This window comes from Panicum virgatum, chromosome 5K (assembly GCF_016808335.1).
Source record: "Panicum virgatum strain AP13 chromosome 5K, P.virgatum_v5, whole genome shotgun sequence".
Taxonomy (NCBI): Eukaryota; Viridiplantae; Streptophyta; class Magnoliopsida; order Poales; family Poaceae; genus Panicum; species Panicum virgatum.
Window position 1 is genome coordinate 57,461,585 of NC_053140.1, and position 68,669 is coordinate 57,530,253.

At 46.5% G+C, this 68,669-nt stretch overlaps 7 protein-coding genes and 1 pseudogene across 13 annotated transcripts; 6 read left to right on the forward strand and 2 right to left on the reverse strand.

Moving 5' to 3' along the window:
- Window positions 1-2,627: 2,627 nt before the first annotated feature.
- On the forward strand, window positions 2,628-6,868 carry LOC120708946 (uncharacterized protein Mb2253c-like). Its single transcript, XM_039994400.1, has 8 exons — window positions 2,628-2,734; window positions 3,273-3,351; window positions 3,987-4,121; window positions 5,077-5,169; window positions 5,256-5,399; window positions 5,977-6,084; window positions 6,364-6,415; window positions 6,495-6,868. Exons 2-8 carry the CDS (start codon window positions 3,289-3,291, stop codon window positions 6,527-6,529), a joined length of 630 nt encoding a protein of 209 aa, XP_039850334.1. The 5' UTR covers window positions 2,628-2,734; window positions 3,273-3,288; the 3' UTR covers window positions 6,530-6,868.
- Window positions 6,869-22,740: 15,872 nt separating this feature from the next.
- LOC120708948 (external alternative NAD(P)H-ubiquinone oxidoreductase B1, mitochondrial-like) lies at window positions 22,741-23,917 on the forward strand. Its single transcript, XM_039994401.1, has 2 exons — window positions 22,741-23,183; window positions 23,338-23,917. Exons 1-2 carry the CDS (start codon window positions 22,917-22,919, stop codon window positions 23,542-23,544), a joined length of 474 nt encoding a protein of 157 aa, XP_039850335.1. The 5' UTR covers window positions 22,741-22,916; the 3' UTR covers window positions 23,545-23,917.
- Window positions 23,918-24,058: 141 nt separating this feature from the next.
- On the reverse strand, window positions 24,059-27,246 carry LOC120710285 (protein FAR1-RELATED SEQUENCE 5-like). Its single transcript, XM_039995921.1, has 6 exons — window positions 27,024-27,246; window positions 26,771-26,873; window positions 25,046-26,687; window positions 24,494-24,583; window positions 24,350-24,414; window positions 24,059-24,274 (listed from the first exon to the last, which is right to left on the reverse strand). The coding sequence occupies exons 1-6, from the start codon at window positions 27,215-27,217 to the stop codon at window positions 24,059-24,061; spliced, it is 2,310 nt and encodes a 769-aa protein (XP_039851855.1). The 5' UTR covers window positions 27,218-27,246.
- Window positions 27,247-27,706: 460 nt separating this feature from the next.
- On the forward strand, window positions 27,707-32,729 carry LOC120708939 (protein ACCELERATED CELL DEATH 6-like). The gene is made up of 3 exons (XM_039994388.1): window positions 27,707-28,514; window positions 31,179-31,768; window positions 31,956-32,729. Exons 1-3 carry the CDS (start codon window positions 27,746-27,748, stop codon window positions 32,640-32,642), a joined length of 2,046 nt encoding a protein of 681 aa, XP_039850322.1. The 5' UTR covers window positions 27,707-27,745; the 3' UTR covers window positions 32,643-32,729.
- Window positions 32,730-57,273: 24,544 nt separating this feature from the next.
- LOC120708943 (2-alkenal reductase (NADP(+)-dependent)) lies at window positions 57,274-60,018 on the forward strand. Its single transcript, XM_039994390.1, has 5 exons — window positions 57,274-57,689; window positions 57,837-58,014; window positions 58,514-58,680; window positions 58,792-58,874; window positions 59,374-60,018. The coding sequence occupies exons 1-5, from the start codon at window positions 57,432-57,434 to the stop codon at window positions 59,750-59,752; spliced, it is 1,065 nt and encodes a 354-aa protein (XP_039850324.1). The 5' UTR covers window positions 57,274-57,431; the 3' UTR covers window positions 59,753-60,018.
- A 407-nt stretch (window positions 60,019-60,425) lies between these two features.
- LOC120708944 (probably inactive leucine-rich repeat receptor-like protein kinase At5g48380) lies at window positions 60,426-63,932 on the forward strand. Of its 5 annotated transcripts, XM_039994396.1 has the most exons (6): window positions 60,451-60,749; window positions 60,908-61,332; window positions 61,428-62,850; window positions 62,937-63,000; window positions 63,095-63,468; window positions 63,598-63,932. In XM_039994396.1, the coding sequence occupies exons 3-6, from the start codon at window positions 62,808-62,810 to the stop codon at window positions 63,825-63,827; spliced, it is 711 nt and encodes a 236-aa protein (XP_039850330.1). In that variant the 5' UTR covers window positions 60,451-60,749; window positions 60,908-61,332; window positions 61,428-62,807; the 3' UTR covers window positions 63,828-63,932. The 5 variants fall into 5 exon arrangements, with proteins under 5 accessions (XP_039850326.1, XP_039850330.1, XP_039850328.1 ...); XM_039994394.1 differs by having other exon boundaries at window positions 60,457-60,749; window positions 61,415-62,850; window positions 63,095-63,932; XM_039994393.1 differs by having other exon boundaries at window positions 60,457-60,749; window positions 63,095-63,932.
- A 1,632-nt stretch (window positions 63,933-65,564) lies between these two features.
- Window positions 65,565-67,054, forward strand: LOC120708945 (probable inactive receptor kinase At1g27190). Of its 3 annotated transcripts, none has more exons than XM_039994399.1 (2): window positions 65,565-65,873; window positions 65,955-67,054. In XM_039994399.1, exon 2 carries the CDS (start codon window positions 66,021-66,023, stop codon window positions 66,831-66,833), a length of 813 nt encoding a protein of 270 aa, XP_039850333.1. In that variant the 5' UTR covers window positions 65,565-65,873; window positions 65,955-66,020; the 3' UTR covers window positions 66,834-67,054. The 3 variants fall into 3 exon arrangements, with proteins under 3 accessions (XP_039850333.1, XP_039850331.1, XP_039850332.1); XM_039994397.1 differs by having other exon boundaries at window positions 65,566-65,873; window positions 65,938-67,054; XM_039994398.1 differs by having other exon boundaries at window positions 65,566-65,873; window positions 65,949-67,054.
- A 42-nt stretch (window positions 67,055-67,096) lies between these two features.
- The window catches only part of LOC120708942, a 3,697-nt pseudogene continuing 2,124 nt past the window's right edge, over window positions 67,097-68,669 (reverse strand).

The following is a 68,669-nucleotide window of genomic DNA, read 5'->3' on the forward strand; positions in this document are numbered from 1 at the left end:
ACACCGCGGTCCTCAGGCGCGAGTCCTCGCAGAGGGGAACGACACCCTGGGAAAGGATCAGGTGCTCTGGGATCAAGGCTTCCCCCGTCACCGCCCGCACCAGGACCTCCAGGGCTTCCTGGGTCAGGTCGCTCCCCTCTCCGCGGTGGGTCCTGCTGCAGTCGTTGAGGCCGGTGAAGCTCCAAGCAGGGCGCGGCCGCTGCTTCAGGGGGGCGATCCGGCGCTTCAAGAAATCTTCGAGCACGTGCAGCGAGGTAAGGCCGCTCTCCGCCAGCGACCTGATCTTACCCAGCATGGAGTCGAAATCCGGCTGCAGGGATGGCTTGGCCCTCTAGGATCCACGGTCGGAGGCGGGTCCCTCGGTCGGCAAGGCGAGGCGCTCGTTAGCTTCGGTGGTGGCGATCACCCAATCCCTGCGCCACTCCTCCCACTTCCCGCCAGTAAGGCCAGAAATGTAAGGCGTTGGCAGGTCGCTCCTTGTCTGAAAGTAATACGCCCCCACCTCATCTTTCGCCCTCCCGGACTTCACCAGTATGAAGAAGTGGCGGAAGAGGATGACGCAGGGCCGCACTCTGACGAACATCTCGCACAAATGGACGAAGATGGACGCCAGGAGGAGGGAGTGGGCGTGAGGTGTTGAAGTTGGAGGCCGAAGTCTTCCAGCAGCAGCAGCAGGAATGAAGAGATCGGCAGCCCCACGCCGGTGGAAATGTGCAAGGTGAACAGCACAAATTCCCCGACGCCGAGGTTGCCGAGGGGAACCGAGCCTGCTCGGATCCTCCAGCCAGTCTCCAGGGGGCTCCACCCTAGCAAGCGGCGCACCGTGCTCAGCTCCTCGGTCTAGAATCGACGGGGCTGGCTGAGGGACGCCATCACGCTGTGGAGGTGTAGAGCAATCTGCGCAGCCGAGCAAGGTGCGAGGGGGCTCGAAGGCAAGGGGCGCAAAGGTTGGAAGGAAGAAGGCAGATGCGGAAAAGTAAACGCGGTATGCGGTTCGTCCCTTTATAAAGCCTGACCCAACCGGCGCGCCCCGGAACCGTCGCTGCAACCCAAGCGACGCACACACCTGGAGTTAACAGCCCAATCCATGACAAGGGGGCCAAGGCCACTTGTCAGGGAGGGTGAGTAACCACAAAGGTGTGAAAGGGTGGGATCTGAACCGTCGTCCGCGCGCGAAGCGAGGCGGAAGCTGAGCTGACGTGCACGCATTAAGCACTGGCATGATCGAGCTCTTCGGGAACTGCGCCGGTGGTAAATATCCCGTTTACTCCGGCCGCAACAATGCCGAGCATCGCGCGCGTGACTAGGTGAACCACTGTGCGTGGGACCCAAAAGTCAGTAAGCCGTTGCGACGTGATGAGGTAGCAAATAACCCAAAGGGTGGTCAAAGCCGGTCAAGACCCAACAATAAGAGACTTCAAGTTAAGCAGAGCCAAATCGTTGTAGTGGCCCCACCTGCGGGTTCGTTCCTCTCCCGAGGTGGGCCCGGGGGTCACTGTCGGTACCCTGTAATAGGGATACCCACTTCTACTGCAACAAGGCAGGACTCGCATAGTCATCTGTGATTAACGCCATAATGGGCGGAGCTGCCGGGCCCCACAGGTCAGGCTCCTACCTCACCGGGCCAATGGCCCCGGACCTGCTCCCCGCTCCGGGACGGGTCCGGTGACGCCACGTGTCCCAAGAGGAGGGGGAGCTCCGAACCGACGGCCGGGGGCCCGGACCCCCCCATAGGGGTCCGGGACCTCCCCGCGCCTGTCCAGACCTCCCATGCGCGTAGAGCCAGCATACCGCCAGGGGGGGTCCGGAGGCTCCACGTGTCCCGGAGGTGCGGGCGCGGGCGCGAGTCTTCCACTGGAAGACTCGCCCACTCACCACATTTAATGCGGATGGTTGAGGCGTGCTCTGCACCCGCGGCACGCGGGGCAGCCTTTTTCAGGCCTCACTGTGGACCGCGTATTACTAAGGTACATAGTGCAGCCGCCTACGCCGCACCCGCGCAGAGCTCGTCTGCCGCATTAATTGGATACGATGGCATGACACTTTTCCATCATGCCGCCTACGCCGCAAGCTACACAGCCCGTTCAGCTACGTGGCAGGCGACGCCGCTAGCTACGCCTGGCGCCGTCTCGACAGGACAGCACCTGGGCATGCTGAACGAGGGATTCCAGGAGCAGCCATGAAGATCCAGGGCGAGATCCTATCCACCTGTAACACCATAATATATGAACAGTTCGTTACTTTATACTACATCGATGGGCCCACCTGTCGGGGACCCAACGACTATGTACGCGCCCCCTTGAGATATAAAAGGGATGCACTCGCTGTACACGAGAGGGACTCTAGGCGATCCAGAGCCCACACAATACTCGCTGGACTCAGCTCCAACTCTTCACACCCAAGCAATACAACATATAGTGGACGTAGGGTATTACGCTCCGGCGGCCCGAACCACTCTAAATCGTTATGTTCTTCGTATTTTTGGGCAAGATCGAACTAGAACTAGCTAACCCACGAGTATTCATCCTCTGGGTTTTAGACGGGTGTCTTCCGCCACCCGGCTGTGGTTTGCCACACCACGACACCGTCTATATTAAACCCTCCCCTGCACCCGGTCCTTCCTCGGTCACCCACTTCCGTTGTTCCGTTTCGTCCCTCAAAAACCGCCGAAGCCTGCTGCCGCCGGAGAACGCCGCTCCAACTCCAACCCGGCACCGCGGACCGGGGCTGTCTGGTAAGGATCCCACCTTGCTCGGATTGATTCCCCGTTCTCAATCGAACCCAAACCTTCCTCTCCCGTCCGCTGATTCACGTATTGCGTCGTGGTGCCCTACGAACCCAGCCCCCCTCTTCACCCTAGGCTCTCTTTCTTCTCCGGCACAGGGGATCGATCGGTCTTAGTTGAAGCCGCACCAGTTGCTAGTGTGGAATAAGAAGTTATTATGTGTATGTTTTCCATACCTTTTGCGGGTTCACCTGTTCCTGCATTGCCTGTAGAGTGTAGACTATAGTAGATGAAACGGATTTGTGCAGATGAACTTGTCAAGGCGCTCTTTTGGCTGGGTTAGAATTCCTCTCTTTTGGTTGGGTTTAAGTTCAGCCTAGTTTTTTTTCCCTAGATGAAGCCGAGTTCGTTTCTTTCAAGGTGTAGATTGATTGTGGTAATCCACCACGCAATGCATCTATCTCGTACTGTATCTATCTACGAAGCTAAGTTTCAACTTGCAGCATTTGTGGCTACTTTCTTGATTCGAGCTTCATCTTTTGGCAAGGATCTCCTTCGCTGTGATGGACCTGCCTGGTCGTCTTGTACGTCGCCGCCTGGACGCTGTGGCGCCTGGACTCCAGCCGGTACTCTCTCCTCTCTTTTTTTGTTATGCTTCTTCTGTTAAGACTTGTGATGTGTTAGTGTTGCCCTTTGTTTGCTTGCTCCTGCTAGTGCTAGCCTGCTATTGGTAGAAAATAGATGCTTGCTTGCTCCTCCTTCTCCTCCTCATTAAGTAAAAAAATTAAATTATGTTGTTTTTTCCTTCATATTATTTTGTGAATTTATGCTATATTGTTGCTTTCACCATGTTGTTAAACTTTGCTTTGACATTTAAAGTCAAAATGGTAGTATTCTTGCTTCAAAGTTTTATTGCTTTAATATCCATGCACTGCAGCAAAGTCTGTCTTTTGCTTATTCAATCCCTACTTTTTTTCACTTAGGAGATAGCTAGTTCTAATTCAAATAAATTGACTCCAAATCATGTACTTTTTTTTTATATTGGCATAACATCTCAGACTGGATCACAATGTGTTGATCTGAACCATGTAAGTATTGTTGCAAGCACTCAAAATATCAGCAATAAAAATCAAAGCATCAAACATCATCCTCAAATTAATATATAATATGATACATATTCCTCAGATGCCGTCTAAAGACAGTGGATATGAGGATATTTCACATAGCGTGCAGCATAACTAAGCATATATTTACAATTCAGCCTGGCCGTCTCGTCCGCCCCCGCCAGGACGACACACCCGTGCCTGGTCGTCCCATCCGTCGCCGCCTGGACGCTGCGGGCCAGGCCTCTGTGACTCCACGTGGTCGCCCCTCGGGCGCGCCTGGACTCGAGCTGGTACTCTCTCCTCTCTTTTCTTGTTATGCTTCTGTTAGGACTTGGGGTGTGTTAGTGTTGCCCTTTGTTTGCTTGCTCCTGCTAGTGCTAGCCTGCTATTGGTAGAAAATACATGCTGGCTTACTGCTCCTCCTCTTAATTAAGTAAAATAAAATTCTGTTGTTTTTTTCTTTCATATTTTGTGTGAACTTATGCTATATTGCTGTTTTCACCATGCTTCATAGATGCTGTTTTTTCCTTGTTCACTTTAGCATTTAAAGTCAAAATGGTAGTATTCTTGCTTCAAAATTTTATTGCTTTAATATCCATGTACTGAAGCAAAGTTTGTGTCTTTTGCTTATTCAATCCTTATATTTTTTTCACTTAGGAGATAGCTAGGTCTAGTTCAAATAAATTGGCTCCATATGATGTAGGTTTTTATAATGGTATAACATCTCACACTGGATCACAATGTGTTGATCTGAACCATGTAAGTATTGTTGCAAGCACTCAAAATATCAGTAATAAAAATCAAAGCATCAAACATCGTCCCCAGATTAATGTATAATATGATGCTTATTCCTCAGTTGCTATCTAAAGACAGTGGATATGAGTAAAACAAGATTAGATTTATCTAGCATATATCCCATTGCGATGATATTTCTCATCGCGTGCGACATAGCTAAGCATACATTTCAATTTTCAGCCTAGTAATTCAGCATATGGTTGATGTGAAGATACATATTTAAAAATAAAATAATGCATGGAATTTAATGCGTATGAAGGATCTAGCTAAAAGAGCTTATGGTAGTGATAGAAATCAATTACTCCTCAAGATTCAAGAGCTAATTTATCTTGGCTGTATGTTTCTATATGCACAATCCATATGCACTTCTCTTGTTGCTTTCCCATCGTTCATGTTATTTATTTTCATGCTTAAGTTGATACTGTGTTTTGCACTTATCTTGTTCTTCAGATGATGTGTATTCTTTATTTTGATGGTGCTTCACAAGGCAACCCAGGACAAGCAGGTGCTGGAGCTGTGCTTATGACTGAAGATGGTAGAGTGGTATAGTCCAATACTTAGCGCACTTGAAAATTTGTCGTTTGCAGCTGCTCCATGTCACTGATTCTATGTCCCTCATAACCTTGAAGATATCTCGACTTCGTGAGGGTCTTGGTGCCGTTACTAATAATATTGCTGAGTATAAAGGCCTCATCTTAGGACTGAAATACGCGATTAGGTATGGAATCAAGAGAATCAAAGTACATGGGGACTCTCAACTTGTCTGCAATCAGGTATGACCTTTTTTAATTTTCTGTAATCAAAGCCTCCTCCTTTTTCTTGGTTGTGTAGCATCTCTGCATTGTCATGTTAAGTAACATATCACTGCCCTAGTAACATGTCACTGTGATTAGGAAACTTGCAAGGGGAATTGGGGAAAAACACAAGAGCTAGCGGCACAGATGTATTTTTCTTTGCATATTTTCTACTGAAAGATAATTTAGTGTGCATCTCATTTCACTCAACAGAAATACAGTAATGAGGTGATCCTAATAACTTTGATAGTGTTGTCTTAAATGTTCTCTGTGCAATGTTACATTCTGAAAGTATGGAACATGTGTGCCAGTGCCCTTGATTTAGATTGTCACATGAGTTGTGCATTTATTGAAACTCATTGTGAGATCACTGAAAGCATAAGCTTGAGTAAGAGGAGAAATGTTGTATGCATTACAGCTATGGTATAAGAGAATGTTTTTGTTGCTTGAGTGTGAGGAGAAATTTTCCTCTAAATCAGTTATTAGACCAGAGAATTATGATGCTACAAGAGAATGTTTCTGTTGGTTCTTATAGCCTTTTATATCCTATAAATAGGTGAACGGTGTCTGGAACACGAAGAAGCAGTACCTGAAGGAACTGCGCAATGAAGTGATACGGCTAAAAGAGAACTTTCACTCTTTTGAGATCAGTCATGTCCGGCGGGTATGCGATGGATCTATTGTTTCTATAATCTTGCACACTCTTTGGCTTCACTTTCTCATCTTCAACATCCGATCCTTCGTAGATATTTGCTGCAACTCAGACATTCTTCAAACCGCAAGTTTATTGAAAGCGCTGAACACGTTTTTTATATCCTTTAATTAATCAAGCTACCACAATTTAGTTGCATTCATCTGACTGAAAGAAAGTAATAAAAAATGGAAGCATTAGTTGCCACAAGGTACTCTGCTGATTTTGCCCTTTTTCTGTTCCTGAATGAAGGAATCGAATGCCGAGGCAGATCGCCAGGCGAACATCGGGATCGCACTTGCAAGTATGCTACAACCAAATCCTTCTACTCTGGTTTACCATTTCTGTTTTCATAAAAATTCACAAGGTACTCTATGTTGCAGGTGGCACCATGTCCGAGGAGCGTGGTGACTTCTGAAACATCCAGTTACCATCGTATGTAAGCTATGTAAGCTAACTACTAGCCTGCTCTACAGCAGTTGCTTGGTGACGGCTTGCCTATCTCCAAACTCCAATTACCGTAGCACTACCTGGAACTTTGTCACCGTTATTAGCTTGCTTTGGAACTCTGGTTTCTGTATCCTCTGCTAAAGTTGATGCATGCTGGGTTAGTGGGCCCATTTTGACAAGGCTGGTTTTGTATCTACTCGTGGGCCTCGTTCTGATGGATCATGTAAGATAAGATACACTTAATGGTCCCTAATTTGAAGCAACCGTAACTGTGCTTTGGGAGCTTCCTTACGACCGTTTTCTGAAAGATCTTTGCTTCAGTTTGAGGTTGCTCGATAAGTTGATCTGGAAATGGTTTTTTTCATCACTCGTAGCCTTTGGTTGGCTAATTCGATTTTCGAAGATCTCCTTCCCATAACATTTTGGAAACTCGATGCCCTGAATCTTTGCCATTACCTGTTTGGTTCGAAACAGAGCGTCGGCGTGAACGTATGCCTAGCCTGGAGACAGTCGGCTGATCTATGGCAGGTTTGATTACACAGAGAAGAAGAGCGTGCAGTGACTCTGAGAATGATCCTGTACAAATGGCTGCATGAGCTAGCTAGCAGCTATAATAGTTAGGGGAAATCAGTACCAACCAACCACACACTCACACTGACACTAACACACTACTGGTCGTAGATGCAACGTAACTACAAGCGGTGGTGGCCGTCGTCGAAGTTCTGGGAGTAGCTGTGCAGGTCGTAGCCGAAGCTCACTGATGCAGCTCGCCTCGGGGGGTTCTAATCGACGGTCAACGTTTTTTCATTAAGTCACGGTCAAGATACGCCTTCTATATACTATACGGCCTCGCTTCGTCTTCGCTCCGCGCTTCGTCTTCCCCGCCGACCGCGCTTCGTCTCCCCCGCCGACCCACCCCGCCCGGCTGCGGCGGCGCGCGCGCCGCCTCCGCCACCGCCGGACCCGACCGCCGCCGCCGCTAATCGAAGGTTCGTCCTCCTCTTCACCCGTTCGCCCCCGCCCCCACCACCTCCCGCCGACTCCGGCGGCCGCGGCCGCCTCCGCCGCCGCCCTCCACCGCGGCCCGCCCCTAAAGCGGCCGGATTTGAAGCCCCCGCCGCCAACCCTCCCCGCCGGCCATCTTCCCCTGCCCGGCCGGCGGCGCCCTCGCCGCCCGGCCTCACCGCCGCCGGGCCTGCCGCCGCCCCCGAGCCCCCCCTTTACAGCCGGAGGTGATGAAGAAGCAGTCCTCCGCCGCCCCGACAACCCCGGACCCCAAACGCGCCGCCGGCGCTTCGCCGCCGCCGGAGGTGACGACCTGACTCTTCGCGAAATGAGGGTCGACCGCTAATTAGAAAATACCCTCGCCTTGGCCGCGTCGCGCGTCTCCTGTCTCCTCCATGTGCACCTCAGCCTTGTCAGCAGCTGCTTCACCGCCACCGACCGGCCGCTGCCGCCGCCGCTACTGGCGCGGACGACCCTCCTCCGGCTGCTGCCGCCGGTGTTCTGACCCGACGCCATCGATCCTCTCGGTTGTGTGCTCACAATGCAAGTGACAGACTGACAGGAGTACTCTTGATAGCTACTTGTAGCAGCTTGCTTGTGATGAAGTGAAGACGTTTGTGGCAGGCAAACTAAACCTCCCACGGTGCCACTATATATATACAGCTCGCTCGCCGGCCGGGTACAAAGGATATACGTACGTTGTGTTCCGACACGTGTCGTCGTCGCCGGCCACGCCCAGATCCACCACCCACGTACGTCCCAGTTTCGTTTCAGGAGCACTTTTCCGAAGTCACCGTACGGACGTCAAAAAGTAACCGTCGACCAGGCGACCAACCGTAGAAGTAGTTTTTTTTTTTTTGCTTTATTAGTGGCAGCCGATCGAGCTGGCCATGGATGGCCTCAGGCCTCCTGTCCCGTCCTACAAGAAGTGCCAGATCTTGTCGATCCGTTAGTGGCTGTTGAAGATCATGAAACCAATAGATCGGTCGGCCGCGCCGGGCATGGCGTGCATCAGTTCCATGCATTCATGTGTGGGGATCGAGCTAGCAGCAGATGGCCGCCATGGATGTGTGTTGATGATTAGGTTGCACACGGGCGGCCGTGTCCAACGACGATCACGTGCACAATGCGTTTCACTTCCCCTCTGCCTCTGCCTAATTAATAATCGAGACCTGTTGGGTGAGTTTGGCGAGTTGCGATCGATCGATGTGCATAGGATTCACCCGCCTGCGACATGGCACTTGGCATTGCTGAAAATCACGGGAACGATGCCCATGAGGGCCATGGAGGATCGATTGTGGTCGCTGTGGTGATCAATGATCAGTGGCGGAGCCAGGATTTCAATATAGGGGGCCAATCCACAAATTATATAACGCGATAAAAATATATATACATACATACACTAACTTTCATATATAGCATATATAGATAATAATAAATCAATATAAGTTGCACAATAAAATCACTACTAATTAAATCCAACGGATATGGAAAAATAATATAGCATATACGTGATAGTATTTTTGAAGGAGTAGAGACTAACTTGATTATATTGAGATAGTTAATTTTTGCTGCTAATGCTTTCCCAATATATATAACAGAAACTTATAACGGCGCCGCCTCTCGTCTCACAACTCGCGCCAACTCCACTTATCCTAGCCTGTTGTGCTTGTCTACGCACGGTAGTTTTTTTAGGGGAACATTTCAGGTGCAACCAGAGTATCTGGTGCAATCATACAAACATTAAATCTAGTGCGTCCATATCAGATCAAACCATTTGGGTGGAGGCCCCTAAATTATGGTGATGATGGGCCATGAGGAGCCCATCACAAGGATTTGGCTCCCGCAACCCATTTTAAGGAAGGTTGGATCTGATCCAACGCTCCATATTCAATGGTTGCATAGTGGCACCAACGATGTTGATTGCACCTGATATATCGCACCTAGTAACAATGAGGAAATTATATCCAAAATACATACTGTAATATAAATACCATATGCCGCTTAAGTGCCGAAATCTTGGATGCACCCATCGTCGGAACAATGCAATAATACGTTCTTCCCAGATTATGTTGAGTATGCCTGACGGTGTGGTTATTCTTTCCTTTGGATTTGGTTTTCTCATATGCTCGAGAGCATAAACTTTAGAAATGCATATCTTTGTACTGTGTGCTTTTGCTTTGTGTGGAGCCTAGAGGCAAGTGGAGTACTAAGCATTTAGCACCGTACCCCTACAATGCTTATATAGCAAGTTTGCTCGTTTCAGCAAACAGCAGATACTTGGTTATTTTTTAATATGCATTATAAAAAGTTTTCCAATATTTAGTATAAAGTTTTCCAATATTATTAAAAACTTTATATTACAGATTGAAAAATTTATACTACATATCGCGAAAAATTATACTACGGATTGGAAAATTTTATACTACATATTTGAAAAAAAACTTTGTAATAAATATTAAGAAAATTTAGATTACGGGTTGAAAATTTTATGCTACATACCGAAAAAAGATTATACTACAGATTGAAAAACTTTATACTACATATTTCAAAAAAACTTTATATTAAATATTAAAAATCTTTATATTACATATTGGAAAACTTTATACTACAGATTTAAAAACAAAACAAAAAAATAAAAAATAAAAAAAGTAAAAACGAATAAACAAAAACGAAAAAAATTTAAAAAAAGAAAAAAGAAAACAGTTAAAAAAAAATAAATCTAAGAAACTTATTGATCTCATATATAAAGCATTTGTACCTTCCTAAACTGCAAATCCAAGAACTTTATAAGAAAAAAACCGAGAAATTTAACATCCAAAGATCCGAGAAATCTTAAGAAACTAAAGAACTATGAAATCATATTTATAAACACGGTATATTATAGCTGAGTTTTCAAATATGATCTAAGATTTTCTCCTCAAAAAGTGTACACACGTATATAATCGAGAGAAAACAAAACGGAAGAAAAAAAATATTTTACTAGCCATGCGGAAGACTTGAGTTGTTCGTCGACCTGGAGAGGAAAAAGCTGGAAGCTCCAACGTCCGTCGTCGCAGAGAGGGAAAAGCTGGGACCGGCTCGCCCGCTCCAATGCCACGCGTCCACGTACGTCTCAGTCGTGCGGAGGTAAATGCTCGGACAGCGTCACGTGGGCTCGCCCGCTCGTATGCCACGCGTCCACGCGTTGATACTTACGCGGCGCGCGCGCGCAAAATAGGAATTTGGTCTCTCTTGTTGTATTTGTACCATAATTGTTGGTTTTGGCCTAGGACTGTACTTCTTCTTTATCAATAAAAAGGGCAGGTCCTGCCACTTTTCTTTAAAAAAAAAGAGATTTTTCTATGTTTACGGATGACTTATACGACTTTGACCTTCCAAACAACAACACAAGCACAAACTTCTTTTCTCCACTCCCATCAATCCAGCCCTCGTCCCCCCTCCCCACCCTCGGACATGTCAGTATTCGCAGGGGGCTCTCGACTCTCAGTAGTTACAGGAGCAAAAGAGCAAGTAGAAGGTGATGAAAAAAAAAGATACCGAGATGTCATACTAACAAACAGTCCATGGATGCCGCCTTATGTGTAGGTAGGTCGATGTACATTACAGAAACTGATTGTTAGATTTGTGTGATGAACATCCATCCCATCAAGCACAGTATTTATAGCCTGCTTGATGAGGTCTTACCGGCGGTCGTTTGCTGCAAAATGTAAACATGGTTATCTGTGTGTGATTCTAGTTACAGGAAAGTGCATATTCAATGTTCATATGATGTTTGTATGTGTTGCTATTCTAGTTACAGGAAAGTGCATATTCAATGTTCATGTGATGTTTGTATGTGTTGCTATTCAACTTTGCTTGCTGTGGTGACCTGCGATGAATCTTTGTTGTGCGGTGCCGAAATTTTCTGTTCACCTGGAAGGTGAGGATATGGTAACAGCAACTATCACGACAGATGGAAAATGGTCTCCTAATTTTTTTTTGAGACCCAGTAGCCAGTATAGACACATACACGAGTCTACCACAAGGTGCCTCGTTGTCAACGGACATTTTTCACTACAAGGAATGGTCTCCTAAAAACCTAAATAATTTGGATACGACCTTCTCAGCATTTATATTACAAGCTGCAAAAAACATGTTGGCACTATAAAACTTTTAGAATAATAAATAATATTAGCGCTAAATTGGGTATTCCAGCCTGAATGTGGAATATCTCAATTTCTACCAAATTTTGATCCCTTCATGAAAGTTAATCATCCTGAAGCTTCACGTACGAAGGTGTCCTGTTGACGAGGTCTAACATGGGTATGTCAAGTCCTTGGGTCAAGGACATGACAGTTTGGCTAAACCCCGACCGACTCTCGCTCTGAGTCAGCTGGAGGCTAAGAAACTACACCCTTCAAGTGTGCTATAGCACGCACCCTCTGGCAGAAAAGAGATGGCTCAGCAGCCCACAGATGGCCCTCTCTGAAGGAAGTCCCCAATATCAGAAGGGCGAGCCAAAAAAGGCAGAGCCCTCGTTCAGGCTGAGTTCACCGGTGCACTTGTATCCCCACTTCTATTTCAAACTCCACTTTGTGAACCGTACTGTCTACAGTGCAAAACAGTGCCAAACAGTGTATACAAGCCCATCTACAAGTTCATTGGTGAACTTAGCCTCAGGACACCCTCACACTCGGGCTTTGAGGGCATGGCCACAACGCGGAGATTCCTAGAGCCTCGACCAAGCCTGGCATGCCAAAGAAGCTAGGAGAAGGCTCACCTAGGGAAGGCTCCGTTGCGACAGACAACAATACCTGGTGGTTTAGCCAGGATGCAACAGAGTGAGGAATGTGGAGTACTCTATCCTGTTTATGATGAGTGAATTGTCAACCGTGCGGTGTGATCGTGTGCTTGGTCTTTGGTTGCAGGTACACGGGCGTCGAGTGTCGACGGAGAGCTGCCGTGGAGGTGCTGTGGCCGATGGACCGTGCGGTGGACGGCGGTGAAGGGCAGTCGGGACCGGAGCTCTGGCCGGGCGGCAGTTGTGGCGTCCACTCCTGGATCGAGGGTGCAAGCGGCGACGGAAGGCGGGTTTCTTGGTTTACGCCACAAAACCAAGCAGGCGAACGGCGGTTGAAGACGCCAAGTCGTGGAGGCACGGGCGTCGGTCTCGGGACTGGCAGAGGAACGGGCATCGACGGCGTCTAGGGCCTCGCTGCGGGCGAGGAGGTGACGGGCGTCGGACGGCGTCTAGGGCCATCAGAAGGCCGAGGCGGGAACGGCGTCTAGGTTCACGGCGTGGAGGCGGGAATCTTCTCGCGCGTGGAGTTTTGGCGGTATTCTCAAAACCGGCCACCTACCCGGGTTTCGCGGACCCCCCCAAAACCGCGAACCGGATCTTCATCTACATGGCGGCATCGCGGAGAAGACTTCGACTCAAAGAAAGAACCACGACCGTCGGATGAGTCCAATGTATCTTTTCCGGTTTTGCCCCAAAGTGCTTGCTAGTGTCTAATTAAGTCTAGGGGTAGTTTGGTCTAGAGTTAGTGGGTTAAATACCCCCTCCATCTCTCTCTTTCTTCCTGCGCCAGCCAGAACAGCACCACACCACCACCCCTTCCTGGCGCCCTCTCCCTGTCTCTCTCCTCCATCTCCCCTCTCTCTCTAGGGATGAATTTTTAGCCATGGATTCTTGAGGTGTTGTACTGAGATTGTGTGGGAAAGGAGTCCCTTCCCTCCTTGTGCCCTCGGGGCTTTTAATCTCGTCTCAAATTTCTCACTTAGATCATGACAACAACAGGAGATACGTTTGTGTGCTATTTAATCTAATCTTTATCCTAGATTAAAATATAAACATAATATGAACATGTGACTGTAACAAATTTTGTAGGTTTTGATCTAAGGATTCCAAAACATTTTAGTTTGCATTTTTATGATTTTTCCACGATTTTATATGGAATTTACAAGTTTGCTGTTTTTGAAAACAAAAGAAAAAGGAAACGAACTTTTGCATCTAGGCCCCTGGATTTCTATTTCTTCTCACGGGAGGCCCTTGGCGGAGGGAACAGAACAGGGGAGGGTCTCCGGCGCCGTTTTCCGGTGAGGAGAGGCACCGGAGGTGGGGGCTAGGTTGGGGAAAAGGAGGAGGGAGTCGAGGCGCACCTCTAGGAGGTCTCGGGTCGCGAGAAGATGGCCCGAGGCGGCCTGTCCGCGGTGAGGGGCGGCCGGCGGCGGACTGTGCAGGCAGAGGCGGCGCTCCGGCGAGGGAACAGGGGCGCGGAGGGGTCAGCGAGCACTGTTGGAGGGCGTGGAAGCTGTTGGGCGGGTCGGTTCTTGAGGATGGAGGCCGGAGGAGTGAGCTCCACGGGAGCAGGGCGACGACGGCCATGGGTGCCGCGGCGGCAGCTCGCCGGTAGCTTGGGGCGGCAGTGAGAGGGCTCAGGAGCTTCTCTGGGGCGAGAGGGTTCCGTTCCTGGGGTCAATTGGAGCCGGGGAAGGGCGGAGGTGGGAGCTCGACGGCGCAGGGACGGCCGGCAGCCATGGCGGGCGGCCGTCGGCCGGCAATGACGCGCGAGCAGAGCTCGATTCGGGGAGGGGACGAGGGGGAAGCGGAGAAGAGCGATTTGGCTCGTGACTGGATGAGGACGGCTTGAACGGAGACGGTGGTTGAACGGCGCGGCGACGCGTGTAGCACTGACGTCGAGAACGGCGACGGCGTCCACGGCGTGTCGAGCGGAAGGACGACCGGGGCGCGTGGCGAGCGTGGAAGGCGCCAGGGATGCCGGTATGGGGGCAAAACCGGGGACGGGGAAGGCGGTTTTGGCCGGGGGCGCGACGCGTCGGCGGCCAGTGGCCGCGCCGGCGGCGAACGGCGTCTTCACGGCGAGGAACAGAGAGGAAGATGGAGTGAGGGCAAATTCGTAAATAGAGCGAAGTTCAAAACTCCAGTTTGTAATTTCAGTTTTTCTCCTTCTACATGGCCTCAAATGTAAAACTTTTGAATACCAAAGTTGTTCAAAATTTCTAGATCTACAACTTTCGTTTCAGGCAAAAGTTCATTTGAGGCTTCGTTGGAAAGATAAAATTTGAAACTTGAGTACATTTGAAAACATCGTATACGCTTCGGAAATCACATTTTTCTCCCATTTTTGTGTAGCAACTCGAAAAACTTTGAACACGAAAGTTGTTCGTATTTTGAAAACCTACAACTTTGGTTTTGGACAAAAATTCATTTGAGCTATATTTTAGAAATTATTTTCAAAGCAGATTAGTTTGAAATTTGACAGATAAATTAAATCTTTGAACACTACAGTTCAAAGGACCTGTCATTTTATGTTCAAACTTTTATCTTCTCTCGACTTTGATTTAACATGATTTTAGAGAGACACCTATTCGCTTTCATATGTAGACTTACATTAGTTTAAAAAAATTATTTACGGTTTCTGACCTATGCATCTATACACATACACATGCATGCACACATAAATGTATTCGATTCCATTTTCTTGGTTGATTATGCATGATATCATATTTAATATTTCTTACTTAGCATTTTAAAATTCTGGGATGTCACACATAGGAGACTTGGACATTTGAGCTTTCACTTATTGTCGAGACTTAGGTCCCTTGGCCTGATCCGAGGATTGCCCAAATTGAAGTTTGAAAAGGACCTTGTTTGCCACCCGTGTCGCCGCGGGAAGATGATTGCCACCTTCCATCCGCCTGTTAATCAAGTGATGACCACTCACCCTGGAGAGTTGTTACATATGGACACTATTGGTCCTTCTAGGGTGATGTCTGTTGGTGGGAAGTTGTACGTTCTTGTGATCGTGGATGACTTTTCTCGCTATTCTTGGGTCTTTTTCATGAGAACCAAGGATGAGGCTTTCGAGTTTGTTCGAGACTTGATCTTGAGGTTGAAAAACGAGCTACCCCAGGCCATGAGAGCGATTCGCAGTGACAATGGCACAGAATTCAAAAATGCTCATTTTGACACCTTTTGCAGTGATCAAGGTCTTGAACACCAGTATTCTTCCCCTTACACTCCACAGCAGAATGGGGTTGTAGAGCGGAAGAATCGGACGTTGGTTGATATCGCTAGGACGATGCTCGATGAGCATAGGACTCCTAGAAAGTACTGGGCTAAGGCGATTAACACCGCTTGTTATGTGTCCAATCGTATTTTTTTGTGTGCTTTCATGCACAAGACTTCTTATGAGTTGTGATTTGGACGCCAGCCCCGTGTTGACCATCTCAGAGTTTTTGGTTGCCGGTGTTTTGTGCTGAAGGAAGGGAATCTTGATAAGTTTGAGTCTCGCTTGTCTGACGGCATTTTTCTCGGTTATGCTTCTCATTCCAGAGCTTACCGTGTGCTGATTATTGATACTAACATTATCAGAGAGACTTGTGAAGTCACTTTAGATGAGACTGCACCGTGCAATGCTTCTGTCTTTGAAGTTACAGGAGATGATGAGCTCGGCACCTCCTTCTTTGAAGATGAGGAGGAAGAAGCTATGGAGGGTGACGCTGAGGCTACCACGCATGCTGTGGACCCAGCCATCTCCGCCACGAGCTCGGACGATGATGACGGCCCCGACCCGACTACATCTACTTCCCGAGGGCCGATTGAGTAGGTGACTCAGCCTTCACCAGCTGCACCTGAGGAGACATCAGCTTTGGTTGAGGAGGAGGCGACTTCGACAAGGGAAGCACCACGACACATTCAGTGTCGTCATCCACCTCAACAGATGCTAGGTGACCTCAACGAGTGAGTCACACGGTCCAAGGTAACAAGTATCGCTGGCTTTGCTAATTCAGCGTTTGTTGCCTCTTTTGAGCCCAAAGATATTGGACACGCTCTTTCTGATTCTAATTGGGACAATGCCGTGCATGAGGAACTCGAAAATTTTGAAAGAAACCAAGTTTGGGTTTTAGTCGAGCCTCCACCTGCTTGTAATCCCATCGGAACGAAGTGGGTTTTCAAAAACAAGCAGGGTGAGGATGGGTTGGTTGTTCGAAACAAGGCTCGTCTTGTTGTCCAGGGTTTTTGCCAAAAAGAAGGGATCGATTTTGAGGAAACTTTTGCCCCAGTTGCTCGTTTGGAAGCGATTCGGATTTTTCTTGCATTTGCTGCTTCTAAGGATTTTAAAGTTTTCCAAATGGACGTTAAATCTGCCTTCTTAAATGGTTTTATCGAAGAAGAGGTTTATGTGAAACAACCCCCTGGTTTCAAAAATCCCAAGTTTCCAACCCGTGTTTATAAACTTCAGAAATCACTTTATGGTTGAAACATGCACCTAGAGCTTGGTATGATAGACTGAAAATATTTTTGCTAGCTCAGGGTTTTAAAATGGGATGAGGACTTGGATGGCGAGGCGGTGGACCAGAAGGAGTATAGGAGCATGATAGGCTCCCTCCTGTACCTGACGGCGACGCTACCGGACATTCAGTTCGGCGTCGGCCTCTGTGCGCGGTATCAGGCTTCGCCGCGCACCTCCCACAGGCAGGTGGTGAAACGCATCTTCAGGTATCTGAAATTCACCCCTGAGTTTGGTCTTTGGTACTCTGCGGATTCTTCTCTGGTTTTGGTGGGTTTTTCTTATGCCGATTTCGGTGGGTGTCGGTTGGATCGCAAGTTGACATCCGGCACTTGTTAATTTCTCGGTACATCTTTGGTGTCTTGGTCCTCTCGCAAGCAGGCTAGCGTAGCGCTTTCTTCCACAGAAGCCGAATACGTTGCCGCTGCTAGCTGCTGCTCTCAGATTCTTTGGATGAAACAAACTTTGCAGGATTATGGTTTGAGTTTCGGTAGGGTTCCCATCTTTGTAGACAACATGTCTGTCATTAGCATTGCAAAGAACCATGTCCTACACTCCAGAACCAAACACATAGATATCATGTTCCACTTCCTGCGAGATAACCATGAGAGAGGCCACATAGACTTGATCCATGTCCCTTCAGAGAGGCAAACCGCAGATATCATCACCAAACCACTTGAGCAGGACACCTTTGCTCGCTTGCGAGGGGAGCTTGGGGTTTGTTACCCCTTTTGATAGCTGACTTTTCTTTGGTTAGTTTTGTAGGTTTTGTTTGCTCTTCTCTTTGTTTTCTAGGTTTGGTGGTTGGTTTCTGCATATGCATTGTACATTTCTGCATTTTGCATTGCCTCACTCGCACTATCATTCTTGTATACATTGCTATGATCTCCTAGTGCTTGCTAGTGTGAGTTTATAAATGTGATCATGAATAGCTTGCTCCACTGTGTATATGACATCATCTGAGTTAGGCTATTTTGATTTGAAAATTTGAAAACATGGTCACCCTGTCTTGGCTACTAGCATGTTAGGGCGTGTTGATATGCTTTGTTATCTCATTCATGCTAGTGTAGCCTTTCGTTCAGCAATTCATACTTGACAGGATCTAAAAATTGATGAAATTGCTTGAATTGTGATGAAATGGAATGGAAAGATCCAGGTGGGATTGCTTGTCGCACTGATCGAGCTTTCGGGATGGCTCACTTTACACTTGTGAGAACCCGAGCAAGGCTGTGCATGACTGAAACGAGTGTCTTAAGCTTCTGATTGCCCTTGGCATAGGCTTGGCCTCGTTGCTAAGTAAAGCATGACAAGCATTCAACCCCTGACATTAAGAATTGCTTGATTTGATTTGATTGCAAAATGAATGTTTACAACATGTTTTGGCTGAAATTGGATCACATGTATGAGTTTGATTAGCACTGATTTCCATTCCCTACTTGTTAGTGCTAGATCATGGGTGATGCTTTTATTTCTCCTAAACTGAACTTGCCTAGCTCTAGACTGATTTGATATACCCTGTTGAGCTAGATGCAGGTCTTGTTTATGGATGCACACGTGCTTGTGACTAGATGTTGCTCATATTGTTGTATCCCTGAATGCTTTCACTTACACCTCCTGCATTGCATTCATTGCATAGCATATGTTCAGGGGGAGTCTCAGCTTCAGGGGGAGCTTTCGGTCTTTTTAGCCTTGATGTGTGCATGTGCCAACAAGGGGGAGAATTTTTGGGAGAAGTGATCGAACAAGGGGGAGACTTGTTTGATTTTTGAAGATTTTTGAAAAATATGTTGTGCACAGGGTTTTGAGAGTGCATACATGTGGTGAGAGTTGCACTGGTAAGGGGGAAATGCATTTCAGTGGGAGTTTCTGCTTTGTTTAGCTCCTGGCTTTCCCTCCGCTTCTGGCATGACTGTGTCGAGCCCCGCCTCTGTCTTTGAGGAGTCATGCCTGTGTTTGATCGATTGCGTCGAGTCGTTGCCCTTGTCTGAGGGAATCGATCTTTGCTTGGTCAAGTGACTTTTTCTTGCTTCTTTCGAGCTTCTGTCACTTGTTCAAGTTCTCTCTTGCTTCTTTGTTCTTCTCTGTTTTGTTTCTCTCTTGGTTCGTTTGTGGTGTGTTGACAATGCACTCATCAAGGAGGAGATTGAGGAATGTGGAGTACTCTATCCTGCTTATGATGAGTGAATTATCAACCGTGCGGTGTGATCGTGCGCTTGGTCTTTGGTTGCAGGTACACGGGCGTCGAGTGTCGATGGAGAGCAGCCGTGGAGATGCTGTGGCCGATGGACCGTGCGGTGGACGGCGGTGAAGGGCAGCCGGGACCGGAGCTCTGGCCGGGCGGCAGCTGTGGCGTTCACTCCTGGATCGAGGGCGCAAGCGGCGACGGAAGGCGGGTTTCTTGGTTTACTCCACAAAACCAAGCAGGCGGACGGCGGTTGAAGACGCCAAGTCATGGAGGCACGGGCGTCGGTCTCGGGACTGGCGGAGGAACGGGCGTCGACGGCGTCTAGGGCCTCGCTGCGGGCGAGGAGGTGACGGGCGTCGGACGGCGTCTAGGGCCGTCAGAAGGCCGAGGCGGGAACGGCGTCTAGGGCCATGGCGTGGAGGCGGGAATCTTCCTGCGCGTGGAGTTTTGGCGGTTTTCTCAAAACCGGCCACCTACCCGAGTTTCTCGGACCCCCCAAAACCGCGAACCGGATCTTCATCTACATGGCGGCATCGCGGAGAAGACTTCGACTCGAAGAAAGAACCACGACCGTCGGATGAGTCCAATGTATCTTTTCTGGTTTTGCCCCTAAGTGCTTTCTAGTGTCTAATTAAGTCTAGGGGTAGTTTGGTCTAGAGTTAGTGGGTTAAATACCGCCTCCATCTCTCTCTTCTTCCTGCGCCAGCCAGAACAGCACCACGCCACCACCCCTTCCTGGCGCCCTCTCCCTGTCTCTCTGCTCCATCTCCCCTCTCTCTATAGGGATGAATTTTTAGCCATGGATTCTTGAGGTGTTGTACTGAGATTGTGTGGGAAAGGAGGCCCTTCCCTCCTTGTGCCCTCGGGGCTTTTAATCTCGTCTCAAATTTCTCTCGTTTAGTGCCTTGTTTGATTGAAATTCGATTTTTCGTTGTTGATTCTTGTGCACGAGATGAGGAATTGGTTCTTGATGATTTCGTGAATCCTTGGAGTGTTCCTAATCCTTCTAGCCTAGTGCTAAAACCCTCGGATTCACGAGCTCCTTTGAATTGTCGTTTTTGAGTTCTAGAGAAAACTCCGTTCTTGCTTGGAAGTTCTTCTATTCCTCCCAAACCATGGAGTGATTCGTCGATTCCTTTGGTGGGTTTGTTCACAAGGTCCTTTGTGATCGTGCCTGCAAAATTTGAGCCTCTTTGGACTTGTTTTGATCCATCAATCGTCCATTTCTCCAAAGGTTGCGGGCTGAGAAACTCCAGTTCTGCTCGGGCTGAGTTTTTCTCTAGCACCGGTTGAACCGACGCTTGAGTTCAAGATCGTCGGATCAACCAGTGAGTAGAAGTGTTGGATTTTAGGGTTTTCTGCGGTTTGACAGTTGTACCTGTGCTTTAGCTACCCACGAGCATCGGTTTAACTAGTGCATGTTCACCAGCGACCTCGCGCGTGTGCTTTTCTTCGTTTAACCGGTGTATTGAATTGTCTCAGCGCCGGTTCATCCGGTGCTCTGCAGGGTTCGTTTTGTTGTCTCTCTGGACAACTGCACCGATGCCTGAGGTTGATTTTGTAGGATCATCCGGTGTAGCTACACCGGTTGAACCGACGCTGTTCAAACCTCTGCGTCGTATCAACCGGTGCTGTCTTTTTCTCTGCTGCCGGTTCTGTCTCACCGGTTTAACCGACGCACTCGAGTTTCTATACGTCGGTTCAACCGGTGACGCATACCGTGCTGTTTCTTGCACTTCTTGTTCATGTTTGCTTCCGCATTCGATCTCGTTTGTCCCTAGGGTTATTTTGTGTTAGTGTAGCTTCTCTATAGCTGCTCTGCACTTCACATAGGACTTTAGGGTTGGGTGCTCACTTGGGATCTTAAAGCCGAAGCTTAAGTTTTCAAGAATTTTAATCGGCTCCAATTCATCTCTCTCTAGTCGCCCTTTCGGTCCCTCGCAGAGACGTCAAGGAGTGGTTGCGGTTTTGTCAAGCCCGAGGCAAGAAGCCCTAGGTAGAGAACCATTCTCCTTTTACCTCATGCCTTCCTCGGTATATAAGGGCCGGGGGAGGGGCATGGGCTCCTGTAGAAGGAACTGAACCCCATCCGAAAACAAGAACTTAGGATAGGGGACTCAACCCTGAGAAAACCCTAGATGAAGCATGGCGCTACCCCCTACATCTCTCTCTCTATATTCCTTCATTATAAGAACTCTAGATTGAGCATTTCTAATACAAAGAACACCTTTTGTTGGACGTAGGGCTTAGAGGCCCAAACCAGGATAAATCTTCCATGTCTCTTAAGTGTTTTGAGTGCTTAAGCCAACGAAGGTCTACACATCGACCCACGTCAAACAACACGATGCTTGTCATGGTTAAAAACCCACGACGCCATCAAACGAAGCAGATACAACTTCCGAGGGTTATGTAATTAAATATAAGGGGATTGCGTTATCTGAGGCCGAATCCCCAACAGTAACCTTATCTTGGTGCCGGTTTAAGTGCTTCTTTGTGTCTTCGGTTAAGTCAATCTGAAATCTTCGGATATGATCTCATCATATATACATATCACAAGCTGCAAAAACATGTTGGCACTATAAAACTTGTAGAATAATAACGAATATTAGCACTACATTGGGTATTCCAGCCTCAATGTGGAATAACTCTATTTCTGGCAAATTTTGGTTGGCAATACGAGGTTTATTTGTCTAGGTATATACGAAGAGCATAGAAGAATTGGACAAGCAACAGCAAGTTAAGAACAAAAGGAACCTGCATGCATGTGAATATGTGATGATGATACTTTATGTGTCTCCGATGGATTCCAAATCACCGTAGTACTAGTTTAAAGTTTTAGGATATGTTTGGATTGAGGCTAATATTGAGGCCTAACCGCCTAAGTTTGGCCTTGGCCAACTTAGTTCAAAAGTGAACTATATGTTGGCCAAGGCCAAACTTTGGCCTCAACTTTGGTCCCAAACCAATCAAAGCCTAAAGATGCTAAAATGGAGTGTCTTAGGCTCCAGCTTACATTTCCAAAAGAAAGTCAATCTGCGTAGGAAGGGCTCACAAGCTAGGAATATGATGGGGGCTAGTAACAAAGAACAAAAGGCTCTTCATGCAATGATCTGTCCTTTGCATGTGTCCTCCCATGGATTGGCAACATGATTTAATTATCGTGTATATAAGAACCAACACAGCCCAAAAGAAGTTCGATAGATCTGAGTAAGGAGAAGACACAAGATTTGGACAAAATAAAGAAGCTAGGAATATGAGATGGATTCCCAACCTAATAATGAAGTATTTTCTTTTTGCGACCGTACTTTATGACTGTCTTTAACAAATTGACTAGTAACAATGAGGAAATTATATCCAAAATGCATACTGTAATATAAATACCATATGCCGCTTAAGTGCCGAAATCTTGGATGCACCCATCGTCGGAACAATGCAATAATACGTTCTTCCCAGATTATGTTGAGTATGCCTGACGGTGTGGTTATTCTTTTCTTTGGATTTGGTTTTCTCATATGCTCGAGAGCATAAACTTTAGAAATGCGTATCTTTGTACTGTGTGCTTTTGCTTTGTGTGGAGCCTAGAGGCAAGTGGAGTACTAAGCATTTAGCACCGTACCCCTACAATGCTTATATAGCAAGTTTGCTCGTTTCAGCAAACAGCAGAAACGGAAAAAAATGGGGTGCGCCCCTCGCGCACGGACGCTCCCGTGCGCACCCAGCCCCGATGCCGTTCCTTTAGGATCTGATGGATGGCGCAGTGAACGGCTCGGCTTCCTCGCAGGGATCGACTTCCGCGTGACCTCGGCTCGTTGAATCGAATAGCCGCCCAGCTCCGCTTCATTGCTCCCGGCTTCTCCAATCGAGCCATGACGCTCCAATCATCGGCAACGGCGGCTGCGGCGACGGCGGGAGGCTTTGCGGCGGTGCGGCGAGCGAAGAGCTGGTGGAGCGGGAGAAGAGCGGTCTCGACGCTGCCCACTCCGCGGCGGACTCCGGCCGCTTCCATCCGCCGCGACCCTGCTCCCGCCGGTGCCTCCGCCCCAGCGCGCCGGAGCCCTCTCTGCCGGCCGTCGCACGCGCGAGGCCCTCGCTGCCAGCCGTCGAGCACCCAAAAATTATTGTTTGCCTTCTCTGTTAGTTCAAAGTGACAACTGCGTACATATTTATTGAGCTGTATTAATTGATTTTCAGGAAGTGTCTGCAATATTCAGAGTAGCAGGCATAAACTAGCACTTGTTTAGAGTGTTCTTAGTTCTTACATATTTATTTGGTCATTAATAATTTCAGGAAGATGTTGCTGCCATATTCAGAGTAGCAGACAAGGATAACTCTGGCACTTTAACTGTGAAGAAAATAAAAGATGTTCCTGGAGACATCTGTGAGAGATACCCACAAGTGGAGTTGTATCTTAAATCCAACCAAATGAAGGGCTTCCATGATCTACTCAAGGACTCGGATGGCAACTCCAAGGAGTTGAAAGAACTGGACATTTAGGCCACATTTTTCTGTTGCATTTTCTGAATATATCCGTGCTGTAATAGTACTCACTCTCCTAACTGATAGAACTCTGAAGTGATTTCACCAAAGGAACTCCACAATGCACACAAAAGGATTACAAGCTCCATATTACAAGCTCTGAAATAAGCTATCTGAAATAAGCAATCAGATAACAGGTTCCATATTACAAGCTCCAAATTATAAGCTCTGAAATGGTGGGCAAAATCAGGAATCTATGTATCAGTGACAGTTCTGAAATCTGACACTTTTCTTATATAGCAGCTCACCTTTTCCATAATTTATTTTAGAGATTTCAGTGGTTGTAATATGGAGCTGCCCACTGCCATAATTTAATTTCTTGTCTTTCATTTATGATGCTGTTTTAGACTTTACTATTCTCTGAATTTTCTGATTGTGAATAGTAACATCTACTCATCAAATTTGAAGATTTAATTGAGGTGCTTAGGGTCTGAGTTTACAAAACAATATGGTTCATTTCATGAGAACATGTCTACATAGATTCATCAAAATGTAACTTCCTAACAGCAGCTTGCGTTGTAGCATCTTGATCAACTCCCATTAAGAGACTTGTGTACCCTCCTGGCATGTATGGAGGAGCCATTGCAGAAGGATTAGCAAATAAATTGAACGGGGGCATTGCGACATTAGTATATCCACCTTGGATGAAAGGAGCATTCATGGTTGAAGATGCCCCAACATTACAATCCTGTGTTTACGACAAGAAAGTGTTCATAAATCATGCATGTAATGGAATAAATTTTGAAAATAGGTATTGTCTTACAATTATTTGGTTTGTCTCAGCACGTTCGTCTCTTGCTTCAATATCATCATGTTTCAGATCGTCACCTACAATGCAAAATATATGATAAACAAATATTTAGAAAAAAATTTACACTAGAACAAAAGGCATTTAACAGTTGGATACCTTTCTTCTGGGCACCCTTCTTCTTCTTCTTCTTTCCTGGGTTCTTCTCAAGAACATTTTTAAAATGTGTCTCCTTTGGACCTTTTATGACTGGAGGGATTCTGAATGATATTACATCATTTAGTGGATCTCGGACACATTCATTTGGAGTAGGGGAAATCTCATTGGATTTATCATGCATCTCACTTAGATAAGTATCCGCTTCCAAGTTCAAGTCATGCAAGGCTTTCTGGATTTTATCAAGTAGTTCTTTTGATGACGAACACTTCAATGCAAGAGATGTGGCCTGTCGAGATATAAGTGTTGCCTGTGCATTCAAATCTCCCTCCTCGGATTCTTGTTTTGTTTCAATATAAAATCCACTTTTAGCATATATTTTGTCCATCTAGGCAGTATATATTGTGATGGCAAATTATATACCCCATTCATATTGTAGACTCTAAGAGCATGTTTGCATAATAAACCTGAAACATATAGTTCCAAATTTAAACAGACAATATTTCAGGATACAAGATGCAATTTAAACAGCTTGGAAGATAATACTTAACATACCTATGCATTCAAACATCCGACAAGAGCATGTAATAGTCGAATCTTCTTTGTTCAATACTACTGTTGCCCCACGTTCAGATTGCATATACTTAACAAAGAATGTGGAGTTTGTCCCATTACCTTCCAACAATTCACAAGACAACGTAAATTGTTTTTTAAACTCTTCCTCAAAATCTGAATACATTCTCCTCGTATATGTTTCAGCTGCAGTTTTCAACACTGGCAGATTTGGAATGTAGCAAACTGGGATCTTTCGACGTGACTGAAAATCAGCATCCTTCTCATTTGACCTTAGAGTGACTATAACATTTTCACATTCTACAAGGAGTTCTGAAAGACCAAGTTTCCTACGAAATGTTTTCTTGAAGACATTGTTCATACCTTCGCTCCTCTGGGTCGAGTGCATGTCTGCTGTAAATGAGTCACGGTATACCGCAGCCCACTTTGCCCTCAAAGCATACAGGTTTGACATCCATGTGTTATCCTCAAGGTTGTATTTAGCCAACAATTCATCCCATTTCTCTGTGAAGTAAATCTCTGCTCTGTCTTCGTAGATACAACTTTTGAAATCCGCCCAGAACTTGTTGAACTTGTTACCTGACTTGTCCTCTGCCTCGTCCTCTGCCTTGTCCTCTGCCGCTTTAATTATAGGACCAAGATGTTTGACAGCATTTTGGCCAATATGCCACAAACATAGGCGGTGGGCTGTGTTTGGGAATACATGAGCAATTGCTGCTGCCATTGCCGCGTCTTGATCTGTGAAAATTGTGCTTGGGTGCTTTCCAGACATTGCTTGAAGAAAGGACTCAAATAGCCAAACAAATGATGGAATAGTCTCGTTGAACATGAGTGCACACCCAAAAATTATTGTTTGCTTGTGATGGTTGGTGCCAAGAATCGGAGCAAAAGGCATTTCAAACTTATTTGTTTGAAATGTGGTGTCAAAGGACACAGCATCACCAAAGCATTTGTAATCCATGATAGACTGACCATCTGCCCAAAAGAAATTTGCTATATGACCAGTATCCTTGTCCACCTCAACTGCATAAAAAAATGTTGGGTCCTGGACTTGTTTATTTCTCAGATATTCAGATAATGTTTGTGCATCATTGCCTTCTAAGTACTGTCTGCGCTCGCGACCAATCTCATTATAGCAATCCATCTTAGTAAATGGTACTTTGTCTTCCCCTCCATAATGCTCCTTCATAAAATTGAAAACTTGGGATGGCTTCATTCCAGACCACCGTGCCTGCCCAATTAATTTTCTATCTGCCTCTATAATCTCTCGTTGGGACCTCAACTTATGTATCTTATTTGGACTGGCAAGATAATGGTTGTGCTCTACTACGATCTTTTGCACAGTCCATACATTCTCCTTACTGATACTAAACTGGACACGAGCATCACAACCGGTCCTTGTAATATCTTTTTGTGATGCCTCATTTTTCCGAAGTCCTTGGCCACTGCAAACAAAATATTTCTGAGATAAACTATCATCTGATTTGCGGCGCTTCGTCCTGCTCTTTCTAACATTGAAGCCAACAAGTCCAGCATAGGTATTGTACATCTCATAAGCTTTTTTCTCACAGTCAAAAGTCATTCCAACTTTAGGTGCCATCTCAGCATATTTATCAACCACATCCTGTACAAATAATTATCAATTAAAGGTCTAACATAACAAAAAATATTAGATATCTTTTGTAAAGTTTGTTACTTTTATTTTACCTCATTTGGTACTTCAATCTCCACTGCTCCAACATGTGTTATTTGTTGTTCCTCTTCTCCACGATCACAAGCAACATCATGATTCGCAGAAGGAGCATTTAATCTACATTTGGAAAATTGATAGTGAGGTGTAATAATATACCCTAACGATCATGAGGGATCGCAGGAGCTTCCTCAGGGAGTAACAACATGGATCAATAACCAAGACATGGATGGGGATCATGATGAAGCGAGGAGCAGCCACACAAGTTACCTGAGGATCGACGACGACAGAATAGCTTGCTCGCGATCGCCCAGGGACGTCGCGGGCACGCCGCCTTCTGCCCTGTCGGTGGCGTGGCCGTCGCCGCCTGCTGTTCCGTCGACGGCGTGGCCGTCACTGCCTTCTGCTCCGTCCGCGGCGTGGCCGTCGCCGGGTAGGGCTTCGTAGCGCAGCCCTTCTTCCATAGTTGAGATGGCACCTATTCCGGCGCCACTGTTCCGCCGTGGGCAGTAGTGCCGTGCTGCCACACGATCACCGGCCGGTACGGCTTCGCGGCAACACCCTTCCGCCCCGACCGCGGCGACGTCAACCTTCCTGGATGGCTGCTGTACGTTGCTGACGGCCGCCGCAGCCTTGCGTCCTCCTCCTCCTGCCGTCCGCTTCTGGGCGCGCCTGCACTACGGCGGCCTGCGCGGCAGCTAGGGCTGCGCTGCACTACTGGGCCGATGATTGATGATTGGAGCGTCATGGCTAGATTAGAGAAGCCGGGAGCAATGAAGCGGAGCCGGCGGCTATTCGACTTCAACGAGCCGAGGTCACGCGGAAGTCGATCCCTGCGAGGAAGCCGAGCCGTTCACTGCGCCATTCGTCAGATCCTAAAGGAACGGCATCGGGGCTGGGTGCGCACGGGAGCGTCCGTGCGCGAGGGGCGCACCCCATTTTTTTCCGCAGAAACTCGGTAACCAGGCACTCAGGCAGCTGAAGCCACCGCGATGTGTTCCATGAATCCCTTGCTGCTAGCATCAGCATGCTTTGGCTCCTGGAGGGCACTGAGCTTTCTTCTCAATAGGCAAGATCATTACGGGCCACCAACGGATGCCGTGGCAGCCCAAGCATTCACTGAATTGCTCGAGGGCGACGACACCTCAAGCCCGCCGCCGCAGCAGGAAGCTTCTGACGTCGAAGAAGGCGCCGATCACACGGCGACGACGGGGGCGTGGCCTCCTACTGCTGCACCGCCGCTTCTGGAGGGTGTCACCGTCGACGGCGACACGGCACTACACGTGCTGGCTACCTGTGGAGACGGCGACATCTTCTTGAGGAGCGCTGACATCGCCTACCGCCGGGCCAGCTACCTCCTGGCCGCACAGAACGGCAAGGGCGACACACCCCTGCACTGTGCTGCCCGAGCTGGGAGGCCCAGAATGGTCGCTCGTCTCATCGCTCTGGCCAGCGGCGGCGAGGACGGCGGGGGCGGCAGCGGAGAGAGGCTCAAGGAAGTCGTGAGGAAGGAGAATGAGAGGAAGGAGACCGCCTTGCACGACGCCGTCCGGCATGGTAGCAAGCACACGGTAGACCTCATGGAGGCTGATTCGGAACTGGCTTTGTTTCCTAAACAAGGCACGTCGCCATTGTATCTGGCCGTCTTGCTAGAACGCCTCGACATTGCCAAGTCTCTGTATGTCATGAGTAGTGGGAATCTTTCTTATTCTGGACCTAATGGGCAAAATGCACTGCATGCTGCTGTTCTTCGAGGCCAAGGTACGGTACAACATTGATATATCGATGCACTTAATTTGTTGATATTTATCTATATGCTTAATTGTTCAATTGGTCAACATGAGTTGCTTGAAAAGCATTGTTGAGTTTTGGAAAAATTCATACAAAAAAAAACAAAATGATATTTGGCAACAAGACATTATGTTACATTATGCCCATTATATTAGGTTTAATTTTCCATGCAAAAACCAGCAATCTTTTGTATATTCTTCAGCTCCACAACAGTAGAGGATTCTTTAATTATGTGTTGCAAAGTATTATGAAAACTTTGATGTAAAAAGATCGCACTTGGTTATTTTCTGCGACTCAGTATCAGCAACTACAACACAGAGACTTTTACTATTACAGATTATTACTGATTAGAGGTTGCTAAGAATCCACTTTAATCCTTGCGAGCCCGCTAGCTAGGAAAACAATGATAAATATTAAAATACTAATAAAAACCAGAAAGGTCTAGCCATCAATTTCGTAAATTCTAATAGCCACTAATAATAATAGCTGTTTTTTTGATTGATTTTGTTTTCTAAAAAATTATCAAACTTACATAAAAATTATCCACCTATGCCTTATAAAAAAGAACGAAATTAAAGTAATCCTCTAAATTTTTATTTAAGTTACCCACTTATCATTTTAAAATAGATAATCTAATTAACTCTGCCTTTATTTCTAATTACCCAACTCGTCACTATAATATACAATTTAAGTGAGCCCTTGAATTTGTATGTAAATTACACACTTTTGTCACTTTCATATGTAAACTAAAATATCCGCTCGAATCCACGTCGATCTAACTATAAGAACAGTATGTTATGAAGAAATAAGTAACCTATAAGGTATGCCTAGCAGCCTCTGTATGCCACTTCTTTCACTATAGTATAGAAATAACTAACTTAAAGTAATGTGGCATGTCATCATGTAGGTCAAGTATAGGAGCATGGATGAGCGATAAATATACGCTTTTGCATTTTAGCAATCATGGAAAAATGTCCTCTAGGTGATTCACCTACCAATGACACTAAAAATGCATTTTAAATTATATTAACTAGTCTATCAACCCGTGCTCTCGCATGGGCTAGAGTCTTAGATATATTATGTGTTATAGTACGACATATATAAATCTATTTTATACTTAGTCTTTTAAAATAGCATATCTTGCTACTTTAGATGTATGCTTGATTGATTTAGTTTAATCTTTGATATGATTGCAGAAGTAATTAATTTTTAATATAAAGTTGAGGGGTTACTTTCGTTATACTATCGGCCATAATAACTAATGTGAATGATTTAGATATAAATTATTGGGACTAATTAGTATTATCCATTATGATAGCAAATGTGACCAATTAGGTACAAAATATAAATTTAGAGTGTTATTTAATATTTTTTCATAATGGCAAAGGTGGGTGATTACTTAGAAAACAGATCTAATTGCTATTAAAATTATAATCTGCCAATTGATGATCAGATGTTTTTTATTATTGTAAGAAATTCTATGATTTAATCTTTTTTTAGCGCATCTTGTGAGGATTAACGTGGTGACTCCAAAAGAAGTCTCAAATTAGCAATAGTAAGATTAGGCATAAAATATATGTTTCATTGAAAGGTTTCGAGCATCTTTATTTTAAAAAAATTATGTGATCATTTAGTAGTGAAAATTTGTAAACGTGAAAAATCTGACAAAAAATCGAGAGTAAATTTGACAACGAAAAAAAAAACTATAAAAAGCTGGAATGTGCTTTGGTCGGGAGTTGAACTTGAGACCTTTCATAACGGCAAAGGTAAAAAATAGGAGGAAAAATGCAAAAAAAAAAGAAATATTTTGCTTTTGTTGGGATTTGAACTCGAGACCTTTCATAATGGCAGAGGTGGGTAATTACTTAGAAAACAGATCTAATGACTATAAATATTCCAATCTGTTAACTGATGGTCAGATGTTTCTCTTTTTTGTGGGATTTTCTAGATTTTATCTTTTTTTCTAGAGCTTCTCGAAAGCCGTGCATCTTTTTAAACCTTTAATTAGTAATAGTAAGATACCCACGATAATAATTTATGTATATGTTTTTACGTTATATAAGCTACACACGTGATGAAAAGGAGTAAAGCAACGGATTTGATTATGGTTCCTCTATCCAATGTAGTGATGAGAAGTCGTTTTTCTTTCTCTCTTAAGGTCCTGTTTGGGTGCATGTGTATTCACTTCAATCCACGAGTGTTGAGTTGGAATGGAATGAAACTTAGTTTAATTCCACTCCAATCCACTTCAATACACGTGGATTGAGATGATCAGATGAATACATGTGCATTCAAACAACGCCAATGGGACAGGAAGTTGCCCAGCACCGTCTCGCGCCACAGCCAGCACCAAGGAAGGGAAAACGTACCTCCTGGCTGTTAAGAAAACTACAGTCTTATATTCTTGTAATTATAGTGCAATAATCTTCTCGTAGAGAATAATTGCTGGAGGATATCCAAATTCAGTGTGGCACCCAGAATCTAGAGCTTTCAAATTGATAGACTACTAGCATATATAATTTATGTTTATATTTACGTAGTACGATTTTTGTTTGCTTGGTTACAAATTAAACCTAGGTAGCTACTAAATGAATAGAACAAGGCAGTTAACAAGAAGTGTGCCGTCATTTGCAGAGATGACAAGAATGCTACTGCGATGGAACATTGGCCTGACAACGCAAGGGGATGAAAAAGGCAGCACGCCCCTTCATTTCGCAACATCAATGCTGCGCCCAAAACCTGTAAACTACTGGATCCACCGCCCTTGGATCAGTGGTATTTGGCATCCAGACATGCCATTCGAACAGGTGCTGCAAGCCAACCTAGCCCCAATGTTTCAGTCAGATAACGAGGGGCTATTCCCAGTGCACGTTGCTGCCAGTATAGGATCGAACAAGGCCGTTGTCAGATTTCTGCACAAGTGTCCCAACATCGCTGGGCTGCGTGACACTAGAGGAAGAACTTTCCTTCACGTCGCTGTCGAGAAGAAGCGATGGCATGTAGCCTCGCATGCTTGCAAAACTCCGTCGCTGTCGTGGATTTGGAACATGCAGGATAATGATGGGAACACTGCGCTACACTTGGCAGTAAAACTTGGGTTTCAGGACATATTTTGCTTACTCTTGGGGAACCTGCAGGTGAACTTAAATATAACCAATAACAATGGGGAAACTCCTCTGGACCTGTCGGATAGTAATATTTGTGATGGATCTTTTTGTTCGTGGGTAAGTATATTCATATTCATAGTTCATATATATAGAATTCTCTCTGTTTCAGGCCGGCCTGCCGCCATCAAAGGCAGGGTAACAATACAAGAGTGATCAATGTGACTGAATATAATTAATACTGATAGCATATATATATATATATATATATATATATATATATATATATATATGTTTTCTCTTTCAGAATCCCAGATTCTTGATCAACAGCGCATTAAAGTTCTGTCATGCTAAGCACGGTAACCGTCGGATGGATCACTTTGAAGAAAAGTGCATTAAGCCACTGGATGAGAAGGAAGAATCAAAGAAGATGACAAGTTCCACGCAGACTTTGGGCCTCGGTTCAGTGCTCATGGCGAGCGTGGCATTTGCTGCAAGTTTCACTCTACCTGGAGACTATGGTGACGGTGGCAAGCCAAATCTGTCTGGGAGGTACGTCTTTGACGCGTTCATCGCCGCCAACTCGCTGGCGTTCGCTTGCGCCGGCATGGCTACCGTCAACCTCATGTACTCTGGGACAGCGATCGTCGATGTCCCGTTGCGCATCTGGCACTTCGACATAGCCATGTTCTTCGCGTTTGGTTCCGTCACAAGTCTGGGCACGGCCTTTGCGTTAGGCTTGTACGTCACTCTGGCTCCGGTAGCTTATATGACTGCGACTGCGATCTGTGTGGTGGCGTCTGTTGTGTCTCTCTGCGCGTTCATGGACCCCTTGCGAGGCCGCGCAGTAGCAAGAGCGTTGTATGCTAGAATGGGGAATCAGGCGTTGCTCATTTTTGCACGCATTATCATCCTCCGAGGAGCAATGGTCTATTGGCCCTTGGTAACAAGCTTCATTTCGGCAGCGATTTCAGCTAAACATCGCCAGAAATGATCGCCATCAAACATACCTGGGACGGAGGTGATGAAGATATGAAATGGGAAAATTATGTTCCATACGTGTGTTGTAACGGAATGGATAGTTAATCTAGAAATTGTGCATTCATGAGCATCATCTCATCAAGTAGATGCATCTTATTGCTTGAAATGATCTGTATGAACTGCTTGTGATGTTTGAATTGATGAAATGTGAGAGAGAAGTTTCAGCTCGAGTTCAGAAAAACTGGGCAGCGGCGGACTGTCCTCCGTAGGGCGGCGGACCGTCCGGAGCTGGTGTTTGTGCTCTGGCCGAGAGGCCTGTAGCCTCTGGAATTTGGGAAGTTGATCGGCGGACCGTCCTGCGTACTAACTGGAGTCCGGCTGCTGCTCTCTGGAATTTTTGTGGGTGACCGGCGGACCGTCCGGTGAGGGGCGGCGGACCGTCCGCCGTGCTGATGGAGGCGATGGGCAGTGCCGAAATGGTTTCTGGTGGATTTGGGATTGAACGGCGGACCGTCCGGTGACAGGTCCCGGACTGTCCGGCGCTCGGCTTCGAAATCCGGCTAAGTCCCGGGAGCGTTGGAGCGACGGCGGACTGTCCGCCGAGGGGCGGCGGACTGTCCGGCGTGCATAGGAAGTTTGCACAGAAACTGGGAAGTTTCTTTCCCGGGGCAAGTCTTGACGGCGGACTGTCCGCCATAGTCGGCGGACCGTCCAGCGGCTAAATTTGCGTTTTTACAGAGACTCTCCCGTCTCTGGAACCAACCTGCCATGGTCGGCGGACTGTCCGCACTTATGCGGCGGACCGTCCGCCGCGGTGTCGCGCTGGCACCGACCGCGTGCGCTGGCGCGCATGCACGGGGGCACGCGTCCAGCGCCGCCCCTTAACCCCGTGGGCCTATGTTTCTCGTCCCCTCCCTCACCTATTCACCCCATTCTCCCTCTGTCTCTAGCCTAAGGAAGGAGAGAGCTCTCCAAACCCTAATCCACCATTGGAGGCCCCTTTGAAGCTCAAGGAAGGTCTTCCCCGTCATCTCCAAGGGTTCCTTTCTGTATCCCTCCCCTTTATTCCGAATTTCCATGGTGGGAAATCTCTATATCTCACCTCTCATGCATTTCTCTCTCTAGGTCAAGAAGGAGCTCGAGATTCAATCTTCCCCATCTTTGATTCCTAGCACGTGGGGGCGGTTCCTAGCATCATCCTCACCCTAGGTAAGGTGCATTTCGTGGGTAGATCGAGTAGCATTGTGGTTCTTGGTGGAAATCTTGGGTGAGGTTGAGTACTCTTGGATGAGAGGGGAAGTTGGTGTACTAACACTTGTGTGATGTTGTGGATGTAATCTTTAGATGTTTTTATATGTTCTTGCTCACTAGATTGGCATGACCTAGGTGTTCTCACCTAGGGTTAGGGTTTAATCTTGCTCTTGGAATATATGTGTGAGAAACATGATTCCATGTTTGATTTCGGTGATTAATGACAACACTTATTGTTGCACTAATGAGCTCATGACTTTGAAGGTTATTAGATTATACATCGAGCTAATTGACAAATGTCTAGTGAGGCCCCTAATTCGATTGGAATTCATCTCAAAAGCATTGGACTTGAAGACTTAGGCCATTAGGACCCAAGTGCCATAAAAGAAGATAAGAAGGGCACTTGGGGTTTCATTTATTTATTGTAGATGGACGTACTATCAAGAGGGGTAAGGTGAGTCACTCGAAGACCCAATCTCGGCTACTCTCACATTCTTGAGGTCTATGGTATTAGTGCTCACTCAACATAAAACATGCTCAAAATCATACACACATGTCGTAGGAACAACCCCAAGTCGATAGAACTTAAAACGAAAATCAAACGCGACTTAAAACGGCGAAAACAGAATTTACCGTCCGTCGTGTATAACCAACGATGTTGTTGCCCTGTTCCTTGTCTGGTTTGTGCAAATGCACACGACGGACCGTCTGTCGTTTATCGACGGACCGTCCGCCGTGTACAACAGACGACAGGGACCGAGGGTCAAATTATTGTGTTTCATCCCGGCTCTGTGCAAATGCACACGACGGACCGTCTGAGTCCGCCATGTTCACTGGATGACAACGACCGAGCGATAATTATTTGGCGCTGAGATCACCTTGCACACAATGGACCGTCCATCGTTAATCGAAGGACCGTCCGGCGTTTGCACGATGGACTGTCCGTCGTATTCAACCTGTGCGCGACCCGAAAGGCGGGAGTTTCCTCTGTTTGAAATTTGTGTGTGATGGACCGTCCGTCGATACACGACGGACCGTCCATCGTCGACACGCAGAGAGGCCCAACAGCTACTTTTGCCTCTCCTCTATAAAAGGACTCCCCCCTCTCCTCATTTGCAACCTTTGGCACTTCAGCAACATATACACACATTCAAGGGTGAACTTGAGCAACAAAATACACATCATCTAAGAGTGAGCTAGGATCATCTTCCTTGAGTAGAGAGAGCCCTTGAGAGGGATCCTTCAAGGGGCTTCCTTGCTTGTTACTCTTGGGGATCGCGATCCCCTAGCCGGCCAGGAGGCGGATCCGCTTGGTGAGCGCCCAAGGAGCTGTGGGCTGCCTCAAGCGAAGGCTCTTGCGAGAGTTTGTTCGCGGTTTGGTGATCGCCACTTCGGAGTGAAGAAGATCAACCACTAGAGAGCACTTGGTCCTTGCGAGGATCAAGGGGAAGCTAAGCCCTTGCGAGGGTGCTTCAACGAGGACTAGTGGGGAGTCGTGACTCCCGATACCTCGAGAAAAACTCGGCTTGCCTCCTTGATCTCATCTTTACATTCCGCATTTCATACCCGCACTTGTCTTGTAGCCGTTAGCAGCTTTTCTGCGTGGGCATCGGAACTTCTGGTGCTTCTGCATCGGTTCTTCCGGTCACTCACAAGCTGAAACTAGCTGTTGGCTTCTCTGACGCTTCTGCAGCTGAGTTGGCACCCATCGATTGAACCGATGCTATGGTGTCGGTTCAACCGGTGACTCTTGATCATCTTGTAGCCGTTGCCCTTGCTGATGTCATTGCTCCAACGCCTTGCTCCGACGCACCACCGGTTCAACCGGTGCTGAAAGGTTGGCTGCTGCACGCTTGATAACGTCTCTGGAACATAGTACATTGAATGCACCGATGCCTCTTTTGACACCGTCGGTTCATCCGGTGCTTCTCTTCTTTCTTCACTTGATCTCTAGAGGCGCACAAGCTTGTGCCAAAACCAGGGCGTCGGATCTTCCGACAACCATCGGATGAACCGATGCTGTAGGCATCGGTTCTTCCGGTGCTATTGATTTCAGTAGAACTCGTCCAATTCAGCGTTTCTTTGAGTTCTTTCTTCGTGTTTTGCTTTGCATGGCCTATTTACTTCATCCCTGGGGTTTAGAAATGTTCACTTAACAAAACCATTAGTCCCATTGATTGCGTTGTCATATGATCACCAAAATCACTCGAAATGGCATAAATAGTGCCATGTTCGTTACAATCTCCCCCTTTTTGGTGATTGATGACAACACAATCAAAGCAAGCATAAAATTTGTAAAAATTGACAAATTGAACCACTTACACTCGCTTGGATATTTACCACCATCCAATGATGGCTTGGCCTCCCCCTAAAACCATGATTTCCCCCTTTGTTCCTCCCCCTATTTGCTACTCCTCTCTCATATGTTGACTTGATCCACTTGGCATGTCCCCCCTTTGGAATGTTTTTCCTTCTTGGGAACATCTCTCCCTTTTTGTTTGGAATATGCTTTGCTTTGATCCATATTTCTCCCCCTTTGGAATCAAATCACCTAAAAAGTCTTTCACCTAAAAAGTCTTGCAAAACAATATAGCTCAATAGAAGATTAGTAGCCTAGCGAGTTTGTTTCATGACTCATGATCCAATTGTATGATATCAATGAAGATACCAATTGAAAATTTCACTACGGTGGATCACAAAATCACGAAACTAGCATGACATGAGCTAAACTTTCCATAAATATGTGCACAAAAAGATAATATGAAAAACAAGTGCACAACTATATGTTATTACTAGAAAGCTTTAGATCATATCATGCACGGAGGTAGCTCTAAAAATGATAAGAAATTGACAATAATATCAATTGAATGAATTTAGAACCTTGCATACCTCTGGGGGTTACTTTGTTTACCTTGCATGTACCAATTGAAAGTGACTTGCAACCAATTGAAAATCTTTAAACAAAGAGCACTTGGTACACCAAGGTTAAGCAAATGTATGAGCACATAGTCTATGAACTTAGATATGAGCATTTAAGTTCAATAGTGCATGACTCAATATCCATGAAAGCACAATTTATCTAATCACTCTTATAGAGTTGTTTGTTCACATTGATCGTGAATAACATTATCTTAGAGTGTTAACTCCACGTGAGACTATAAAAAATAAACTTGCAAACATATTAGTCTCAAAATCACAAGACATAGAGTGAACTCCCCCTAAATGTGTGCATTTAGTGTTTGAATCACCAAGCAAATATATGCACATAGTTATTGACAACAATGGGAAGTTTACTCTATAGCTCGTGTTCATGGTACATAAATGAAATACATACCTCATGAGGTCCATGTACCATGAAGGGTAACCTTTTGTAGCTTTCTACACACTTATCAAACCATGTAGGTTGCTCATGGGTTAGAATCATGACACAAGCAACCCACCATATATAATACTAGAAGATGCAATGTATGCAAACAACATAGCAAAAGCAATGGAGCTACATGATGCTTGAATTGAAATCTAGCTACCATTACCTTATGGGGGACTTGGGCAACAAATGTCCAAGTTGTGAGCTTTGCTAGTTTTGACTTGAATCTTCACTTCAACTTGTAAGCTAAGCCTCCAAATTCCCCGAAGTCGTTCTTGGCTTTAAGTCTCCTTTGGAACCCACACCATTTGAGGCCCCTTCAAATTGGTGATGATGTCCTTGGGCACCTGTTGTCGGTCGAAACCCACCGGCGAGCAGCGACAGGCAACACGAAGAGCCGGGAGGTCGTCGGGGCGCTGGCAGGCACTGCTCCCTCGTCGACGGCCCGCAATTCCAGCAACGCGCCGCGGCTTGTGAAGACGCAGGGCGTGCCACCTGACCTATACCCGATCAGGAAGGTGCGGACGTGCTTGCGATGATTGACCTGCATGCACAAACATGTGGAAACGTAAGTCCGAGCCGTAGTCGGCTCCCCGGGACGACTCTTGCATCGGCTTTAAAGAGCCGATCGAGTTCCGGTGTCAGATGGGATCTGTTTGCATCCGGATGTTGACAGATAAAGCAAGTAACTATAAAACTGCTTCAATTAAATCTAATTGATCTAATCCACAACGGTAAAAGCTTCACTGCTAGATCGGAACATCCTACACGTAACTGGGCCTAATGAACGTAACAGATAACTGAACCATAACCAAAAACAGAGGCCTAAGAACTAGCGAGAGCCGATTCCCGAATCAATTCCCTGTTAAAGCTAAGATAAAGCATCTAAAACACCACCGGATCATCCAACCCGTTTGCAAGGCCTAACCTAGCAGATATTACGCCAACTCTCAAGAATAAGAGCAAATTGTGACAGATCAGGTCTACTAAACATAAAAGAAGCAGAGTGTCGCTTCTTTGCAACTAATCCTATATGACAAGAACTAGCATAAGATTAAAACGTGACTGCACAGAGACAACATGACATTCGTAGATGATAAACAATAAGGCACAATAGATCTACTAAAAGCCATGCTACGAACATCAAGATAACTAGCATTACTCGCCATAAAAAATGCTTCAGTACGAGTAATACCAAGGTAAAAGCAAGAACAACGCTGCCCTGATCGCGAAAAACGATCAGGGCAGCATGGCGCTTACTTGGATGAAACCCTAGGATTAGGGATGGCGATGCGCCGAGATTGTTGTTTGCGAGACGTGATGACGTTCTTTCTTTCATGAATAACATAGGGTATATATTTATAGTCCAGAGACTTGGGAAACAATCTAAACTAATCTTGTCCCGATCGGACTCTATCTCTAATCTTGAACTAAATCTAAGATACATGGCCCATGTGGCCCAGATGCTCACGTAGGAGCCGATTTACAAGCCTTCTTCAACCTTCTGCTTTAAGCCCATCTTGCTTTCGGCCCATAAATTAATCCTATTAATTTACGGCGATAACAACACCTAAATGGAGTGGTTCCAACTCCTTCCTTCTTCCTAACCTTGTGAGCAACCACCTTGCCATTGGTCTTCTTTTTGATCACATAGGAGGTGCTATTGCTTTTGTTCCTCCGGTTGTGTTTGGTGTAGATGAGAGAACTCTTGATTGTGAGTTTCTTCTTGTTCTTCTCATCTGGAAGCTTCTTCCTTGGTTGAGGACACTTGTTGGACTTGTGGCCTTCTTTGTGGCACTTTGAGCAAGTCACAGTAGACCCCTACTCAAACTTCTTCACCATGTCTTCACGGTTATCTTGAGAAGGTTGGACATTGCTCTCTATGCTTTTGCCCTTCAATCTATACAAGTCCTTCATGAGCCTTTTCACTTCTTGCTTGAGCTCATCATTCTTCTTGGCAATGAGATCATCACATGATTCTACAACAACATTCTCATTGCATTTCTCATTGCAAGGGTTTGAGCAAGATTCATCAATTAAATCAATGCAAGAAGTTGAAGCATCTATCCTAGAGATTGGAATTGCACAAGGAATAGTTTGCTTCAATTCCAAAGAGTCATTAGTATCATTAATGCTCTCAAATTTTAATTTGATCTCTTCATGCTCCTTGCTAAGCAATTTGAATTTGCACATCAAATATTCAAAATTTGTAGCAAGAGAAGCATTTAGATCATTGAGAGCATTAATATTTTTAATTTCTTTTGATTGCTTTTTAATGACTTTTTGGTGCTCATGAACAAGGTCAAGAAGTTCATCAATTGAAGGAGAGTCAGAGTCATCATCACTTATATCGCTATTCATACCTTTAGCCATAAAGAAAGTGTTGTATGATGATCCCATGCGGGTGGTGAATTTCTTGTTTGATTCATCACTTGAACTTGCACTTGATTCTTCACCACTGCTAACCCATTCACTAAATATGGCAAATGATTCATGCTTGGGCTTCTTCTCCTTCTTTTGCTTGTTCTTCTTGAATTTCTTCTCAACCTTCATAAGTTGATGGTGAGGCCCATCTTTGAGGAAGACCATATACCCCATTGAGTTGATTTCCTTCAAGTATTTGTTCATCTTCTTTACTTGCTTGTAGAGGTTGGGGTGGATTGGCTCTCTATCATCACTTGAGGAGTTTCTTGCATCTTCTTCCTCATCACTTGAGCTACCTTTGATGGCCATCTTCTTCAACTTCTTGAGTTGCTTGCATGCAAGTGCACTATGTGTTGGTGAAGAAGATGGCGCTTTTGCCTTAATGTCATTGCGTAGCTCATGGGCGATCACCTTGTTGAGGACTTGATTTGGTGTCATTGTGTTGACATATTTCTCATATAGAATTGTGGTCACCAAATCATAGTCCGGCCTTCGGAGTGAGTGAAGGATCTTGCGAATGAGTTCCAAGTCTTCAATTTGCTTCACACCTAAGGAATTAATCTCATTCACAAGAGTGTTCAAACGAGATTACATTGATTCGGCATTCTCATCATTAAGTTTCTTAAAACTATTAAGCTTATCAATGAGAACATGATATCTTTCATTGGCAATATCATCCGTGCCCGCATGGTTCTCAATGATAGTCTTCCATAGCTTGTTAGTATTTTCACATGAAAAAATACGATTGAACACATTGTCACTAAGAGAAGACAAGATTATGCATTTAACGGTGACATCATATTGTTTCTCTTATTTACCATTATTTTTTACCCTTTCACTCACTACTCTCCAAATGTTTAGCCCCGTCGCTTGGAGATGGGCTTGCATCAAAACCTTCCATCGTTGGAAGCCCGTGCCGTCGAACCGTGGAGCGGGTCTAAAAGGATCCATCCTTTTCCCCTAAGAGCTAACTCACTAGGCGGTGAAGCCTACCGATATAATGAGCCGGTAAACATAAATTTGCCAATGGAATTGGCTTTCTTTGTGAGAGAAGTGAGTCCCAGCTCTGATACCAATTGAAAGCGATCGGGTACTCTAGCCTAAGAGGGGGAGGGGTGAATTAGGAACTCTTAAATCCTTAACATATGGCTCCAACTCGTTTGCACAAAACTTAAGCTAAATCAAGTTATCTAGATGTGCAACTACGGTTCACCTTAGTGTGAAACCCTCATCCCAAAAGAGTTTTGCAATCTATAGCCAATTCTAGCAAGATACTATACGAAGAAAATAAAGGCACACAAGTTGCAATATGAAATATGGAAGCTTAATAAGAGGGATGAGAGGAAGCGAACTCTCGACACGAGGATTTATCCCGTGGTTCCGATTGCCACAAAGGCGCCCCTACGCCCACGTTGTTGAAACACTCACGAAGAGTATCGCTTCCCGGCAATCAAGTCTCTTCCGTGAACACAATCACGACCACCTTGATCCCGATCTTCACTAAGGGAGATTGCCCACGAAGGAGGGGTCTCCATCCCCCGCACAATGTTGCCGACGCTGCTCCACACCAAGCCGGAGGGTCGTTGACTTGCCGGCGAACCACCAAGGCTCCAAGGATGGCCGGCGCACCAAGATACAAGGATGGTTCACTCTAGAACCACAGCACAAAGATCTAAACCTTGCTTGATCACTCACTCAAGAGCAAACCTTGCACTAACACTCACAAAGTTTGTGCTAAGGACTAAGGATTTGATCTTTATGCTCTTGGATGGCTTGGAGATGTTCTTGGGTGTGTGTGGGATGTCCAGCAACTCCAGCAAATTTCAAATGGCCGGGGGAGCACATATATATAGGCCACAACTCAAACTAGCCGTTTGTAACCGTTAGCAGCTTTTCTGCGTGGGCATTGGAACTTCCGGTGCTTCTGGATCGGTTCTTTCGGTCACTCACAGGCTGAAACTAGCCGTTGGCTTCTCTGACGCTTCTGCAGCTGAGTTGGCACCCATCGGTTGAACCGATGCTATGGTGTCGGTTCAACCGGTGACTCTTGATCATCTTGTAGCTGTTGCCCTTGCTAACGTCATCGCTCTGACGCCTTGCTCCGACGCACCACCGGTTCAACCGGTGCTGAAAGCTTGGCTACTGCACGATTGACAACGTCTCTGGAACATAGTATGTTGAATGCACCGATGCCTCTTTTGACACCGTCGGTTCATCCGGTGCTTCTCTTCTTTCTTCACTTGATCTCCAGAGGCGCACAAGCTTGTGCCAAACCCAGGGCGTCGGATCTTCCGACAACCATCGGATGAACCGATGCTGTAGGCATCGGTTTTTCCGGTGCTACTGATTTCAGTAGAACTCGTCCAATTCAGCGTTTTTTGAGTTCTTTCTTCGTGTTTTGTTTTGCATGACCTTTTTATTTCATCCCTGGGGTTTAGAAATGTTCACTTAATAAAACTATTAGTTCCATTGATTACGTTGTCATATGATCACCAAAATCACTCGAAATGGCATAAATAGTGTCATTTTTCGTTACACCTACGTGCGACGTGTATACTCGAGCTTCCCGAAGAAATTGGAGAACTACAATATTTACAAACACTGGATATAAGACAAACTAATATACGGACACTGCCGTCAAGTGTTGTTCACCTTGCACGATTGGTCAATCTTTGTTGTAGTTTTTCTGTGCGACTGCCGGATGGGTTCGGGAAGATGCAAGCATTGGAGAGGTTGGAAAACATTAACTCTTCATATCAGTCGCCTAAATTTCCACAGGAGCTCCGCCAGGTAAGAAATCTACGGATGTTGCGCATGCACATAGGAGACCAATGCAATTTTATTAGAGAGCTGGCCTCATCTTTATCTTCACTTGGTACTGGAGAAGCCTAAATTCTTTTACTACAGAGATTAGAGGTTCTGTGAATGATTTTGTGATGGAGGCATGGAGGCCCACCCCCCTCAACCTCAGGCTACTTGAAATCCATTTGCTTAGATTGCCGAGGGTCCCTAGATGGATCGGCTCTCTCGACAACCTCCAACATTTGCGACTAACGACACTTGTGCAACTCAGGCCAACAGATGTTAGTTTGCTTGGAAGCTTAAATGCTCTGTCCTGCCTTGACCTCAGGGTACATGGTGAAGTGTCTCAAGAAGCACATCGGCTCAAGATCAGCGCGGCGCATGGATTCCCAAGCTTGCGAGTGTTGGTAGTTAGTTGTTTGGGGTGCGGGCTTGGGTTGTTGTTCGAAGCTGGAGCCCTGCCAAAGCTATAGAGGCTGGAACTCTCCTTCGACGGATATAAGACCGGGTCTGTCACCCATTGAGAGTTTGATTTCGGCATCCAACATCTGCCCTGCCTTGCTAGCGTAACCTGTAGAATTACGGGGTCGCAGGGGTTCGAGTTGGCGCGCAACGCTGTTAAGATGGCGGTCAGCTCCCATCACAACCATCCCCAGCTGATAATGGACCGCTGGTTCATAGGAATATAGGAGTGATCAAAAGCTGTAAGCGAGCACAACGAGCATTCTTTTCTACCAGTAGTAATTTAGTTGTGTGGTACCATTACGCTTGGTGGAATCTATTTATGTTGACTTTCATGCATACCAAGGCCATGTTTAGTTGTCTCCTGTAAATTTTTTGAAAGGGTATCTTTCTACATTTGAAGTATTAAACATAGACTAATCATAAAAATAATTACAGAACTCGTCTGTAAATCGCGAGACGAATCAATGAGCCTAATTAATCCGTCATTAGAGGTTATTTACTGTAGCATTAATGTAGCAATTTAGCGTCTGATTACAGCTTAATTAGGTTCATTAGATTCGTCTCGCGATTTACAGACAGCAGTCGCAATGCGTTTTTTATTTCATCTGGATTTAAGTCTCCATGCAGGTGCCACCGGTAAGGGGAACCCTGGCTGTGGGTGCCCCCAGTGTTTTCAAACGTTTTTCTTTATGCAGCAATCTTGCAAAATCTGTAGAAATTTATGTATAGCTCAGAAAAATATGAAACTTTTTTTGTTGGATTCTTCTAGCTTAGTTATACTCAAGAAAAATATTGTTTTGTATGTTACTTTGCTGTAGATTTATCTATAGTTTTATCTTGCAAAAATGAGTTTAATGCTTATTTATTTGTGTATTACTCTAAAAATTTCAAACCAAATTTTGCTAGACTCCTTGTGAAGTGTAGTTTCCAATGGTGCAACTTTCTCATATGTTTCATTGCTTTTTGTTAAAGTTTTAGCATGATTTCATATGCTCTGCCTGAAAATGGTTTAATATAGAACTTTTTGCTGAAGTGTGATAATGGGGTAAAACCAGTTTTGTTACCCTTGTACTCATGCCTAGTATCTATGATAATTTTTTTTGGATTTGTTTAGTTAAGTTTGCATGCCTTTTCCGATTTATCTTGTTTCGAATAGCGAAAATTTAATATATTTATGATTAATTATAGAAAAATGCTTTTACTGCAAATCCAATTTTTATGAGTTCCTTGTAATGTCCTCTACATGCTCAATTTAATTTGTGATTTATGCTTGTTGTAGTAGTTCTTTTCTTAATTCTCGCTCTAGTTCGTTGCTCGCATGTTCATTAGTGTTACGTTTGTGCATCATCGCATGTGTTGCGTTCATGTGCCTTTGCATAGTGTTTCATCCATGTTTCATTCATAGCATATCATTTTCATGTCACTGCATCATACTAATGCATGCATCTCATACATGCATTATAGTGACTGAACCGTCGGAAAACGAACCCGTTGAGCCTGCCGAGTCCGTCGAGCCTGAACCTGGAGTCCCGTTCGTGGTCGAGCTGGAGGTTAACCAAGGCAAGCAGCTAAGCATATTCCTTGCACCTATCTAATCTGATTTAGTTAGCTATCTCACTTGGGAATTGTTGGGCTATATATGTATAGTATGTATGTATGTATTGCATTCTGGTACCTATCTGCGTGCATTATCCTTCCTTGATTTGTTATCCTTGTTCTTGGCACTAGTTAGTCAGTTAATTATTTAACTTGACTAGATGGTTAACCCTGCTTAGAATACTTATATCGCTCGCTAGGAAGGAATGTCATGTAGTATCACACTTACCGCTTGCCGATAATCCTTGATTGCACCGGTGTGTTGGGATAATGTTGGAGTGGTAGTATCGAGATTCGAGCGGAATGGTAGAGCCTAGAGAATGAAGTCACATGGGCATAGTCCGCTTGGATCATTTAAGGATCATCCGTGGATGACGTCGGCTTTGAACACCTTTCCGTGCTACCTCATATCAAAATAATGGTACGGATGAGCCAATTACCTCCTTCGACTTGATCATTGAGGCTCGGTCCCAGATGCGTGCGTGGCCAACGGGCTATGCAGGGAGGCTTAGGGGTGTCCCCGGGTGGACTGGAGCTATGTGTAGGAAAGTTTAGAGGTGTCCCCGGTGGACCTAAGTTACTCCACGCGCAAGCTGGGCATACCCTCAACGGTTGAGCCTCGTTGGGAACGGTTGACGCGAGTACCCCCTCATCCAATTTAGCTGGTTGGGTGAGTCGCATAGTCCTTACGTCGTGTGGTCTTTGCGATCGTGGTGGTGTCCTTGAGCACGACACCGTCATCTTAAGTATGTTTTTATCGTATTAGAACTCCGAGAGAGCATGTAAGTATAATAAATTCTAAGTTCCGGTTTAATATGGTTTTCGTGAGCCCAAGGCTTTATTGAAAGTTAGTTTGAACCCACCTATATCGAACTTGTAATATTAAATGTGTAAAACTGCTCTTTGTGCATCATTGGCAATGTACATGCTTGTATAACGGTACGTGTGCTTAATCCTGGGCATGTGGCAAACACTTAACGGGACTACCGGGTTTGCTCTCGTTCTAGGTGAATTGTGTTGATTAAATGCCTCTAAGGTGTGGATTAGCACGTGGCGTGTCGAGAGACGGACACGTGCTAGCCCTCATCTTAAAGGATTAATCAATAGTTTCACCTAAACCGAGTGCAAATTGGGCGGTTGTCACAATGGGTATCAGAGCCGAGGTTCCATAAAGTGAACCTAAAATTTGCTTAGTAGGTTGAGAGTAAAATAAAATTTGATTACTTGCACTAAAATTTGTTTTTGTTAAAAAATTGAACCTAAAGTGAAATGCTACCCTTCCTCCTTTATCTTAGAGCTATTTTCTCTCTATTGCTTCACTTGTTTAATTAAAATATGCTTAACCCCTCTTGTCTTTATAAACATTTGGCCCCTAGTTCACCTTGACCTTGGAGACTAGTGCTTCGGACATGGTTTGTTTTCCCACGCTTTTCAACGAGATAGTAAGAAGGGCACACTACATATGGATGTTCAAGTATGAAGTCTATTCTCGTGAATGGTATGGTGGACTACGTGACGACTCTACAACTTGAAGCAAGGATGGTGGTTGGATCGGAAGCCTACGACTGTCAAGCAAGAGCAACTGCACCGGACGCGGCCATTCAAGAGGTGGATTGTGAAGCAATAGCTCGACTTCATCATGAGCATCGAGAGCTTAGAAGAACCCTTATGCTTACCTGCTGGTGAGAGGATCCTAGAAGTGTTTTGTGCCTTGAGCCATCTAAGGGAGATGAGAGGATGGGAGTCACCTATTGTCCCAAGTGCTAGTAGGAGGGTTGTAGTGCTTTTGGGCAATATGATTGTTTTGGGTCGTGAGTGAGTGTTAGAACGTTAAGGCGTGCTCACGATGTGAGGAGACGTCATGTTGCATTCATATTTCGCATGCATGCACTCATACATTTATAATATTGTTGGAATATAATTGTGATAATTTTCTCACCCTTTTGTTCCCAAAACCACCCCCACTTGCTCATATGAAGTTCATCTTTTTATTCTCTCATGTGTGTACCCAATCACCATCAAGAAAATATTCAGATAGCTCTCCACACCATATCATGCCCTCTTTATGAAAAACTAACCTCTACTTTCTTATATGTGTACAAAATGCTACCGAAGAAACTCTAGACATATCCTACCACACCACTCCACCCATGCTCTTGTACATCATCCCTTTAATGTTTTTCTTGTCTAGGTGAATATGGCAACAATACAACCGGAGCTTTAACCCTTCCTTTTTACATATGAAATCTCAGGACGAGATTTTCTTAAGGAGGGGAGAATTGTCATGACCCCAAATGTAAAAACATGCTTAACACTTAAACAACATCATCATAAGCATCATTAAGGCATAAAGGAGCATCATGTGTATGTGTGTTGTGTTTTGAAATTAATTTTGTGTATGTATGAATATGTGCTTGTTAAGAAAGTTCAAATTTTGTTATGCAACTTGGCCTCCAAAAATTTTAGTTAAATACTAGATTTCAAATGTTGATTTAAAAATATTTTTGCAGAATTTTGTGACCTTTCAACAGAGACACAAAATTCTAGGAATTTTCAAAATTAGTCTTTTTGTTCTTTTTGTTGCGACCAAATTACAAAAGCTTTTCGAGTGATTCTTGATGCATTGTGTTCTTGGTGATTTTATCTATCTCCCGTAAATATTTGGTGAATTCTTGAGCCCGGGAACATCTCCATTTTGAATTTCAAACTTGTTTTCTTTATTTTCCTCGCTCGAGCCCACCCGTTAGCCTCCCTTCCTCTCCTCCTCTGAAGCGTCCCCTCATAAGAGAAGACTTAAATGTGATGCAAACATCAGTCCCAGGAGGCTGATGACACATTTATTACATCAGATAGTTCATCACCGTACAAACCTCCGAGGAGGTGGACACTCAAGACAAACGATAATAAGAAGTAAAAAGGCCATGGTGAGCACGACCCACATGGGATCTAGCTCAGGCTCAGAGTACTGCGTCAGTGAAAGCATCTCGAATAGGGCCGACACCACAGGCAAGGTTGGGTGCAGGACGGTACCCCTACTCAGCGTCGTCAGGAACGAAGTCTGGATCTTCCTCTATAAAAATTAAGAATGGGGTGAGAACAAACGTACTCAGCAAGTCCAACCACACCCACGGAGGGGGTATAAATAGAATATAATGCACATGGTAATTCAATGATAAGGTTAAGGTTTACTTTGCGGAAAGCTAGATTTTATGCAGGGGTTCATTTGAAAGAAAGCATTTCCAAAACCAATTTTCTTGTACCGAGTAACACGTAGTGTTGATCCACACAGGATCCAAGTTTTAAGCTGCTACCGGACTCCTCATCCGCCGTAGCACACGCAACTGCCAGACACTTTTTCCAAAACAACTCACGCCAACCCATCCCAAAAGAAACACTAGTTGTGTGACCACACCGTAACTCGCCCAGTACCGTGGGCACGGCTATTCGAATAGATTTTAACTCTGCAAAGGTGTGCAACTTTACCCACAAGCGGGGTACCACAGCTCGATCACCTTAGTGTCGGTGCAGATCCCAACAAAGCCATTACCCACCTTAGCTAGACCTGACTAGCCATCACGGGATGCACCAAGGGGTCATCGACCTATCACAGAGGTTTTAACCGGGGCATAAGTCACACAGAGCTAATCTGTTCTCCTTGATCACCCGTTGCTCTCAGCTCTCCTGATGGCTATCAGACTAACTAGTTGTATTGTGTATCAGACTAACCTATCAAAATTCCACTTTTATCCCTTCCCACACACGCACACCTTTTCTTTATAAAACAAGTTGTATTGTGTATAAGATCCTAAGCATTCTAGCAGCGATTAATGTCCAAACAAAACACATTCAGACATTAATCTAGGTGGTCAAGGAAAGGTTATAACAAATCAAGGGGTGGCTATCCAACCGTGTTTTCAGCAGGCAAAATATATGCAATTTTATAAAACAGGCCAATAGGTTGTGTGTATAAAAACTGGCACAAAACATGCATCAAACGATGGGATTGAACTTGCCGTCCTCAAATCCTTCCGGGAGGTCCTGATCGAAGCACTATCCTTCGGGTTCGGGGTCGCGGAACTGGTCCTCATTCGCCTGCTCACAGTACTGCTCATCGACGGTTTCTCCCTCGTTCACACCGTGATGTACGACGCATACAAACATGCAGACAATCAAGAAACAGAAATAAAAGTTTTATCGTTGAGCTCGAATCAGAAACAGTTAAGATATGGAGATATAAGTGATATTTTTGGGTGGTTTCCTAATGGCACAGCCAAAACTAAATTAGAAATGGCGTGGTAAAGTTTCTGGTTGATCAGAGATGTTTTGGCGCATAAAATGATAGGTTACATAGAGGTTTAGGGATCGAGCGGGGGTTCAAGGGCCTTTTTGTAAATATTTTTGAGGGGCAAGGGCTTGGTTATAATTTTAGAAAACCTCGGGGTCACTCTGGAAAAAGTGCTGGGGCATTTTTGAAATTAGGTTTATGGTGGAAGGGTTTATTTGCAAATAGGAAAAATAGAAAAGGGATCTTTTGTAAATGAACTAGAGAGGTGGGAGGACTCTTAAAGAAATAGGGAGAAGGGAAGGGGGTTAAGGGCAAAACACCCTTTCTTCTCCCTCCTCCCTCCCGTGGAACAGAGGAGGGGCGCGGGGTCGCCGGCGGTGCCTGGGCCGGCGGCCTCGGGGTGTGATGGCGGCCATGGGGAGGGGGAAAAGGGAGAGGGAGTCGCGGTGGGTCGATTCCCCCACTTAATCTGGGCGGAGGTGGCCTGTGGAGGCGCGGCCATGGTGGCGGGCGGCGGGCGGCTCTGGTGTTCGCGGTGGCGGCACTGCGGGGCTCGGTGGCGGCCGGGGTTAGGGGAGAAAGGGAGAGGGAGGCGAGGAGGTCCTATTCCCCTCCTTACCTCGAGCAGAGACGGTGCAAGAAGGCAGCTCCGTGGTGGCTGGCGAGGGGCGGCGGCTATGGCTCTGAGTGGCGGCGTTGGGGAGCTGGTGAGGGGACTAGCGGCGGCGGTGAGGTTCGTGGTGGTGGTGGAGCGCGACGTGAAGGTCTATTTATAGACGGGGAGAGGCGGTGGAGAGGGAGTGAGGCGGGGGTGGCGGCCGGTGAGCGGCGCGGGCACCATTAATGGCGTTCGGTGTCGCGACGCGGCGGCGGCGTGATTCGCGGCGGACCAGGGAGAAGTGACGGCTCGGGCAGGCGCGCAGGCACGTGGAGGGGCCCCGGGTGCTGTGTGTGTCGCTGTGCGGGCTCAAGCGGCGAGGCAGCGGCGTGGTGCGTGCGTGTGCGTGTGCAGGACACAGGGCGGCCGGCGGCGAGGGCAGACACCGGAAGGCGGTGGTGATGCTCGGGTCAACGGACGGCAAGGCAAGCGGCGCGGCCGCGTGGAACGCGTGGTGCGCTCGGTCCTGTGCGCGTGCGGTGCGTCGACGGGATGAGTCGGCGGCGAGCGGGCGGCGCGGTGCGCTCGGTGCGTGGCGTGTATGCGTGGGCGGGGTGTGCGCGTAAACGGCAGCAGGCGAGCGTGTGGGCAGCAGGCACGCGTGTGCCGCGCGTGGGGTCGGCCGGGGCAGAGCGCGCGCGCAGGAGCGGCGAATGGGGCCAAGGGGCGCGCGCGCGTGGAGGAGGCGGGGGCTGAGCAGCGCTCGGAGGCGGGCGGGCGCGCGCGTGCGGGACAGAGCAGAAGGGGGAGAGGGAGAAGGAAGGAGAGAGGAGAAAGGAAAAGAAAAGAAAAGAAAAGAAAAAATGGAAAAAGGGAGGAGAAAAATAAAAAAAAAGAGTGAGAGAAAGAGAGAGAGCGCGAGAGATTCGCTCAGCGGCGATCGCGGCTGCACGTGCACACGCATTGGTCGGGCGTGGCGCGGCAGTCGGCGGTACGCGACGCGCGGAACAGGGAAAAGAGAGGAACGAGACAGCGATTGATTCGAAGATCTGATGGGACGGTTTCGGGGAAAAAGGGCTCGGGGTTTAGGATGGTTTGAGCTCAACGATAAGAAAATAATTTTAAAGGAATATTTTAGCGAATGATTTATTTGGTAAATTTTTCGGGATGTCACAGCGCGCGCGTGCGCGGGCGGGGCGGCGCGCCGAGCGGGCTGCGGGGAGTGGCCGAGCGTGTGCGCAGGAGCGAGGGGGGCCGGGCCGAGCGCGCGGCAGAGAGGAGAAAGGAGTGAGGAGGAAGGAGAGAGGAAAGAAAAGAAAAGAAGAAAAGAGAAAGGGAAATGGAAAAAGAAAAAAGAAAAAGGAAAAAGGAGAGGAGAAAGAGAGAGAGGAACGATTGAGCCTCGTTGGGAACGGTTGACGCGAGTACCCCCTCATCCAATTTAGCTGGTTGGGTGAGTCGCATGGTCCTTGCGTCGTGTGGGTAAAGTAGTACACTCTTGCAAGGTTTAAATCAATTTGAATTGCCGCGCTCTCGATTATGAGCAAGCTCTTTGTCCGTTGAACTCTTCGTAGAAAGTTCGGTTGAGTTGGAAATGGTTTATGTCACAGCTATGATCAGTTATAGATTATATTACTCTCTTAATCAACTAAAATTGTTTGGGGTTGGGCAAGATTAATTAATTTTGCTAGGTGATAGTTTAGGAAGCTCTTGCTTATGCAATAATTACTTAACCTTAAAGCTTTTAATTGAGCCTTTGTATGATCCTTGTTTATTTAATCGCGTAAGACTTGCGAGTACCTTTTGTACTCAGGTTGCTTTCTAAACCTAGTTGCAGATGAGTCGGAAGTGGTGTTCGGCCACTTCTACCCCTTCGATCCTGGTGTGGCGGAGGAATTGGTCTTTGCGATCGTGGTGGTGTCCTTGGGCAAGACACCGTCATCTTAAGTATGTTTTTATCGTATTAGAACTCCCAGAGAGCATGTAAGTATAATAAATTCTAAGTTCCGGTTTAATATGGATTTCGTGAGCCCAAGGCTTGTATTGAAAGTTAGTTTGAACCCACCTATATCGAACTTGTAATATTAAATGTGTAAAACTGCTCTTTGTGGATCATTGGTAATGTACGTGCTTGTATAACGGTACATGTGCTTAATCTTGAGCATGTGGCAAACACGTACCGGGACTACTGGGTTTGCTCTCGTTCTAGGTGAATTGTGTTGATTAAGTGCCTCTAAGATGTGGATTAGCATGTGGCGTGTCGAGAGACGGACACGCGCTAGCCCTCATCTTAAAGGATTAATCAATAGTTTCACCTAAACCGAGTGCAAATTGGGCGGTTCTCACAACGGCCAGCACGTATACATACTTAGCTACCGTGTAGATGAATAGTAGAACATCTGTTGGTTGGTTTGTTCTCTCTTTGCCTTTTTTTCATAACTAGGTAATTATGTCCGTGCGTTGCTACGGACAAGTTCGATATAAGTATCGGATATGTATTGATGTTCATGTGTTAATTTGTAGTGATCTATGTGATCGGGTCGTGGACGGAGGGGGTTGGTCCAACTCACATACGGGATGAATTAAGGCTCATCTGTCAATAACATAAGCGAGCCAAACCAATGTACCAAACCAAAAATTTAAGTAGAAACTTTTTTAGTAATAGGTATAGAAATGATTAGTAGATGGCAGTGATTAAGCGCATAGAAAAGCTCACTTAGGATCGATCAGCCAGATTGCGTCGTGTACCTGTTGCGAGAAATGCTTAAAACAGAAGATGGGGAAAATAGACCTGGGCCATCTTGATGCAAATGTGCACACATTTCGCTGTCTGACGGCTCTCGCTTTTCGAAACTGCACAAACTTCTGAACTTGGGCCGTTTTAATAAATTTCTGATTCGCACTACTCATTCACGGCCTCGAAGCGCGCGCGGGCAAGCTCTATCCAGAGGCCCACTAACGATCAGGCCCACCGCGCCGCGCGGCCTTCTTGGTGTCGGCACGCGCAGCAATAGCAACTTACTGAGTTTTTCATATATTGCCATATTGGATAATATATCAGAAGAAGACAGTACTAAAACATTGGTAACATGCTGGACAATTTGACATGCAAGAACGAAAGCTATATACAAAAGAAATTTTCTTGGCAACTATTATGATCGTCAATCGAACTATCAATGATTTTCGAGTGCCAATCGAATTTACTATAAGAATGGCAAAAACAATACCCCCAATACAAGAGTCTGCAAATGGATTCAGGTTTGCAAAAGCTAAATGTGATGCATCTCTCAGTCGAACAAGGGCCAAAGAAGCAATTGGTGTGGTGTGTTGAAACAGTGGCGGAGGTAGGATGGGGGATAAGGGAGGGCTGAATCAATGGAGTTGTTAATTTGTATGAAGATTTAATGGTGATTTAATGTTTTTGCTACAGTATTTTAAGTGTGATTAGTTGCTTTAGGGGGCTGTAGCCCCAAGCCCCCTGTGCATCCGCCGCTATGTCGAAATGATCACGGGAGCTTTGTAGCAGCTAGTGCCTAGTGTGTTGGTATGTCCTTTGGTGAACGATGTTGATGAAACTTCTAGAAGCAACTGCATGTGCCGAAGCTCTTGTTGTTGCTGAAGATTGTGGTATACACAAAATAAAAGTGGCTTCAGATTGCCTCAACGTGATCAACAATATCATGGAGAATTCGATATGCTCCTATACGATGATCCTTAGAGACATGAAAAAAGAGAAAAAGTTTTTTATTATCAGTTTGCGCATGAAAGTGGGGATGCTAAGATGGAGGCTCGTAATCTAGCTAAGGTAGCTTGCACTTTTAAGGATGGACAACATGTACGGTTGACTTCAACTCTTGATTTTGTGGACGTAAACATTGCTATCAATGATGTATAAATTACTATCTTCCTCTAAAAAGTAATAGCAACTTATCCCATCCTAAAAGCATCTTCAGCGGCCCTGTTCCCTAATAAAATTCTATTATTGGTAAAAGGATGTTGTCGTGGGATTTCTAGGGTACCCACAGCCAGGTGGCGGAGCGCACCCGCCTGTTCCCAGAGAGGGAGTACTCGGGGAGGTACTAGGCGATTGGGCTGATCTAGCTCTGAGGCGTGCACACAAGAACACACGATCTAAAGTGGTTCGGGCCGCCGGAGCGTAATACCCTACGTCCACTGGGAGAAGTTTTGATCTCTGTTGTGTATGAATCTATCCTCTGCCGGGCCTTCTCTTGTCCCGTCACCAAGGTGTCCGTTGGGGGAGCGTAGTTTGCGGCGTAACCTGTGGAGGCTATTATGTAGGCGTCATAATGGGTGAAGCCGAGCCGTCGTATCCATCTGTTATGGCAGACTTGGCAGGCGCGGCGTGGGCGGCGCCTGCGGCTCCACTATCTTGGTAACACGCGATCAATAGTACCTCCTGGTCAAAGAATCGCCTTGGCTTCCACCGCATCAATGCGGGTGTCCACCTACCACAATAAATGCAGTGGTGGGTGAGACTTAGTATGGAGACCAAGCGGCCTTGAAATGTCGTGCTTGTAGACACGTGTCGCTCCGGACCACCCCGAGGCAGGGCGTCGACTTCTTCCCTTAGCGAGTGGTCCGGTTACCATACAAGGGGTCCGGGACCCTATGAGGGGTCCGGGACTTCCGCGGGGTCCGGACCACTCGGGAGGTCCGGAGCCCCGGCTGTTTGGGCTGCCCGCCTCTTCCGGGACACGCGTCGTTTCCGGACCTTTCCCAGTCGTGAGGCAGGTCCGGAACCGTCGCCGAGAGATCAGGACTCCGGACCACAGGGGTCCGGCTGTTTGGACTTAGTCAAGGATAACTACAAGGCTCTTGCCTAGATACAGCAAGAAGGGGTACCCCAGTCCTGGGGTACCGACAGTGGCCCCCGGGCCCACCTCGGGAGAGGTACGAACCCGCGGGTGGGGCCACTATCGTGATGTGTTTCTACGTAACCTGATTACGCTGGTGTGTTCATACAAAGAGCGGGTGCTCCGGACCCCTGAGGCCGGTACACCGGTTGCCAGGTTCAGGCTCTAGAGTGCTCTCCGCAGGGCGATGAAGGTGTAGGCTTAGGGTACGGAACCAAGCTAAGCGGCTACACAGACCTCGGACCGCTCAGGGAGCAACACCACCTCCTGGACCTGGCTCTTGGCGAGGATTATTGCTGACGAACCAAAGGAAAATGTCACCGGACCTCACAGTAAGGTGCAAGAAACCAAGCCTTATACTAGAAGGGAGCCCGGGGCCTCTAAAGACAGCAGTCTCGGATACTAGAGTACTTGTAACAAGATAGTGAAGTACGTAAGCTTAGGGTACATTACCAGGCTAAGCTACGCGGAGCTCCTCTACCCCAGGATACGAGTACCACTTCTCCAGAGCAGGTCCTTAGGGGTCCGGACTGTCTTCCAGCAAGAAGGGGCGTCCTCACCTGACTTCAAACCGGCAACTTAACTTGGATCGCCAACAAAAGAAAAAACTCTGTTTGGGGGGAAGAGACGGTCAACCAAGAAATAGCCAATCAGAACAAATGAATGTAATTAGAGAAGATTTGAGACAAGACTAAGAAAATAAGTCTCCTTTATTAGTGTGGTTATCACGGTATACATCAGAGGTCGGGATTACGAGGTCGGACCTCCACCGCTCCGGACCGCTTTTTGCCTGTTTGTGTGATAGGGCCAGAGGACGGGTTTACAAGGTCAGACCTTGACCGCTCTGGACACACACATAGGCGCCACGTTATTACAAAGGAGGACTCTCTCTTAATCTTTTCTTAGGAGTAACCTACGGCTGCATGCTATACAGCGTGTTCTTCTCCGGTTGGAAGTGGTACGGCCACTCCTGAATTCTTCATAGTCGTTAGAGGCGACGGCGCCCTAGATGTGCTTGAACTGCGTCATCCAGTATCACCTCAGGAGCTCGGGGGGCCACTCCTTGCCTAAGAGCTGTCATATGCTTAGGTAGCATGAGACAAATTCTTTGGCTTTGAGTGGGAGAGGCCCCCCTATCGCCGTCGTCGTCTGCCGATGGAAACCAGACGCCCTTGCGCAGCAGAAGGACTGGACGTGGAGTGCGGAGAGGTGCGGTCGTTCGCCGGCTTGTCCTTGGTGCTAGCGCCAGGGGCCCCCGCGCCTGGCGGCGGGGGCTTGTCAGCAGCAGCGCCGAGCTACGCTGAGGCGGATCTCCGGTGCTGGCGACGGCAGGACGACACGGCCAACTTCCTCCGGGATGGCCGTCGGCTCCGGGCTCCATGTTGAGAGAAAGCCTTGAGCCGACGTCATACCGCCGGAGAGGAAGGATGGCCGTTGCTTGAGAGAAAACCTTGAGCCGACACCGGGATGGCGCGGGGCGGCACGCGACAGGCGTTGCCCCCGCGCACCACTGTGCCGGCTCTGAGGCGTCGCAGTGGCGATGCACAGCAGGCACAGCTGCCGTGCACCGTTGCACCGAGGGCGCTGGCGCCCCAGTGCCATAGCATGCGGCGTGGGTGCCACCATGCCTCTCTTCATCTTCTTGTCCGTCGTTGCAGAGGATGAACACGGGCCCCAAAAGCCTGAAGATCCAGCCAGCGCCTGTTCCTCCCCACGGACGGCGCCAAATGTCGTGGGATTTCTAGGGTACCCACAGCCGGGTGGCGGAGCGCACCCGCCTGTTCCCAGAGAGGGAGTACTCGGGGAGGTACTAGGCGATTGGGCTGATCTAGCTCTGAGGCGTGCACACAAGAACACACGATCTAAAGTGGTTCGGGCCGCCGGAGCGTAATACCCTACGTCCACTGGGAGAAGTTTTGATCTCTGTTGTGTATGAATCTATCCTCTGCCGGGCCTTCTCTTGTCCCGTCACCAAGGTGTCCGTTGGGGGAGCGTAGCTTGCGGCGTAGCCTGTGGAGGCTATTATGTAGGCGTCATAATGGGTGAAGCCGAGCCGTCGTATCCATCTGTTATGGCAGACTTGGCAGGCGCGGCGTGGGCGGCGCCTGCGGCTCCACTATCTTGGTAACACGCGATCAATAGTACCTCCTGGTCAAAGAATCGCCTTGGCTTCCACCGCATCAATGCGGGTGTCCGCCTACCACAATAAATGCAGTGGTGGGTGAGGCTTAGTATGGAGACCAAGCGGCCTTGAAATGTCGTGCTTGTAGACATGTGTCGCTCCGGACCACCCCGAGGCAGGGCGTCGACTTCTTCCCTTAGCGAGTGGTCCGGTTACCATACAAGGGGTCCGGGACCCTATGAGGGGTCCGGGACTTCCGCGGGGTCCGGACCACTCGGGAGGTCCGGAGCCCCGGCTGTTTGGGCTGCCCACCTCTTCCGGGACACGCGTTGTTCCCGGACCTTTCCCAGTCGTGAGGCAGGTCCGGAACCGTCGCCGAGAGATCAGGACTCCGGACCACAGGGGTCCGGCTGTTTGGACGTAGTCAAGGATAATTACAAGGCTCTTGCCTAGATACAGCAAGAAGGGGTACCCCAGTCCTGGGGTACCGACAGATGTGCTCCGACAATTTCCCAATATATCTCTATTTTTCCAATAACCATTGAATTATCTCAATATTTCATCCCAACTTTCTTCGAATAAAGGGAGGGTTTATGCTCTCCCAATATATTAGTTATTGGGACACGGTTATTGGGAGACTGTAAAAACAATTCCTCCAATGATTCTAAAACTGTCATTGGGATATCTTTCAATATGAAAAGAATTAATTGGAGAATTGCTGGAAATGGTCTAAGATATAGATAGTGAGACTGGAGGGAGCAACGAGTAGCACGCGCACACGGCGCAGCCAAGCACCCCACCAACCTCAGTCCAAACAGTCGGATTCAACCACCAGCCGGCGCGCCACGCCGTCCCATCTCGCGCGCCGCGCAGCTACCCGCGCACGGATCGCGCAGAAACTCTCAGCACAAGGACGAGGCGAACCGAACCCCAACCTGCTCCTGTTGGCAGTTGGCGGGTTACAAAAGAAGAACCCCAACCTGCTGTGCTCCGGGTCGGGCACGCCGGCGGCGGCGGCATGGAGAGAGAGGCGTCGGCTTCGGCTTCGGCGGTGGCGAGGAACAGGAAGGTGGTGCTGCGCGGGTACATCGACCGCGCGCCGAGGGAGGACGACATGGAGTTCGTCGACGGCGGCGACGTGGCGCTGCGCGTCCCCGGGGGCGCCGGCGGCCCCGCGGTGCTGGTGAAGAACCTCTACCTCTCCTGCGACCCCTACATGCGCGGCCGGATGCGGGACTTCCAGGGATCCTACATCCCGCCCTTCAAGCCCGGATCGGTGAGCTTCTTCCTTCAAATTGTTCCCTCAGCTTGGGCTCGGTTGTTAGTTGCTGATGGAGCAACCTGTTGCGCTTTTTTCTTGCGCAAACTGCTTAGTTGACTGAATTGTTCACTGATTGATCGGTTGATTTCTTGATCTGTGAAGCCTATTGAAGGGTTTGGTGTGGGGAGGGTGATCGACTCCACTCACCCAGGATTCAGTGCTGGTGATTTTGTTTCGGGGATGACTGGTTGGGAGGACTACAGTCTGATCACCAAGCCTGAACAGCTCAGGAAGATTCAGCAAAGTGACATACCGCTCTCTTATCATTTGGGCCTACTTGGTCAGTTCCTTACTTGCGCTTATTTTTCAATTTTTTTATCAGTTACATTCTAAGCATAGACAACTCAAATGTTGTGGCTGTTGAGCAGCAGCAATTGAATGATTTAATTTTAAAAAAAAACAGCAATTGAATGATGTTTTTTGGTTGGAAAGACTAACCAGGTTGGACAGAATCATTGCATATAAGGGACAGGAAAAGGAGAGTTGGATGTAGGCGTACAACCATAGAATGCATGATAAATAGATCAATTCCCTTCACAGCTTGTAGACAGAATGCTGTGGCAAGCTATAAATAGACCGAATTGGTAGAGGTTGTGTGATTGAAAGAAGCGTGGAACTGTACATTCTTGGTTGACTGAATTATCATTAGCATTGCCACAACGAAATTTAGTCTACACTGTACCTTTATCATTGCAAATGATGCTTCTGAAATTTTATTTTTTCATGCTATTCCTCACTAGTCACTCCAACAAGCTTATGTCTTATTATTCCCCCCACAGGCATGCCTGGTTTTACAGCTTATGTTGGATTCTATGAGATCTGTTCACCAAAGAAAGGGGAATTTGTCTTTGTTTCTGCTGCGTCCGGAGCAGTTGGCCAGATTGTTGGTCAACTTGCAAAGCTCCATGGCTGCTATGTTGTGGGAAGTGCTGGAACAGATCAGAAGGCACGTATTCATACTAGTATCTTTTTTCTTTTTCATGAAAATTCACTCCATTTAGTAGTTGGCTGCATTGCCTGCATAGTTGCATCATCCAGGATCCACAATATCTTTCAGGTTGAGCTCCTGAAGGAAAAGTTTGGATTTGATGCAGCTTTCAATTACAAGGAAGAGCCTGATTTGGCTGCTGCTTTAAAAAGGTCAGATTTTCTCCTTTGGTGGAAAATGTTATCAGCTTGATTTAACCTTCATGGATAGCTGATGAGCCAAGCTAGTGTCATACAAAGAAGATTTATTCTTTTATGGATGATGGGCCCTTTCGCGAATTATTGATGAACAAGAAACTCCATATGTACGACTGCATTGTATGAATGGCAATCAACTTGGCCCAGAGCTCCTGAAAACTTGCTAGTGTCGTACGTGGAGCACTACCATTACGATTTAGGAGCCTACATAATCATCTGATAATATAAAAAGCTGCATCAACCTAGAACATACTATTCCTGAAGATACATTAATAACATAAAACAGTTTATCATTATTGTTAAAAACTGTGAAACTGTCAATATAACTTACCAAGTAGTAATGTTTATGTGCGAATGTTTTCCTGTCATGTGATCAAGTAAACTCAACAAAGAATATTTTCATATCATGCACTGTTATGCTGCCACCTTGATGCACAAATGCTTTCCTGTATAGGCACTTTCCTGAAGGTATTGACATCTACTTTGAGAACGTTGGTGGACCAATGCTTGATGCAGTACTACTCAACATGAGGATACACGGACGCATTGCAGTGTGTGGGATGGTTTCCCAGCACGGGTTAACTGCTCCTGCTGGGATCCACAATCTGTTCTCCCTTGTAAGCAAGAGGATAGAGATGAAGGGATTCATCCAGAGCGATTACCTCCACCTGTTCCCACAATTTGTTGATGACATCACCAAACATTACAGAGAGGGCAAGATTGCGTATGTGGAAGATATGAGCATCGGTCTGGAAAGTGGACCTGCTGCCTTTGTTGGTCTGTTCAGTGGTAAAAATGTTGGCAAGCAGGTTGTGTGCGTGTCACAAGACTGAAACCTGCGTACATTGGTCATAATACCAGAACCTCTGTTCCTTAAAAAAAACAGAACTGTTACAAAAGGTCTTAATTGACCTCCTCAATGCAATACACCAAAGGTTTAAGACTATGAAACATAGCATTAGACCCACCTAGTAACAGCTCCCAATTGCAGCTGTTAGAGGGTGATATCAAGTGTCATTCTAATGTTCTTGTAACTGAACTTGTAATCTCCGTATAAAGGGTACCATGAGATCAGTAATAAAATTGCTCCAATTCACTATTCCATTGTCTCCACAATTTTATTCTCTAACACGTTATCAGCAGCTCTCTTAGAACTGAGCAAGAACAAAAGGAAAGAGATCACCGGAATTTACAAGGGTAAAATGGCCCGTTGATCAATTCCTTTTGAACCTCTGCTGGAAAGAAATAAGAAAATAGGAACCTCCCATTGAGCGGAGGAATTGGAGCAGCCACAGCGTGAGGAAAAAATGATGCTCCAACTTTCTCTTTCCCGTTGGAGCATCGGTTTGCACGCTGCATACGCTGCAGCACACGATGCTTGAATGAAAAATACTAGCACCGGTGGCTACTTGATGAAGATGAAAATCTTCTTTGATAAGGTACGCACATCTAATCACTATCCTTTTCATAAATTGCGATTGCGATTTTGATGACATCGGAGCCCGTACCTACTGGGGGCTTGGTCGAAGTGATCAATTATCTTATCGCCAAACCAATCTAGAATTCTGTTGGAGGCACAGACATATTTTTCAGATCAATTTCATTTTTCTGGGCAATGTGAGTCTTCGGAGACTATTCAGACGGAACTCCTTCAAGCAACGACAATCTTACTACGTGAACAGTCTGCGGCTCTGCAGGACTAAGGGTGGAAAAAAGTCATTCTCCCGGATCTAAACAAGCTCCTCTTTGTTTAAGTTCTCCTGTGTGCACGAGCTCATTCATCTATCGATGCTACTGGCTTCTGCTTTTTGTCCGTGTGGTATCGAACTGGTGAGTTTTCAGACATGCCTCATTTAGTCGCTAATTTACGGTATTCTTGCAAAGCGCGAAATCAGACGTTGAACTCTTTCTGCAGTTTTGAAATCTTCTGCATACGCTTGTAACTTGGAGTAATTCTTATTGTTTTCTTTCAACTGGTATCCTGACAGAGAATTGGCAGTCTGCATGAGCATGGACTTCATGATCGTCTGGCTGTTTCTCATCCTAGGCAGCTTATCCTCTTGTTCTGGTACCGCCAGTGACGTCCTGTGCTTGCAGCGCCTGAAAGGATCGCTGGGTGATCCTAACGGTGCGCTCTCCTCTTGGAACTTCTCCCACAACGCCACGGAAGGCCACGACATCTGCAGATTCACCGGTGTCGAGTGCTGGCCTGACTACTACAAGAACCGCGTCATGTTCCTGCACCTCGGCAACCTGGGCCTCCAAGGTTCATTTCCTCGAGGCCTTCAGTTCTGCAAGATCCTTACAACCCTGAACCTGTCGGTCAACAGCCTCTCAGGCCCCCTCCCTGCGGACATCTCTCTGCAGATGCCATACGTCACACATCTAAACCTCTCGCACAACAGATTCTCAGGTGATGCGCAAACTTTCTTCAGATTTTCTCTGTATTATTAAGTAGATCTGCTCCGGTGATACGCAAAGTGTTTCTTTAAAAGGAGTTCCCCACAGGTGAAATCCCGGCAGACATCTCGCGGCGGCTGCCGTTCATCATGGCCCTGGACCTCTCGAACAACAGCTTCTCAGGCGAAATCCCGCGCACCATCGCTGACCTGCCGTACCTCAACACCCTCAACCTTCAGAGCAACTCGTTGTCATGTCCCATCCCGGGTTCTCTCCGGAGGTTCCCGGCCCAAGATTTCGCCGGCAACGACGGGCTCTGTGGGGCGCCTCTGGACCGTAAGTGCAAGGAGCGGTTGCGCCGGCGGCGGATGCGGCTCGGCCTGCGCAGGGTCAACGACGCTTCCAGCGTCGGCGCCGCGGTGGGTTTCGTCGTGGGGTTCGTGGCGGCGTTCTACTCCCCGCACTGGTTCGCCTTCGTCTTCTCCGGCCCTACATCTTGTGTGCGTGCGAGCGATTCGTCGGAGATTATTATCAGTGTAATCGGTGAATCGTAATTTCTTTGCGCATCGTGATCGATAAACTTTCAGCTGCATAGCAAACGTGGAAGGAAAAATTAAAAAAAAATGACGCGAGTGGAAGGAAAATAAAAAATAATAATAGGGCTGTGCCACGGCGAGGCGATCACACCCAGTCGCCGTCGCACCACTGCCGCAGTCGTTGGTGGTGGCGCGCCAACGCGGACAAGAAGTGCCAGTGGACCCGGTCAAACACGGCATAGATGACCTCCACTGGCGAAGTGCGTGCCCGCCCAATGTCACGCGAGAAAATATATACTGGGCTAGTATACTCCTTGAGTGCCCGCCCCGCCGGCACGACGACGTCCCGACTCCTTCGCTTTTCACTTGCACACTCCGGCGACCACGATCAACAAGTCAGATCCGACTACCAGCTGCTAGCCGCCAATGCCTGAAGAATTAAACAGGAGAGATTTTTTGAAGTTAAAGTGCTAGTTGGGGCTGAAGAAATAAAAGTCCATTTTGAGGAGTTTTTTGGAATTTAAAGTCTACATGAGGCCTACAATTCCACGTCTTACTCCCGGTTCCTACTTCTTGGATGTATGCAGATTAGGAGTAATATAGTACTTTGTACACTCATTTAATGACCTCTAGTCCTTTTTAGTTCATGAAACCAAACAAGTAGGGACTAAAGTTTTTAATCCAGTGAGCAAAATTAGTGTAGAGACTTTTAGCGCCCAAACACCACCAAGTCTTGCTGCTCTAAAACCTGGCCGTCACGTCCTCGCCACTATCGTTTTCGCCAGGCCGACCATCCACCTCGTCCAGCCCTGGTTTCCTCTTCTTTCCGCGTCGGGTGGGCACGGCCGGGCACACACAGCACAACATCCTGCACAAGTTGCTCTATCTAGCACTCTGCAAGGCACCATCTCGTCTCGTCTCCATCCAAGAAGACTAGCTGGGCCGTGCAGTGATGCCTTCTGCAGTTCTGCTTTGCTTGGATCAACTAACAGCCGGTAATTCTTCTTCCTGTAATTTTTTTTTTCTCACCTAGTATGCATGAAGCTCTGTGGCGGCATCACCATATTTTCTGCCTATGTAGCAACGATATTTCTTCATTTCAAGAGGAGCTTTAATTTTGAGTGTTCTTTCACAGCTTTCAGCAGGTGATATCATACTTGGGAACCTTCAATTTGTTGGCTGCCAAACTCTGTGTTTCTAAATAGGATAAACTATGTCTTGGATGTTCTGTGGTATCAGGTTCTTCCTCTGGTTTCTGCTTTTGAGGAGCTCATCATTTTGTTCTGGTTCTGAACTTGATGTGAGATGCTTGAAGACTCTACAGAGATCAGTGATTGATCCTAGGGGCGTATTAGAATCCTCATGGAATTTTAGCAGCTTCATATGCTCCTTTACTGGTGTGGAATGTTGGTACCCTGATGAAGAGAGGGTCCTCTCGCTGCGTCTCAGCAACATGGGTCTTGAAGGCCAGTTTCCTCAAGGTCTTGAGTATTGCACAAGTCTAGTCACCCTTGACCTGTCGTGTAACAATTTTTCAGGGTCCATCCCTTCCGACATCGCAAGGCAGCTGCCCTATTTGTCATCTCTGGACCTTTCATTCAACATTTTTTCAGGTGAAATCCCTCCTGCCATCTCAAATTTGGCATACCTGAACGACCTCTACCTTCCGCGCAACCAACTCAGCGGTCAGATTCCTGGCCAATTTGGTGTGATGGCTCGGTTAACATCGTTCGATGTTGCAGACAACTTGTTGTCAGGACCTATTCCTTTGGCATTACAGAAGTTTCCGGCTTCAACTTTCGCTGGTAACCCAGAGCTTTGTGATGCACCGTTGGATAAGTGTCCCAGAAAAACAACGAAGCGGAGGCTGATAATCCATGACGAGTCCGTTATTGGTGCGGCGGCTGGGTTCGTCGTGGGTTTCGTGGCGGCCTTCAACTTAGGGGCTATTGGAACAAGTGCTAATATCTAAAAATACTAAAGTTTAGCACTAAGAGCATCTCCAGCAGTTTGGCAAATCGAGTTGTCATCTTTGATTTTTGGCAAAAACGTTAAAAATACTCCTCCAACAGTTTGGCAATTTTTGGCAACTTGGGAAAAACCAGTCTCCATCGCGCAAATATACGCGCGCGGCGCGCGGTTGGCATCATGGTTTCTAGTCAGGTGGGAGGGTGAAAAAAGAAATAAGTAACAGAGAAGGGTTCCTGATTTAAGTTTTCAAGAGGTGGAAAGGCATAAATATAATTTTGTTTCTCTCTCAAAGTTCCTGATGTAAGTTAGATCTGGATTTGGCAAGTGAACTATGCCAAACTGTTGGAGATAAGCTCTTTTTTTACTTGGCATATTTTTTTAGAAGTTGGCAAAACACAAGATATGCCAAGTAAAATATGGCAAACTCTTGGAGATGCTCTAACTCATCCAAATTAGAGCACTAATGAGGTAGGGTAAACTTTTGCTAGGACTCAAAAACTTTAGCAAAAATATGAGTGTCAATAGGTGCTAAAGTTTAGCACTCAACTTTATCTCATCTAAAAGAAACTTTATTAGCTCATTCAAAAATATCCTTTAGCACGTGTTTTTGTCTTCCCTCGGAAGCTTCATATGATCGATTAGAGTACTACTCCCTCTATATTAAATTATTAATCATTTTGACTTTTCTAGATATATAAATAAAATATTGTCTAAATCTAAGCACAATATATATCTAAAAGCATAATAAAAGATACATATCTAGAATAGTTAAAATAACTTCTAATTTAGGACGAGGGAGTATATAGTTTGTAGGTACATCTTTTTTGCTTGGGGAGGTGTGTTCGCGGTGAACTTATAATATTTATCTCATCCCCGCATTCCAAAAGGATTCACATAACGCCATCCCCAAACATTTAAACACGCACTCAGCACCTGGCCCAGCAAAAACTACAAGCAGGGCCTGTTTGTTTGAACTTCATGGCAGCTTCTTCACGTGAAAAGTTAGTAGCTCAAACAAATAGCGAACTTCTCGTGCAGCTTCTAAAAAGTTGGAAGCTCAGAAAAACAAAGATTTTATGAAAAGCTCAGTTTTATGAGATTTTCGTAGCCTTTTAAGTTCAGAAAGCTAAACGCATCTTCTAAGAGCTAGTACTGTATTTTTAGAACTAAAATTTCAGCAGCAGCAACTTTTCATAAAAGCACAAAAACTGCAGCTCAAACAAACAAACAGGCCCTGAAAGTAACACCGAGATCACACTATCGTTCAAATGTTTAAGGTCAGTCTCAGTGCACAGTTATCAAGTCTGAAAATTTTCACATTTCATGAAACTCTCTTCTTCTCTCTCCTTATAATATTAGCAAATTTGATGATATATCAATACTATGAAACTCCTATTGCGACTGACCTAAAAGACGCTGGGCCGCGAGTGCAAGAAGCGGCACGTCCAGCATCGTGGGGTTTGTCTTTGTCACGGAGTACGTGGCGGCGCTTGGGTTTGATACGCCGCAGGCGGAGATTAGTCACTGGGCATCATGCAATCGATGGAATTGCTTCGCACATCTTGATGACGGCCGGATCTTGTGCCATGCACAGTTGCGTAATCGCATAGCAAATCCGGCCGCCGTTGCTGTCGGTGGCGCGCCGACGGACGGCGGAGGACATGGCATGCGTAGTGTCGCTCTGTCAGTCAAGTCGCGACCTCCCGTGTCGCGTAGGGCAGGGCACGATGTACTTGGCCTCACAAGCAGAGTGGAGTAGGCGCCAGTGGGCCATGTGCGCGCCTGCCTGCCAAGTTCACGCCAGTGGGCCGGCGCGTTGACGTCTCCTCTCGCCCACGCCGGCGAGGCGGCCACCGCCACCGCGTTCGGTTCTCGGTTCAGATCCGGCCAGCTGCTCGCCGCCACCGCCCTAAATCGTCTTGCTGGTCTCCGGCTGGGATACGTTCCGACCAGGCGGCCACCGGCCGGATTCTTGCCCTACAGCGGCCGTCACGTCCTCGCTCGGCGCCATTATTAGCTAGTAGTTCCCCTTCCCCCAGCCCCACAGGTGAGTTTTCTGAAACTCGAACATCAGGTTAGTCTGGAGGCCTCTCTGAAGCATCTTATTTTAGTGCTTCTGCAGGAACAGTTTCTTCTGGTCAGGTGGAGTCAGTTAAGCATTTTCCAGCAAAGAGAAGCTTTGTGCATCTCCACCATGTCTGCGACGGCTGGTGCTACCAAGTTCCTCCTTTGGCTACTCCTCTTGAGCACGAGCAGCAGCTCGCCATCGTGCTCTGCTTCCGAACTTGACATCACATGCCTCAAGACTGTAAAACAGTCAGTGGTCGATCCCAACGGCATACTGGAATCATCGTGGAATTTCGACAACGCCACCAACGGCTTCATTTGCTGGTTTACAGGTGTGGAGTGCTGGGGCCGCAGGGTTCACGCGTTGAATCTCAGCAGCTTGGGTCTTGAAGGCCAGTTCCCTCAAGGTCTCGAGTACTGTACGGCCTTGTTCAGGCTGGACCTGTCGAACAACAAATTCTCAGGACCCATCCCTTGGAACATCGCACAGCAGGCGGCATACTTGACGTCTCTTGATCTCTCCTACAACAGTTTTTCAGGTGAAATCCCAATCGGCATCTGCAGAGACCTGAACGTCCTGAACATTCAGCACAACCAACTCAGCGGTCAAATTCCAAGGGACTTCGATGAGCTTCTTCGGTTAACATCGCTCAGTGTCGCAGACAACCAGTTGTTTGGGCTTATTCCTTCGTCTTTGTCCAAGTTCCCGGCATCAAGCTTCTCTGGTAACCAAGGGCTCTGCGGTCCACCGCTGGGTGATTGTGCCAATACAAACGAATCGAGTCTGATATGGTACATCATCGACGACATGATCAAAGACGACTTCATTGTTGTTGGCGCAGCTGCTGGGTTCGTGGTGGGATTCGTGGCGGCGTTCTACTTCCCGCACTTGTTTGTCTTCTCCCAAAAGCTCCATCCATATGTCTACCGCATCTGTTGATATGTTCCATGGTCTGAAGCCTTTCATTTGTTCCACTACATCTTTCCTCCGGTTTCTTGTCATCTGTCTCAGATTCAGAAGTTTCTCAAATAAGATTAAGTATCATACTGAATCTACCTTGCATGTTCTTTTTGCAGAAACTTTTTCCATGCACGAAAACTTAACTCTGATCTGCATGACTAGTTAAAACTATCCACTGATTGTACATCTTATTCAAATCAGTTATGCCTTCTGAGTATTGTGTTGATGTGAAATATGACTAATAGTACTTCCAATCATGTTCAGTTTAACATTGGCCTTATAATAAAGATAAAGTTTTGTTTTTTGAAACCTCAACACGACAAAGTTGGAATGGAGGTTAAAACTGCCAATATCAATGCGGTCCTGTGTGGATTAAGCAGTAGGCAGACGGCTGCTGCATGTGGGGTTACATGGATATTTGCAGTCAATATATTTCACTTCTTCCCTTCTACCAAAATACCAATCCCCAACAGCCTCTGCGATAGTCTGTCATGCGAAAAGGGAAAAAGTAAAGAATTCAGGCGATATGAAGCCAGGCAACGTTTTCACACTATAGAGTTCAGTGATCTAAACCTCTCACCTTATTACCAAGTATTGGGGAGTCCGGTGAGATCCATGAGATTCTAAATGGTGATTGACAGTGGGTGAAGCATGAATCGATGAACAGCCCCCAGTCCCTCTTGTCTTCAGCAACCTTCAATTCACTGACTAATTTCTTCCTAAATCCTGCAGCTCGAAGAATGAGAATCTACAGTGTCAAAGAAACAGCATGACCACCAAATTTGCATCAAAGATATTGGCAAGCTGGGCTAACCATGCAATACATCAATTTGTGTGGAACTGCAGTTCCGAATATCTGCTTTGCAACTGGACCATGCCTGTCCAGGATAGGATCCATTTGGCGCAAGAGCATTTCGTATCTGGAGAGAAGCAGCAGTCAGGTTCCCCTCAAAAAGCAGCAGTCAGGAATTTTAAACTTTTGACAAGTGCAAAGAAACTTAAAGATTGTAATCACCTGCCAAGAATCGTAATCAGAATTCAGAATGAATGTGGGGGTACTGATGCTCTTTATCAGCTCAGCAGGAAAGAAACACTGGAGCAACGACATGTCAGTAAGTGAATTTAGGAACATCACAGAGAACTGAATTGGACTATGGGAAGATACCTCTGTTGGGTCCTTATTTGCAAGGCAGCCCTTGGGCAAAGCTTCTCTAACATTCTGGAAGAATTAAAAAAATGTGATTCAATCAACATTTACTACTAAACTGCGTGCGAAACCATTTTATGTCATGCATCCTGGAATAGATCTCTTGAAGGGGAATGACTCTTTTCCATGTCTAACCTGAAGGTGGAACTGCATTGATGAGCGACCACAAGGACCTTTCTCCAGATAAATCCTTCCTGTGGTAGAATAATTGTATTTCATTTAGTACAAGTGCAATGCTAATGGTCTACACTAATTTTAGAGCCTTACTCATCAATAAAAAATCCAGCATCAGAAAGGCATTTAACTGAAACATCCTGAGGAAATCGTTCGCGAAAATTATCACAGTGCAGTAGTGCAGCCAGACTACCAGCAGAGCAGCCTGTAAGCAAGGCCTGGAAAGTGTGGTGGAGAAAACGCAGTTGGACATGCCTGAGTCTCTTAGCAGTGTCCATTCCTTTTGCCATGAGTTCATCAACAACTGCTTCCCAGATGTGCAATCCTCTGAAGAAAAGTTTGGTTCCATCCTTAGATAAATGCCGACACACCATCAGTTTATATGAATTAAGATGGGCTTCTCATATTCAGAATTCAGAGAATTCACCTGATCT

Coding starts and splice junctions, on each gene's coding strand:
- LOC120710285 (XM_039995921.1), bottom strand. CDS start 27,217: ATGGAAGAAGGGCTGCGCTACGAAGCCCTACCCGGCGACGGCCACGCC. Junction 26,874..27,023: donor CTGTCGTCGTCGATCCTCAG/GTAACTTGTGTG, acceptor TTCCAAATGTAG/ATTAAATGCTCCTTCTGCGA. Junction 26,688..26,770: donor AGATTGAAGTACCAAATGAG/GTAAAATAAAAG, acceptor TTATTTGTACAG/GATGTGGTTGATAAATATGC.
- LOC120708948 (XM_039994401.1), top strand. CDS start 22,917: ATGACGCTCCAATCATCGGCAACGGCGGCTGCGGCGACGGCGGGAGGC. Junction 23,184..23,337: donor AATTATTGTTTGCCTTCTCT/GTTAGTTCAAAG, acceptor TAATAATTTCAG/GAAGATGTTGCTGCCATATT.
- LOC120708939 (XM_039994388.1), top strand. CDS start 27,746: ATGTGTTCCATGAATCCCTTGCTGCTAGCATCAGCATGCTTTGGCTCC. Junction 28,515..31,178: donor TGCTGTTCTTCGAGGCCAAG/GTACGGTACAAC, acceptor CGTCATTTGCAG/AGATGACAAGAATGCTACTG. Junction 31,769..31,955: donor ATGGATCTTTTTGTTCGTGG/GTAAGTATATTC, acceptor TTTCTCTTTCAG/AATCCCAGATTCTTGATCAA.
- LOC120708943 (XM_039994390.1), top strand. CDS start 57,432: ATGGAGAGAGAGGCGTCGGCTTCGGCTTCGGCGGTGGCGAGGAACAGG. Junction 57,690..57,836: donor CGCCCTTCAAGCCCGGATCG/GTGAGCTTCTTC, acceptor TGATCTGTGAAG/CCTATTGAAGGGTTTGGTGT. Junction 58,681..58,791: donor GTGCTGGAACAGATCAGAAG/GCACGTATTCAT, acceptor AATATCTTTCAG/GTTGAGCTCCTGAAGGAAAA.
- LOC120708944 (XM_039994392.1), top strand. CDS start 60,924: ATGAGCATGGACTTCATGATCGTCTGGCTGTTTCTCATCCTAGGCAGC. Junction 61,333..61,427: donor CTCGCACAACAGATTCTCAG/GTGATGCGCAAA, acceptor AGTTCCCCACAG/GTGAAATCCCGGCAGACATC.
- LOC120708945 (XM_039994399.1), top strand. CDS start 66,021: ATGTCTGCGACGGCTGGTGCTACCAAGTTCCTCCTTTGGCTACTCCTC.
- LOC120708946 (XM_039994400.1), top strand. CDS start 3,289: ATGGACCTGCCTGGTCGTCTTGTACGTCGCCGCCTGGACGCTGTGGCG. Junction 5,170..5,255: donor TGACTGAAGATGGTAGAGTG/GTATAGTCCAAT, acceptor ATAACCTTGAAG/ATATCTCGACTTCGTGAGGG. Junction 6,085..6,363: donor AGATCAGTCATGTCCGGCGG/GTATGCGATGGA, acceptor TCCTGAATGAAG/GAATCGAATGCCGAGGCAGA.